This window comes from Lissotriton vulgaris, chromosome 8 (assembly GCF_964263255.1).
Source record: "Lissotriton vulgaris chromosome 8, aLisVul1.2, whole genome shotgun sequence".
NCBI classification, from domain to species: domain Eukaryota; kingdom Metazoa; phylum Chordata; class Amphibia; order Caudata; family Salamandridae; genus Lissotriton; species Lissotriton vulgaris.
In genome coordinates, this window is record NC_141696.1 from 806,108,829 (window position 1) to 806,180,917 (window position 72,089).

Genomic DNA, 72,089 nt, shown 5'->3' on the forward strand with positions numbered 1-72,089 from the left:
TAGGCAAGTTTGGGTTTACGTTTGTTGTTTTTATGGAAAGTGTTTTTTTAGTGTTATTTCCCCCTACTTTATGTTGGCCTAAAAGATAATTAGGTTGTTGAGTTTTTACAAGTTTTAGAATCTGTGACTCCAAGTGCGCTAATCGTTGTTCTAGGGGTTGCAATGACTGTTTAAATATATTAGCTATCTTGGTTAATAATAATTCGGGAACTTCCATATCGCCCCAGCCCTTGTGGGTTTGTGTGATGGTTGGAGGATCTAGAATTACCGGGATAAGTGTTTCATTCTCTGAATGATGTACTAAGACTGGGACTCCTATTTGTTCTGCTCTATCCAGTCTGTCTTCTAGGGCGCTAGGTATATGGGTCAGGTTGTTTAGTATTGGGGGATTAGGGGCCACCCTTTTCTTACTTATCGCTCCCTCCCTCCTTCCCCTTTCTATCATTTTTTCTATGGAGGAGATTTGTGGAGAGGTTTGCGGGACTAGGTCCGGTGTTTTTTCAAGGTCAAAACTGAGCTGTGAGTCAGCAAGTTGGGACAACTGTATTAGGTAAGCTGCGTCTCTCTCGTGTCGGGTTTACCTCAGCATTTGGGACTCCTATAGCTGGTGATCTGGCGTCCGCCAAGTTCCCCAATGAGGATCTTTTGGCGAATGCCAGGTCCAAAGAGACCCTTTCTTCAATTAGTGATATGCTTTGGTCTATGAACGTTTTCGCCTTCATAATGAAGTCGTCCATAGGACCAAGCAATTTACCCACGCTACCCGGGGCTTTAGTTTTGGTTCCTCTAGTAACAACCATTTTTGTTGAGCTATGAGACTGGTAGTAATAATAAGGAAGGGGATACAGCCAAATGGGGATGAACGAATAGTGGCCCAGTCCAGTCTCTTACGTCCTCGAACGGCCTCAAACGGCCCGCTCTTTGCCCGGTCTTCGCCCCGGGCTCCGACCCGCGCGCGTCCCGCGGTGCGCGTTGCTGGGCTTGTTTAAATTCAATTTAGCAGAGGAAAGGCGTGTCACTGGGAGGGGCCGCGGCTCACGCGGGAAGAGGACCCAGCTGTTGGTGGTGAATGCTGGTCCTCGCAGTCCCGGGGCCTGCGCCTCTCGCCTCCTCTGCGGCCACGGAGTTGGTCCTTTCCTCTCTCCTGATTCAGCGGCAGGTACGGGTCTGGGCAGCTACTCCTGTAGCAAAGGATGATCCTTACAGCAAAACAGAACAACTCCTCAACGCGAGCGGCACCCGTTATACAAATCAATGTTCGTTGATTTTCAAATTGACAGCTACAAAGCAGGCCGCGGACTATCGTGAGAGGGTTCCACTAGCTGGGGTAATCTATATCACTCTCCACTCTTATGCAGCTAATATATTCAAGCCGTTTAAGTACGCGAAGAGTTTTGCCAAGTTAACCGGCAGTTCCTTATAACAGGAGAATAAGTAAATGCAAAAATCTATGGGTTAATATGGTACTACAGTACTCTCTAGAGACCAACACAAAAGTAAAGCGGTACTCCATAATTAAAAGAAATAATTTTCATAGCTCCACTGATATTTGTCAAAGTGGTCCAAACGTATTAGGGGATACAAATCCCCAAAATCCCTATCTCTATATCTCTGTTCACCCTAACTCTAACTGCAGAGTGGCTCCCTACAATACCCTTCCTTATCACATATAGACCAGGCCCTGGGGGATCGGGTCCCCGGGGCCAAAATCGGTCTGGGGAGGGGGCTGCACAGCCCGCTTTTGCTCAAACTTAAGAAATCATTTTTTAAAATTTCAGCGAGTCACTGAGGCCATGCCTCCTTTAACCATTACTATGAAAACGCTTCTTCTGGCACACTACTAGTTGGGGGTGAAGTCCTCTTAGATGCAGAGGATCCTCAGGGTCAACAAGCCTTTCTGTTACCTCCAGTAGGTCCCAAACAGCGGGATTGCTGAGAGGTTACCAGAGGCCATGCCCCTTTCTACAACACTCTGAAAATGTGCCTCCTGGTGCACTACTGGTTGGGGATTAAGTCCCCTTGGCTACTGAGGGTCCTTCAGGCCAACAAGCCCTCTGGTTACCTCCAGAAAGTCCCAAACAGCAGGATTGCTGAGAGGTAATTGAACGCCAAGCCCCCTTTCTCTACCACTCTGCAAACGTGCCTCCTGGTGCATTACTGGTTGAAGGATGAAGTCCCCTTGGATGCTGAGGGTCCTTGGGGGCTAGCAAGTCCTCCTGTTCCCTCCAGTAAGTCCCATACAGTGGGATTGCTAAAAGGTGATCAGATGCCTCGCACGCTTTCTCCACTACTCTACAAACGTGCTTCCTGGCACACTACTTGTTGGGGGGTTAAAGTTCCCTCGGATGCTGTGGGTCAATGGGGACCAAGAACACTCTTGCCACCTCCAGGAAGTCTCACACAGGGCGGTTGCTGAGGGCTGGTAGAGGCCCAATCCCTTTCTCCACCACTCTGCAAATACACCTCCTGGCACAATACTGGTTGGGGGATGAAGTCCTCTTGGCTGCTGAGGGTTCTTGGGAGCCATAAATCCCTCTTATTTCCTCCAGTAAAACTGAAACAGTGGGATTCCTGAGAGCTGGTTGGAGGCTCGACCCCTTTCTTCACCACTCTGCAAATGCGACTAATAGTTAAAAACACATAGAAATTAACAAAAAAAATGTTTACATGGACTTTATAGTTAGGAAATAGGATTTGAAAAACCATAGGAATTCACTTAAAAAAACAAAGGTTACAGGATGTTATAGTTAGGCTCGGATTTCACTCGTACAAAACCAGAGAAATTCAGCAGTTATAACTATAATTACGCCCTCACAATGCACTGCTTATTACCTCACATATTACATCTCTTATTACATGATCAGTGACATCACTGATGACATCTCAAATGAAGTAATATGTGAGGTCATAAACAGTGCATTGCGGGAGTTGAGGTTAGCTCAGGTGACTATAACTGCTTAATTTCACTGTTTTTGTAAGAATGAAATCTGAGCCTAACTATAAATTCCCTGTAACCTTTGTTTTTCTCAGTGAGGATATATATATATATTTGCAGCGCGGAGACGCCCCACCGCTGAAAAAGCGGACCACGGAACTGAAGCTTTGGGGGCCATGTGGAGGTACAAATTCCAGTTTTGCTGGACTTTTTACATGCAGGACAGTGTTGCTTTCACCTCCATTACGACCCACTTGGGGAAAGAAATTATGAACGCAGCAAATCACTAGCACCCACTGTGGATATGCAGAACTACCTGACCCAGAATGCAAAGCAACAGAAATCCCATAGGGGCGGCTCATAGCGGCAAAGTTTGCACAGCTGTGATGGGGAGCTCAAAAGCCAGTGATCAAGGGCAGGCTTGCCCGAAACATGTATGGCGCTGTATGGAGGAGCGAGCACAGTGTTTGTGTCAACCCACAATAAACATGGAGATACTTTACCTGTGTTTTGCGTTTCCATCAAGGGCAAACTTTCTTGTGCGGACAATATTTGCAGCGTGCCTCGTCGCAGAGACCCCCCGCAGCCGAATAAGCGGACCACGGCCCTGAAGCTTTGGGGGCCATGTGGAGGTATAAATTCCAGTATTGCAGGACTTTTTACATGCAGGAGAGTGTTGCTTTCACCTCCATTACGACCCAATGGGGGAAAGAAATTATGAACGCAGCAAATCACTAGCACCCACTGTGGATATGCAGAACTACCTGACCCAGAATGCAAAGCAACAGAAATCCCATAGGGGTGGGTCATATCGGCAAAGTTTGCACAGCTGTGATGCAGCGCTCAAAAGCCAGTGATCAAGGGCTGGCTTGCCCGAAATATGTATGGCTCTGTATGGAGGAGAGAGCACAGTGTTTGTGTCAACCCACAATAAACCTGGAGATACTTTACCTGTGGTTGGCGTTTCCCTCAAGGGCAACCTTTCTTGTGTAGACAAAATTTGCGGTGCGCCTCATCGCGGAGATGCCCCGCCGCCGAAAAAGCGGACCACGGCCCTGAAACTTTGGGGACCATATGGAGGTACAAGTTCCAGTATTGAGGGACTTTTTACATGCATGACAGTGTTGCTTTCACCTCCATTACGACCCACTTGGGGAAAGAAATTATGAACGCAGCAAATCACTAGCACCCACTGTGGATATACAGAACTAAATGACCCAGAATGCAAAGCAACAAAAATCCCATAGGGGCGGGTCATATCGGCAAAGTTTGCACAGCTGTGATGCGGCGCTGAAAAGCCTGTGATCAAGGGCAGGCTTGCCCGAAACATGTATGGCGCCGTATGGAGGAGAGAGCACAGTTTTGTGTCAACCCACAATAAACATGGAGACACTTTACCTGTGTTTAGCGTTTCCATCAAGGGCAACCTTTATTGTGTGGACAATATTTGCGGCGTGCCTCGTCGCGGACACGCCCGCCGCCGAAAAAGCAGACCACGGCCCTGAAGCTTTGGGGGCCATGTGGAGGTACAAGTTCCAATATTGCAGGACTTTTTACATGCAGGACAGTGATGCTTTCACCTCCAGTACGACCCATTTGGGGAAAAAAATTATGAATGCAGCAAATCCCTAGCACCCACTGTGGATATTTAAAACTACCTGACCCAGAATGCAAAGCAACAGAATTCCTATAGGGGCTGGTCATATCAGCAAAGTTTGCACAGCTGTGATGCGGTGCTCAAAAGCCAGTGATCAAGGGCAGGCTTGCCCGAAACATGTATGGCGCTGTATGGAGGAGAGAGCACAGTGTTTGTGTCAACCCACAATAAACATGGAGATACTTTACCTGTGTTTGGCGTTTCCATCAAGGGCGACCTTTCTTTATGACTCCGGTCTCAGTCTCCTTAAGCAGTAAGGCAACTTTTTTCACCTGGTTGACCCTTTAATGGCGCCGAGATGCTCCCTAGAGCGATTGCTATCGCGGTATAAATGGACCTTACATTTACATTTACATTTACATCTTGTGTGGACAATATTTGCGGCGCGCCTCGTCGCGGAGACGCCCCGCCACCGAAAAAGCGGACCACGGCCCTGAAGCTTTGGGGGCCATGTGGAGGTACAAGTTCCAGTATTGCGGGACTTTTTACATGCAGGACAGTGTTGCTTTCACCTCCATTATGACCCACTTGGGGAAAGAAATTATTAACACAGCAAATCACTAGCACCCACTGTGGATATGCAGAACTACCTGACCCAGAATGCAAAGCAACAAAATTCACATAGGGGCGGATCATATCGGCAAAGTTTGCACAGCTGTGATGCGACGCTGAAAAGCCAGTAATCAAGGGCAGGCTTGCCCGAAACATGTATGGCGCTGTATGGAGGAGAGAGCACAGTGTTTGTGTCAACCCACAATAAAAATGGAGACACTTTACCTGTGTTTGGCGTTTCCATCAATAACAACCTTTCTTGTGTGGACAATATTTGCGGCGCGCCTTGTCGCGGAGACGCCCCGCCACCGAAAAAGTGGACCACGGCCCTGAAGCTTTGGGGGCCAAGTGGAGGTACAAGTTCCAATATTGCAGGACTTTTTACATGTAGGACAGTGTTGCTTTCACCTCCAGTACGACCCATTTGGGGAAAGAAATTATGAATGCAGCAAATCCCTAGCACCCATTGTGGATATGCAGAACTACCTGACCCAGAATGCAAAGCAACAGAAATCCTATAGGGGCTGGTCATATCAGCAATGTTTGCACAGCTGTGATGCGGTGCTCAAAAGCCAGTGATCAAGGGCAGGCTTGCCCAAAACATGTATGGCGCTGTATGGAGGAGAGAGCACAGTGTTTGTGTCAACCCACAATAAACATGGAGATACTTTACCTGTGTTTGGCGTTTCCATCAAGGGCAACCTTTCTTGTGTGGACAATATTTGCGGCGCGCTTCGTCGCGGAGACGCCCCGCCACCGAAAAAGAGGACCACGGCCCTGAAGCTTTGGGGGCCATGTGGAGGTACAAGTTCCAGTATTGCGGGACTTTTTACATGCAGGGCAGTGTTGCTTTTACCTCCATTACGATCCACTTGGGGAAAGAATTTATGAACGCAGCAAATCACTAGCATCCACTGTGGATATGCAGAACAACCTGACCCAGAATGCAAAGCAACAAAAAATCGCATAGGGGGGGCGCTAGGGGGCGCACAAGCTGAATGGCCGCACTCTCGTGAGGCTCCAGCAGCCTGGCGTTTATATCCTTCCTTTTTATCCTCTTTGACCTGCTCCTGCCCGTCCCAAACCCCTTATGATGGAAGAGTGAGTGTTCCTCCACACTCGGTGACAGTTTGGCGGCTCGAGATTTCAAACATCCGAAGATCAGGCTGGTCGTGGTGTCACCCTGAAGGCGCCCTGCCGCTACGGAGCTCAGTGGCGGCGCGGACAACTACGCTACACTGAGGCATGGCACGAGGTGAGAGGGCCTGAGCAGCATAAGCGGCGGACCTCCTGGGCGCGATTGCGGGGGCGGACTGCGGCTCCTCCCGCGGCCCTACGGACACTGTGGATCTGGGATACAGACAACCGCTGCTGATGAACCTGACTGCCTACTAAGCGGCGGAAACGTTCGGTAAGCCGCTGTTCTCCCTCGAGCCCTCCGGGGCTCTGACTGCCGCCTCCGTGAGGAGACTTGAGCTGTGAGGCGCTGTCAGCTCCGAATCCGCCACGCCGGACCCTGCGCTGATACTGACGCCCGTGCATGAAGAGGGCTCCTGTGACGCCGGTGAGAGCATTCATCTTGATAGTGGTGGGGGATACTGCCGACTGTGGGGCTTTCATGTGAGTGCTCCCTGGGTTCGCTCTGCACGCAGTTGTCTCGGATGTGGCGTAGTGGCGGCACACGTTATCCTGACATTGTTGTGGCAGCGCACAATCTCCTGACAGTGTTGTAACCCTCGCCCTTGCCCTGAAAACACACAGCTCTAACGAGAATCTGGAGCCACGGACTCTCCGACCCTTATGATAGTGAAACTACTTTGGGCGCAGGGGGACTCTTTCACTCTCGGAGCAGCTTCAGGAAAACCGGTGTCCATGCTGAATTCACGGGCTACATGACAGTGGAATTCAAGTGCTAAGTAACTTCCCTATACGCCCGCCCAAGAACAGAGACTTTCCCTCCCTGCATGTCACAGCTGCGGAAACTACTGCGCACTTATTGTCTGGCTGCCATCGTGACACAGACAACGCCGTTCTGGAGTGGGGGTGCTTAGCGGCGAGGGAGGTTCTCCGCTACCGGCTGCAACCAGCAAGATCTGCACTAATCTAGGACAGGGCACCCTTCTCCGCGTGGCGCCATGGGAAAGCCGGATAATAGGCAGCCCAAGCTGCAATTTGAACCCGCAGCCCAGAAAAAAGGCACTCGCAATACAGTGGATAGCGGACAGCCTCGGAGCCCCTCTGCTGAAGTCTCTGCGCCAGCTCAGGTGATGCCAGACATTGCTACCATGCTACAAGAAATGCGCCAGGGCTTTGCCACTGTCGTGGACAAGGTCGACAGACTCTCAGCTAGAATGGACGGCATAGTCCAAAAAATGGATATCCACGAAGAACGCATTACCGAAGTGGAGCGCCGCATTTCTGATAATGATGACACCACAGCATCTCATACCTCAACACTGTCACGAATGGATAATGTGCTGCGGGTCATTGCCGCAAAAAATGAGGAGTTGGAAGCGAGGAGCCGACGAAACAACATTCGCGTCACGGGCGTACCAGAGACGACCAACACAGGGAAGATGGAGCTATATATCGAAAAGATACTTGTTGCGGCGGTCGGAGCGGAGGCCTTCTCCAACCAATTCATTGTGGAGCGCGCTCATCGATCGCTTGGACCCAGACCTAAACCTGGTGCCGCGCCACGACCCATCATAGCGCGCTTGCTCAACTATAGAGATCGGGATGCAGCACTGCGAGCGGCCCGGACAACTCAGAACCTCACGCATGATGGAGTGACTTTTTCTATTTATCCGGATTTTACCCCAGTGGTGCAGGAGCAACGCCGGAAATTTCTTGTAGTTAAGAAAAAACTCAGAGACCTGCAAATTGATTATGCTCTTCTGTACCCGGCCAAACTGCGGGTGACCCATCAAGGCACGCAACATTTTTTTATCAACCCACAACAGGTCGAGGACTACATCAAAACATTGCCAAAACGGGGAAGACCGGCTGCAGGTGCTGAGAACCAGAATGACTCCAGCTCCGAGTAGGAACACTGCTGCACTTCGCTACCTGAATGTATATGCACCATTGAGACACGCTCCCTGACTCACGGCACGACTCGATGCCTTTACTGACTGTGGACACAGAGCCGATTTCAAGGGGTACCACGGACGGGTATGGACTACAGGTGGTAATGTATGCCAGGCTCCCACCCCCCCTCTTCCCCTCTCCTCCGGACAGAGACATAAGGAGCTTGCTTGCACGGAGCGGGAGAAATGGGGGTGGGTGGTAGTGCACCTCAGATGACCACTGATGGGTGTACCCCATGGGACTTGGTACTATTTCTGTTCCTGTTTAAATGTTTGAATCAAACTCTGGGTGGGGGGTGGGCCCGAGGTACTGGCAAGTTGGGGATGCTTCAGTGGGAGGGGGGTGGCGGACGGAGGAGCTTGCATACGATGGGCACAAGTTGCAGGAATTGGACCCTTTGTGAAAGAGTGCGTGGAATGCCGTTGGGCAAATGGTCTGAGCTTACTGCTGTTACTTTTGTGCACACTATGTGCCTGTTGGGGATTGTTGGGGATGGGTGGGATGGATGCATAATCGGGGGGACTGTTTGGTTTATGTTCGTTACATGTGCAACAGGTATCAGAGAACTTCTTTTACACTCAGGATTGGATGTTTTTGGCTACGACCAGCCTGTGAGTGGGTCTGGGGTGCGCATTGGAAGCTCTATAGTACAGCACTGCGCTATGAAGGGTGATGACACTTTCCATGGGACTGGCCCTCTGGTCCCACTGGGGAAATGGTGCGTCCACGAATTGGAAGCAACATGTGGTTTGCAGGTACTGGAATTACCATGGTATGGGCCACGGCCCCTGACTCATCTTTCCACCTGCACGCATGGGTGACACTGCCTTGAATATACTCACGTGGAATGTGAAAGGATTGGGGGATCCTAGGAAGAGGAGGCAAATACTGGGCTATCTTGATCGTCATCAGGTTCATATTGCTTTACTCCAGGAGACACATTTCAAACTACATGGGTTACACTCCTTTGGGAAAAAATGGGCCTCACATACTGTATTCTCCTCCTATTCGTCATACGCACGGGGCACAGCTATTTTAGTAAAGAGAAACACACCCTTTCATTTGGCGGGCTCTAAGGCTGACTCACAGGGGAGATTTTGCTTGATGTGGGGGAGGTTAGGACGCATAGCTGTGACACTAGCCTGCTGCTACGGGCCCAATGTGGATGACCCACGATACTTTACTGACCTGTGGGCGGCAATTGTGGAAACAGGGCCGCAGCACCTTATTTGGGGGGGGGACTTCAATATTACCCTAAATCCTACTTTGGACAGGTCACATCCTGCCCCCCACCACTATACTAAAGGGAGGGAGACTCTTAGTGCCACGATTGAGGATAATAATCTACTAGATGCATGGAGGTCTATGCATGGGACCAAAGGAGAGGGTACGCACTTTACTGCTCAGGCGAAGTCATGGGCCAGACTGGACTATATACTATTGACATCACAGCTTTATACATCACTGCAGCACTCAGCGCATCTCCCCAGAACATATTCAGACCACTCCCCTGTACTCATTAAGTTGCGTGGCAATGAATTAGGTCCCCCTATTGCGGCATGGCGTATGCAGCCCACGATGCTGCTAGACACTGAATTTCAGGAAGAACTTAGAGTCGAATGTTTGGATTTCTTCAAGCGTAACAAAGATTCGGTGAATGACGTTGAAACCATTTGGGATGCGTTCAAAGTCACACTCAGGGGACTTTGCATTTCAAAAGGATCAGGAGTGCTTAAGAGTATAAGGAATAGGTTGAAAGCTCTGGAGTCAGAACTTAGAGATGCAGAAAATACTCTTCGGGATAGCCCTGGGAGTGACACGCTTGCGGTAATACGAGATAAGCTGTCGGAATACTCAGATGAAGCCGCACGGGAGGTGAAATTCAGGAATAAACACTGGGTGGCTAGAAGATACGGGGAGGGCGAAAGACCGGGGAAGGCCTTAGCTGCGACGATTAAACTTATGCGTTCACCTACTGTCATTATTGAATTAGAGACTGCGGAAGGAGTTCTCCTCAGGGACACCACACACATATTAAATGAATTCGTGGGACATTACAGTGCCCTATATTCCTCTACCCGGGCGGGCGACTTAACACTCGATGACTACCTGGCAGATGTGTCGCTGGGATGGCTGAGCGATACGCAGCGAGCGTTTCTCAGCGCCCCGTTTGAACTGGATGAGGTACGGGAGGCCATAATGCACATGAGTTCGGGTAAGGCCACTGGACTGGATGGCATTCCTGTTAAATTTTACAAGACTTATATAGACTTCATGGCCCCAGTTTTGCGCGAAGTATATGAAGATGCTCTGGAGGTTGGTCACCTACCTGCGTCCATGCGAATGGCCCTTATAACGTCCCTTCTTAAGCCTGGGAAGCCTGCTAACAGATGCGATTCATACAGACCATTATCGCTATTGAACTGCGACGTGAAAATTCTGGCCAAATTAATAGCCACGCGAATTGGTCTCCTTTTACCTGACCTGATACTCCCAGATCAGGCAGGTTTTGTCCCGGGTAGGGCAACGTCGCATAACCTCCGCACTTTTTTTTCAGTATATGATTCAGTCCACGAAGATTTGCCAATGGCTGCTATTTTTCTGGACGCCACGAAAGCGTTCGATTCATTGGAATGGGACTATGTCTTCCGGGTGCTCGGGCGTATGGGATTTCCCGTGATCTTCATATCCTGGATTAAATTATTGTATACAGACCCGGTGGCCAAGGTCCTCATTAACGGCAAACTGTCCTCGGAATTTCGGATCTCTAGAGGTACTAGGCAGGGCTGCCCCCTCTCCCCGCTCCTGTTTGCCATAGCCACCGAGCCCCTTGCGGCCAAGCTGCGCCAACATCACCGTGATAGTGCGCTGCGGTGCTTTCAACGGCAGATTCTGATCTCAATGTATGCCGACGATATCACGCTCTATGTTCGACACCCTTGCGAGAACTTGGATCCTATCCTTAGAGAATTTATACGATTTGGGGTCCTCTCTGGTGTCCAAATAAACTGGACCAAATCATGTATATTCCCTCTCACCGCTTCAACGCATAGGTTTGCATTGGACTACCCACTTGCCTGGTGCGAGGGAGACTTTAAATATTTGGGGATACGTATTGAAAAAGACAGAGAAGCATTGATGCGTGCTAACTATGGCACTGTAATGAGTAAAATCAGTGAGAACGTCTCTAGATGGATAACCCTACCACTGTCCATGGCTGGTAGGGCTTCACTAATTAAGATGGTAATACTCCCTCAATTACTATATCTCTTCTTAAACATACCATTCCACCCGGGAGGCTTTTTCTTTCGATTGTTGCGTACTGAGCTAATTCGACTAGTGTGGGGCGGGAAATCGCCGAGACTCAAATGGGAGATTCTCATTCGACCCTACTCACAGGGGGGCTTTGGAATCCCTGATTTTGAACTTTACTACCGCGCAGCTCAGGCCCATTTTGCTTATTTTTGGATACGGCAGCCTAGATATATGCCCCAATTGGCAGCGGAACACTGGCTGGCACACCCAACACCGATTGAGGGTGCTCTTTATTCCACTGTGGAGGGTAGGGATAAAACACCTAACACTGTACTAAGCACTGTCACTGCGTGGCAGTATCTCGGCTCGAAGCTTGACATCGGGCTGTTATATGCCCCACTATTGCCGTTGGTATATCACCCAAAAATGCCGCTTTTACAAGAATCAGGCTTTCAGAAACTTCTGAAGAAGATACATGTCGTTACATGGGGGGACCTGTACCATAATGGCACATTCCGCTCTAGGGAGCAGCTCTATGTAGGGATCCAGCCGACGCCACTAGATATTTTTTATTATGTCAGGCTCCGGCACGGACTGCAGGCGGTTACTCCTGACTTTCCACACGAACCACCTATCCTGACCCCGTTGCAACATATCCTTTTGAATGACAACCCCAGCAGACTAGTGTCCACGCTGTACAAATCTGTCCGTGCCAATGTAGACTATACGGATTTGCCAGCCAGGGAGAAATGGGATCAGGAGTTGGCCGTGCCTATCACGGATAGGCAATGGGATTTCTGTTTGCAGCAGACGGAACGCATCTCATCTAGTAGTAGATATAGGATCCTTCATTATAAATTTCTACACAGGCTTTATCACACACCGGTGCGACTGCACAGATTCCAACTGAGAGACACTGATAATTGTGATAGGTGTGGGGTTCCGGGGGCTGATTTCTTACACCTTGCATGGGGTTGTGCTCAAATTCACTACTACTGGGAACAAGTTTTTACGGCCATTTCTAAAATGATACATACGTTGGTGGAACCATCTCCGATATTGGCGCTGCTGGGCTATGTAGAACCACTTCAGGCAGCCCACCGTAAATATGTAGCACTGGCTATGCTATTGGCTAAACGTAGAGTTGCGTGCAGATGGGGAAGGGGGAGAGCCCCCAAGTTTAAGGAATGGCTGAGAGACTTGGTATACTGTCAGGACCAACTGCATACCTACTCTGAGCTGTTGCCGGTGGCCTCCAGACCTACCGATATCTGGGCTCCTCTGCAATGTTATCTACTGGAGGTATCTGCAGAGGGAACCGAGGATTAACTGTCTACATTTTCCATTATTGTTATACCTTTGCAAGTTCTTGTGATCACAGATTACGGGAGGGATGTGGGTGGGTGAGCTCACGGTTCCTGGCATTGATACCCCCCCTTCTATCCTACAGCGCACCCCCCCCAGGGCCAAGGATATCTGTTTATAGACAGCTGGATGTATGTCATATCGGATTGTCATTTATTCAAAATGTCATGGCTTATCGCAGCTTGCTTAGCACTTTTGCAGTGTGTTGAGTGTCATGCACCGTGATATTGCAGGGACCACCGCAGATGGTCGAAAAGACATCTCACGAGTAGATTGAATACCGTACGAGTTGAAGGTTAGCGAACATGTAACAAACACAAAAAACTATAAAAAGTGAGACGCATTGATTTGCTTGAATTGTATAAGCGTACTGTCAAGATATTTCGTTCTCAACTGTAAGTTTGCATGTGAACAATTACGTTGGATGCTTTGTAACTACCGGATATGTACAGATAGCGGCCAGCCTCAGGGTTGTAGGCGTGACGCTGTGTACGCTTGACAGTACTAAATAAACGTCTTACACCAAAAAAAAAAAAATCGCATAGGGGAGGGTCATATCAGCAAAGTTTGCACAGCTGTGATGCGGCGCTGAAAAGCCAGTGATCAAGGGCAGGCTTGCCCGAAACATGTATGGCAGAGAGAGCACAGTGTTTGTGTCAACCCACAATAAACATGGAGACACTTTACCTGTGTTTGGCGTTTCCATCAAGGGCAACGTTTCTTGTGTGGACAATATTTGCGGCGCACCTTGTCGCGGAGACGCCCGCCACCGAAAAAGCGGACCACGACCCTGAAGCTTTGGGGGCCATGTGGAGGTACAAGTTCCAGTATTGCTGGACTTTTTACTTGCAGGACAGTGTTGCTTTCACCTCCATTACGACCCACTTGGGGAAAGAAATCATGAACGCAGCAAATCACTAACACCCACTGTGGATATGCAGAACTACCTGACCCAGAATGCAAAGCAACAGAAATCCCATAGGGGCGGGTCATATCGGCAAAGTTTGCACAGCTGGGATGCGGCGCTCAAAAGCCAGTGATCAAGGGCAGGCATGCCCGAAACATGTATAGCGCTGTATGGAGTAGAAAGCACAGTGTTTGTGTCAACCCACAATAAACATGGAGATACTTTACTTTACATATATACATATAGACCTATTGCCCCGATTTCATTCTTGGAGTCAGGAAAGTTTCACAGTGTTTCAGCAAGGGGAGTACAAAGAAAAAAGGTGGGTTCCAAAATGGGCATAAATCGAGTGCATTTTACATAGGCTTTTGTATTTTCTTGTAGCACAAAAACCATCAGTCGGAAGTTTACTAAATTTGGAAGAATCATATATTAAGGTGCACAGAAGAATATTTAGGGTAGTGCAGGCACGTAGGGTAACTATTCTATATATTTTAAGTGTTTTAATGTTGCTGTATCCGTGGCCTTGTTGGTACTGAAGTACTTCTGAGGTATTTAGCAATGACAAGTCATTAGCTGATTGGCTAATGTTTGTCTTAATAACAATGAAACCAGTATTGATAATTCACAATCGCAGTGAAAGGGTTGGAGGAATGTTAGAGGAAAAAGAAACCACATACACCAATGGTTTGGTTTAAAGAATTTGTATATTTGTATATTATGTTTCACAAACAATATAATGAGATAAAAAGATACCGCGTAGTGTCCCCAGTGAAACAGGAACCTAAAGTATTGGTGGCAAAATGTGACAATATTTACAAGATTTCCCAATTTATTTTACAAAACTCGACCATCTGTAAGTATATAGATAATGAACAGCCACTTTATATAATAATAAGTGCTGATTTAGTGGTTCGCTTTTCTCTTCACTGTTGACAACATTTCGACCCTGTGTGCAGTGTAGCAGTGGCGGCTGGCCCATAGGGGCGCCGGGGCAGCGCCCCGCAAAAGAAACTGCTCACTGCAGTTCCGGCCGGCAACAGGAATGTAAGCAGACAAATTGCTTTCACAATTCGTCTTTTTACATTTCCAGGCCGGCCTGTGCTTCACTTGTGAAAGTGCGCACGGCGCACGCAGGCAAGCCGCTAGAGCAGGGGTCCAGAAGATGGGCCATCTGACTGCGCATGTGAGTGAGGAGCGTTGCCCCTCACTCACATTCACGATCCATTAGGTATGCTGCGCATGCCTAGTTTAGTGCAGGCGTCTAAAGATAGGCTCATGTTGGGGCGGTGACGTGTTTTTAGTAATGTCGCCCCATGCCCTATCAAATGCCAGCTGCCCGGCCCCCCGTCGCATCCAATCTCCTGATTTAGCACTGCAGTTAGTTTCCTGTTGAGCAGCGACAGAAAAGAGAGGGGAGAAGTTAGTTTACGGGACCGGAGGAGATGCATGGTAAGTTCTTTTCATTAAATTAACTCTCGCACCTTCATGTCAGCCGCGACGGGTCAGGGGGTCATTTACATATGCTTAGGGTATGAAACGCCTGTGGGTGCACACAAGGTACGATATGTGGCGAGTCGAAATATAGTAATACTCCAAGATTAAACGTAAGTGCTGCCACTTGCTTGCACAAATGACTTGAGATAGTTCAGTGTGTTAAAGCATCTGCTGCAGAAATGTGTGCGTGTATTCCAGGTCACCCGTTTATTTCACGGCATGGGGTTTTGTAAATGTAAAAATTCTCAGAATTTCTTTTTTGATAGTTGCAACAACAGCCTTCAACAGATTTCATTTTATGAACATTTTCCAGAAAATGAGTTAACAACTGTCACCACAAATATAATGTACTCTTTGAACTAAGGTTATAAAATTTCAAAATGTTAACAAACGGTAGAGGCGGAATAGCATGATATATGCATTCATTATTGCATGCATGTTGGTGTATGTTTGTATGTGAATTTGTATAGTACATACCTAGGGCTTACAGGATGGCAAATACATGGGCGGTAGAAGGATTCCAGCATAAAAAGGTAGGGGTGATGTAATATGTAAACTGGCACATCCTTCAACATCGATCCTATAGGCTTGTTAGAGTCCATCATTTATTTTTATATGGTCATAAAAATACATGAATGATGGATGGATGCAGGGTGGGTGCATTAATGATTGTTCGGTGGATGGGTGCATGGATGGATGCATGCATGATGGGTGGATGCATGGATGCATGCATGATGGGTGGATGCATGATGGATGGATGGGTGGATGGATGAATGGGTGGATGCATGAATGAATGATGTGTGGATGCAGGGTGGGTGGGTGGATGGATGGGTGGATGCATGCATGATGGGTGGATGCATGATGGATGGGTGGATGGATGGATGCATGCATGATGGGTGGATGCATGATGGATGGATGGGTGGATGGGTGGGTGCATGAATGATGGATGGATGGGTGGATGCATGAATGAATGATGTATGGATGGATGCTTGCATGATGGGTGGATGAGTGGATGGGTGGGTGCATGAATGATGGATGGGTGGATGGATGCATGAATGAATGATGTATGGATGGATGCTTGCATGATGGGTGGATGCATGATGGATGGATGGATGGATGGGTGGATGGATGGATGGATGGATGGGTGGGTGCATGAATGAATGATGTATGGATGCAGGATGGGTGGGTGGATGTATGGGTGGATGTATGAATGATGTATGGATGCATGCATGCATGATGGGTGGATGCATGATGGATGGATGGGTGGATGCATGAATGAATGAGGTATGGATGGATGCAAGGTGGTTCGGGCTCGCTCGCTGCGCTTGATCGCTGCGGTGCAATATGCAAATTAGTTTACGCCCCACCACTTTCAAATGTCACCAGCCGCCCCAGCCTAATGGCAGTGTGTACGGTACACATGCGAAATCAGCGTGAGTCTGTTCGCTTCCGGCCTTTGTTACGGGAAAATGCCTGTGTCAAATAGGAATCAGAATTTAGCCCAGGACTCAGGAGTGGATGAGACTTGACATTAAAAAATGGGGACGTCTCAGTATGCACTCTGTGATTCCTACCTAAATGAAGATGGAGTTCCTCAACAGCGCGTGAAGATGTGTGCAATTAGTTAATAAAATAAATTATATATATATATATACATCACCAAGGTTAGTAAGATTCTGGGGACATACGTAATCAAGTATGCAATTCAATGGATGAATCTCACTGAAAGCATTATCATTGAATGCTAAAGGAGCAACAACATATATTAATTGCTCTAAGAGCGATATTGTCTATACATGCCTGACATGCTCCCACCCCGGTTCCTAAACGTGTTACATTCAGCATAAGTTATTTACATTTGAGGACGTAGTAGGCCCATTAGGCAATACCCGCTATTAGCCTTGGGCAGTGTTGCTCCTTTAATTATGGTGTAAGGTTGGTATAACAACATTGGACCTATTCTGGAGACCACACAGTACCTCACGACTGAGAATTGTAGGAAATGGACAGTAAGGTATGCACCATTATTGGGCTAAGATGGTGACGAACCGTCGCCACTCTTCAGCAGAATTAAATGCCTGGTCTATGCAATTGATTTTGTCTATCCAATGACATTCACACCATTGTAAAATGTGTGCAATGTCGCCCCCTCTTTCAGGGATGATGGCAATGTCAATGACTTGCCATCTGATCTCCTGAGCAGCATGGTTTTCTTCATTAAAGTGAGATACCAGTGGAGCATTGTCAACCGACCATCGTATTTGACTGCGATGTTGTTCAATCCGTGCTCTAACTGGTTGTTGAGTTTTTACAATATATGGTAGCCCACACGGGCACCCTATACAGTATACCACGTTACGTGTGTTGCAGTTAGAAAATAATTCTAATACATGTTTTTAGATTGGCATGTTCAAATGTATTGGTATTGAATGTAAAGGTACAGGAGACACAGTTGCCACACTTATGATGGCCTTTGATCTCGAGCAAGCCCCATGTAGATTGTAGTGTGTTATTCTTACACTTTGTGATCTCTGTGGATGATCTGACTAGAAGATCCTTTATGTACTTCCCCCGTTTATAGACAAACATTGGGACATCAATTTCTGGGTCAATGCTCTTAATTATATCCCAATTTTCAGTTATTATATTGCAAATTTTATTTGTGTGTACTCCAGAAGTGGTGACACAGATGAGTCTGTCTAGAGGTGCTTTCGCTTTTGTTGTTAACAGTTGTTCTTTCGGACATAACCAGGCACGCTTCATGGATTTCCTTACTAATCTGGTTGGATAACCTCTTGCCACTAGTTTGGTTTTCAGTTTTCTGCCTCAACTATATAATCTTATTTACGTGTACAATTTCTGTGCACGCGCAAAAAATGGTCGAAAGGTAAACGATTCGTTAGTGCCCGAGGATGATGGCTTCAGTATGATAGGAGCGTGTTTCACTTGGTCGGCTTCCTGTTAAGCGAAGTGTATAGTACTCCCTCAGCCTACAGGATGTTAAGATCTAAAAAAGCTACAGTAGATTTGTGTAATGTGGCAGTGAAGGTCAGATGTGTCTGAATGTTATTGAGCTACAATACGAATCTGTTGAATTCAATCTCACTCCCAGACCAAATGAGAAAAATATCATCTATTTATCTATGCCAGCATTTGATGTTCAAACGTTGTTGGTTTTTGATGTTAAGGGCATATTTCTGTTCTACATAGGCCATGTAAATATTTGCCATATTTGGTGCGAAAACTGCTCCCATACAGTGGCAGGTATGTGCTTCACCATCCTTAGATGGCTACGCAAAATTGTCTGGATGTTACCAACCACCACCCAGAAGAACGTAGTCAATGCCTTAGTTACATCTCGGCTTGACTACGGTAACATCCTGTACCTGGGCTCAAACAAAGCAGTAATAAGACGCCTGCAACTCGTGCAAAACGCTGCTGCCAGATTGCTTTGCAGAATTCCTAGATCCGCTAGGATCACAAAACATCTTAGGGACCTGCATTGGCTCAGGGTAGAAAATCGGATTCGCTTTAAAACCCTGAACTATCTGTTTAAAATCAAAGCTGGTACTGCCCCCAGGTACCTACAAGATCTTGCTAAGCCTTATCTCCCAAATCGCAGCCTCCGTTCATGTACAGCAGCGAACTTCGCGGTGCCTAGGTACAAAAGGGCTAGAATGGGCGGGAGATCCTTCTCATATCTGGGTCCAACTCTCTGGAACACACTGCCCGTCCATATACGCAAGGAAGAAAACCATATGAGATTCAGGAAAAGCGTAAAAACTTGGTTGTTCGACAAATAATTGCCTGCTGATTGCTTTCTCTCTAGTTGTGTCATGTGCTTTGCTATTGCCGGCGCCGGGAAACCCTTTGTGAGTAGCTGAGCGCCTTATAAGTGCTATCAAATAAATAAATAAATAAATAAATACACTAGCACACTAGCACGCAGCACTGTTGATAATGGTTACCACCTGACACAAAGTAATTAGTTTGTAAGGCAATATGAAGCAGTGAAATGATAAAGGGAGTGGGTACCTGAATCAGTCTGGGTCTGGTATCTAGTAACTTCTCAATGACCTGGATACTTTCATTTTCTGGGATGTTGATATAAAGGGATGATATATCCAGTGTTGCTAACCAATCAGAAGCAATATCATAGGGTATACCATCAACCAGGTTAATCATATGCATTGTGTCTCTCACATATGTTTCCTGTAGAGGAACAAACTCCTTGATAAAGAATTCTATGAATCGCCCAATAGGTTCCAGGATTGACCCACACCCTGATAAAATGGGTCTGCCAGGAGGATTCGTGGTACATTTGTATATCTTGGGGAGGGTATATAGTACCGGGGTTCTAGGATTTTCAGCGCTCAAAAACTTGAATTCTTTTTTGTTTATGAATCCTTCATTCAATCCTTCTGTGGTGACTCGCAATATCTCATTTCTAATGTCTGATAACGGGTTATTTTTCAACTTTTTACAATGTTTCTCTTCACCTATTTGTTTGAGGACCTCAATGTCATAGTCTTTGCGATCCTGGATCACAATATCACCCCCTTTATCACCAGGTTTGAGAACTATAGACTTTTAATTTTTCATAGCATTAAGTGCTTGATGTTCTTGTAGTGTGATATCATAAGGTATGTTCTGCCTTGTGTGTCTCAGAGTTTCTAGGCCTGTTAAGTCTAGCTTCTCAAATGTGAGCATTTCAAGTTGCATCATACCATTGGTGGGATAGAAGGTCAGTCACTGAGTCTGGTGTTATTAAGCATGGGCGAATTTTGCGAATCTCGCGTTCGCGAATTTTGCGGATTTGCGAACTCGCAATCCGCAAAATCCGCGAAGTCCCGCGAATTTGCGGATTTTTTTTTTTTTGTGTTCGCGCGTGTTTCTGCCAGTTCGCGAGGGTTTTTACAATTTTGCAATTTGCGAACTTACCTGTCGGGTCGCAAGTTTTGCGAACTTGTTGTTTCTACGTGTCCAGCCTGTTTGGGACACTCTTCTTCATCACTGCCACTCTCTGTCACCACTGCCACTCTCTGACTACTCATGCCACCCTCTGGCCCACCCATGCCACCCTCTATTTCATCACCACACCCTCTGGTTGTCCAGTGTACATTATTTTCGGCAAAGCAAAGCACACCTTCCCTGCCTCAAGTGACCTGAATTAATTTGGGGCTGATTAATGTGTCACAGAATATTTTTTTAGCTGGCACCTGCTTCCTTAGTGCTTCCTGATTAGTGATCTTTTGCACTTGCTAAGTGCTTTCATTGTTGCAAAATTAGTTACAACACCTGCCCTGCCCCAACTGACAATAATGAATTAGGGGCTGATTAATGGATTTTAACTTCCAGCCTGGCTCCTGCTTGTCTCCCTTAGCTGTAATTCAGGACCTTTGTGGCATATGTGTAACTATTCTGAGGTTCAGAGCAGGGTCACATAATAGTTGCAACTGGCAACTGAACTCTGGAGGGGCCCCTCAGGAAGCACTACAGGAAATGGCTACTAATGATGAGCCTGAACTTTTGAACCTGGTAAGTAGTTTCAGTTTTGCTAAGATCGTATTTCTGCAATTTAGCACTTACTCGTGGGGTGCGAAGTTGTACTGGCAAGCCGCGAACTCACGCGAACAGTGCGAGCAAGCCATAAAATCCGCTGCTCGCGGATTTGCGGATTTTGCGGGAGATACGCGGATCTCGCGGATTGCGAATTTACCGAAAATCCGCAAAATCCGCGAGCGAAACGGATTTTCCGCCCATGCTTAGGTGTTATGTGTTCTCTGTCTTTAAAGAAGAACTTAAAGCATATTTTTCTGAAAAACTGGAACAGTTCTGCCTTCAAATTAAAGAAATCAGTTCTTTCTGTAATGACATACGATAGTCCTTTACTTAGAAGTGATATTTCTGAAGAAAATAGTACATGTTGGGACAAATTAAAAATGGGAATTACCTCCATTCTGCTCGTATTTTGAACTAGTATGGTTGGGGGCCCCACTGATAATGTTTCTTCCTTGTTTGTCTCTCCCCATCGTACTGGTACCAAGTCTTCTCTTTTTCTGTGCCTCCTCAATCTAAAAAAGACTGACCAGGATGGTTGTCCGGTCAGATGGGACCTGGTTGTGCATCAGAATTGTCTGAGCCACCTCAAGATTCCAAGAATGTGACAGGCTGATTTCTCCTAAAACTACCCCAAAATGTTCTGTCTGTTCTGGTTACTGACTGTGGTGTAATAGTCGTCTCTTAGGTAGGGATAGGCCCTTTCTTTTGAGAAATTCTTGATGTCCTTTCTCACCTTATCAGCTTTCTTTTTAGTTCAAAGGAAATAAAGTAATATATGGTTTTGATCAATTGATCTAGCAATGTTTTTGCCGCTGCTACTCCGTCACTTCAAAGTAGTTGTTTCTCTAGTTCTTCAATGTCTTTGAGATCAGCATTTGCGTGTTCTACAGCTTTCTCCACACCCAACAACATACAGTGGCCTGAACAGGTTGTGGAGATGTGGCTGAAGTCACCCTTAAACTTGGGGTCCTCGCAAAAAATGCCTGGGACGTTCCTAACTTGTAGTCTTTTTGGAATAATGCCCACCTTAAGGTACTCTGTCAGCATCGGAGCATGAAGCTCAGTGCTGACATGTTTTTTCTTTGTCTTTTCCAACCTATCAAGCAATTTTAGTCTTGGGTTTATACTTTTGTTTGGTTGGGTTGAAAACAATGAAGGTCCATTAATAATTTTTGCAATATACTCATCGGTGTATAACGGTGCCTCTCCCTCTGACATCGTAACCCTTTGTGAAAGAATGACCCTATGTGTAAGGAAACAATCCAGTTATAGGGTAATTCCTTTGCGGTGTAGCCACCGCTCAAAAAGTCGAAAAAAGAAAACTAGGGGACCCTACTCACTAAGGAACCAGGGTAATTGATTAGTATCCAAAACAGCGGTTCTTGTGGAATAATACAACCCAGTATTGATAATACAATGCGCAATCTCAGTGAAAGGGCTGAAGGGATGTCAGAGGAAAAAGAAGGGCATTACAAGCCAATGAGGTTGTATAAATGTAAAATGTAAATGTACAGGAATTTATATTGCGCAAATCGCCAACCGGTTTCTAAGCGCTCGCTTAGGGAACCCGTCCTGGTATTTCCTTGTGAGATAACCCCGGCAGGGTATCCGCAAGGTGAAAGCCAGGCATCCTGCCACGAGGGGCCATTGTGGAGATTAAGCAACCTGTTGCCCAGAGTCGCAGAGTGTGAACCCGTGAATCGAGTAGGCACCGGAGCGAGAATTGTCAAGTCCATGGACATTTTAGGACTCAAGACCCCGCCGAGATGGGAATTGAACCCTGGTCCCGGGCTGACCTCTGCTTCCAGGTCTGCCTCCTCTAACCAGTGAGCCACACTGTGCACTCTGCAATGGGTTACTAAACAACCCTATTTGTTAATCCAATGTTCCAATATTATGATAAACAAATTAAAACAATGTTTTAAGTTCAGATATTGTATTCAGAATATATCATCTTATACATGGTTATGCATCAAATTCACATCAGCTGAATCTAATAATTTCACAGGTATGTATCATATCACTTAAATAAACATATTGTGTAGTCAGGTTTCAGGTTTCAATAAGTCTTTATTTCGAAATAAAATTCATAAAAGACATAAAAACATTACAATGAATTTTTTAAGAAAAAGGTAAGACACTGCTAGACAATTATTAAATTGTTAAAAAGGTATTAAACAGTTAATTAATAATGACTTCCCGTAAGAGTGCTCATCAGACATACTCATTAAAGCGTTCTTAAAATCAAGACAGGATATTCGGGTGTCTGCTACGAATAATCCATGCCCATCCCAAGAACTTGGCAACGCCAACCACCACAAACTCAGACTGGTTAATACTAAGGGAACTCAGGGCGGCCAAGTGCCCCTTACAATCTAGCCTCCTACAAACAGGTTGGAGCCACTTAAGTCGGGGGGACCAACAGGACATACAAAAAAGAAATGACCAATACTCTCAAGTTGATCTGGGCACCAAGGACAACAGGTGTTACAGTTGGTATTCCATTTTGCCTTAAAGGAGTTAATCGGAAGTGTTCCAACACGAAATTGGTGATAAAGTTTGCGATCCAAATTTTTACAAATCACATCCCAATAAGGCTCTAGGAAGGGTGACAGTTTATGGGATAAAAACTTTCCAGTTAAGTTAATTTGCTCTGATTGGTTCACTGCGATTAACTTAACTGAGGCCCAAAATAGGTCTTTAAAGTATTGTTTTGATGGAAAGATGAACATCGTTGGATTTATCCACAGCTGCTCAAGACCCATCTCTCGCAGAATTAACTTTACTTCCCTTAGCCATGGGATTTTGGACGCTCCCCACAGTGTTCTGACCTCATCTAACTCCTTGGCGAAGAGGCTAAGTTCTGTAGTGTAGTCATTACATCATGAGCAACACCTAAAATAATAAACAAAATGTTTAAAAGAAAGCCTGATGCATTTCGGGACTGGGTGTGCTTTGATCGGATTAAAGGCTGAAAATGAAGGCCCTATCTCGGTGAAGCGGATGCCCAGTAGAGAAAAGTGCTTGGATACTGCTATTGGGTAACCGAAATTTACAATCTAGCCTTTAATCCGATCAAAGCACACCGCATTGAGGGGAACTTGTATTTCCCTTAATCACTCAGATTGGACTTGATCACAGTCCAACATTCTTTGCCCTTCAAGGTTGCCCCTGACGAAAGGAAGCCCAAGTCCCGAAATGCATCAGGCTTTCTCTTAAACATTTTGTGTATTATTTTATGTGTTGCTTATGTTTTGATCCACCTATTAACACGTTATTAGAGTGGTAATAGTTAGGGCAAAAATACCACGCATAATAACTAACCTACATCGAAAGGCATAATGCAGAATATGGACAAACTGTACCTAAAAATAACATAGCTGTGTTGAACTGTGTTTAACTTTCCTAAAGCCAATATTTAAACTTTCAGCTAATGACTTGTAATCTCTATGTACTGTGGTACTATTACGCAATACCCCTAAATTTTGCAAAAATAACACAACAACAGATAACACTAATTTTAAGTACTTTAAAATGTATAAATTAACTACACTACTTATGTAAAGTACATAAAATAATAATGTGGGTACTATAATATATAATTCTGCCACATTGTAACAAAATGCGACTGGTGGCTTTTGCAGAATGGAAAATACTCAAATGTATGTGAAATGCATTGCAATTAAGCACGTTTTGGGACCACCCCTTTTTTCTTTGTATCACCATGACTAAACCCTGCAAAACTTTTACTCCTTCCACATTGAAATGGGAGGAACAAGTATGCTAAATTACGCAGAGAGTCAACAAACGGGTCTACAACACTATTCTCTATGCTGTTTTACTGTTCACTACTGTATTCTATTGCACTTTTGTATATGACTGTTTCTGGACACCCCTACACTGCACTGCTCGCAACTGTATTCTTTGCTATTCAGCTGTGCTCCACTTTATTGTACCGTACTGGAGTGTATACTCTTCCGGTGTACACTACTCAACTCCATGCCACTCTATTGTACTGAAGGGAAGTATACGACAATGTACTTTACTACAACCCACAGTATGATATTACACTTTGCAAAACTACATTCTACGCTACTGCACTAAACAACATTTCCCTGTATATCACTAGACTCTATGCTTTGATAATTATCCCTATTCAATTGTACATTAATCTATTGTACGGTACTCCAGTATATAACACTCCAATATACGTTTGAAGATTTCAGGTCACTAAACTCAAATTTATTACATTCACGACTACTTATTTCAATACTAATCCACAGTATGGCACTGCTCTTTATGCTATTCCAGTATAGGTCCCAAAACTGTATCATATTGCACTGTAATCCACTGTAATGGACACAATTCAGTTCTGCAACACTGCACTTTGCAGAACTCCAAAAAACACCACTGCACTTTACATAATTTAAATTTACAACACTACACTGTACCAAACTCAGCATTATGTATGCCCACTTTACATCACTAAACTGTACACCACTCCACTATACGGTATTCCACTGTACTCCACTCCAGTGTCCACTATTCCACCTTACGCCACTCCACTGTACCAGAGGTGATCAATACAATGATGAGTGCACTAGTGACCAGGGCTCAAAGTTATCAACATCTCGTGCAGGGCAGCAAGACATATTAATGAGCTGCATCAAAGGAAGAGTTCAGAATTATGAAATGTATTTATAAAGGTGTCTCATTCCTGCTCTCTCCTTGCACTGCCACACTCAATGCTGCCTAGTGCACCCTTGCGCAATGAAGGTGCGTGCAAGGGTGCTACATTACAAGGCACAGCTCCCCTTGATTGTTTTGTGATGAAAGAGACATCTCTCTGCACAAAAATAATAATTAGAGGCAAGGGCAACACAAACCCTTGATAGAGTAGTGGTGCATGGTACCAGCCTGACGGGGAATATGTAGGAAGTTAGAGACATAGGAGGGGAGTGGAAGTCAAGTGAAATATACTGCCAGGATTCTTTTTCAGTTTGAGCTAGACACATGCTATCTTGGGCTTATTTAAGGCATGATTTTAACTCATCATGTCCCTCACTCTTACAATGGTAGTATATCAGGGGTGTTGTGTAACTTGCACTCTTCTCTGTGCCTTTTTGTAGCTTATAGTCCTAATCTCCTGGATATGCAATACGCAAAGGGGGACCGACTTGACTGATCAAAAGGGGACAGAGAATTAAAAAACATTCTTTGGAATGCATGAATAGTACAAAATGTTATTGTTTGAGGTTTATGTTTATGAAACAATTTATAGGCTCTCTGATTTAAAAAGAATTATTCTCTGCCTATCAAAATATCACCACCAATCATTGATTTTTGTATCTACTTTCTTAAGCACCCAAGAACAAGAGGGCATCTGGGCTGGCTACCACCAGTGCTGCGCAGGCGTGACTAGTAGTACCACCAGCCCCAGTCCCAGTCCTGTGGCAGATGGTTCTGCTGCCCCTTGTAAGTCATTTTTAATCTCTACTACGAAAATTATGCTCTTGTGTATACTTACAATTTTTTTATCATATAGGTTTTTGTTTGTAATCCCTGCATTTCCCCGTTTTTTTTGCTTTTTTCTACATTTCCTGTTTCCACTGCTAACTTTCTCCTGCTCCCTTTTTTTGCAAGTTTCCCTTGCTGCTCTTTTAAATGTCTTGTTGGGTAGTACCTAAAGGGAAAAATATTTTTGTTTTGTAAATATCAGCACAAAGCCAGGCCCAAGTAGGCCTCTAGTCACCAAATATGTTGGTGGTATTCAGTCAAAAAGTACAGGGTCAGTGATAGAGTGATCATCATTGTCATTGACCCCAAATGTTATCTTGTACTAGCAGTTTGCATGACAGTGCATCATGGCACGAATGAGATAGCACAACCACTACCATATGTTATTTGCATTCCCTTTCAACCCTGCTCCATTCAGGGCTTTAACTTATGCACATCCCTTATTCTCTAAATCGTAATCCTATCCCTCCTTTAGGAGATACACTTTTTTGGCTTACTAACCTCCCAAAGTGATTACTTTATATGGAAGAAGATACTGATAGATAGATAACCTAACTGTAGTGAGGTATTTATGTTGTACCTTGTGAAAATGAACACTACTTAGGTGCTATCTGATGTCTAAAAAGGGAGCATTATGTTTTTCACCCGGTGAACAGACCACCAGCAGTGCCACTGCATGGTCTTCGGCGAAGGACCAACTATAAGAGAGAAAGGGAGAAATCCCAGTGGTGGCATGGGAAGGTGGTAAGTCACCTTACTTTCTTATTGGCAATACTATATTGATGAAGCAAGGCAGATATCCTGTCCATCACCGCCAGAATCCAGTCCCTGCCCTCGGGATCTTGCCACCTTAAACTGCAGTGTGGTGTAAGGTGCTGTAGAGAATGCAAACAGTGAAATCATATGCTTCTGCTGCAGCACAGAAGCACAACAAAACTATGCCTGGAAAGCACAAACTGAAGACAAGGTGTGTTTCCCAGTGCCCACTCAGAGCCTACTAGTGCTTCACTTCATCTTTCTGTTGTTCTGTCCCAAACTACCTTTAAAAATAAATTCTAAAATAATATTTTTCATCCCATCATTCAATGTGACTAAGAAGCAAAAGATTAGTATATGATCAGTGACACAGAACCATTCCATAGCTAAATCTCTACCTATCCCAATCCCTATAACCCGCGAATTATCAGATCGGCAGCGCGATCTGTAAGTGGACCTGCTTTGCTTTCCGTGAAACACTGTTTGCTTTTAACTCTCACTGTAATTAATTTTTAAAGTGTTCAAAACTTACTGGCAGTGTATATTTTTTGAACAAGCACCCCGATCCACCGCAAGCTCTAGGCTTGATTGATGTGGAGGGTGCAGGGCGGTATCTCTCCTCCCTGGGAACTGTGCTATTGGGCAAGCACGTAGAAGTGGAGCTCCAACGGTCACCTGACCTAGAGCCGGTCCTCTACTTAAATCGCATGTCAGGCAACCCGCGCAGCGGACGCACGCATTATCTGATCGGCAACGCGACCTGTAAGTGGACCTGCTTTGCTTTCCGTGAAACACTGTTTGCTTTTAACTCTCACTGTAATTAATTTTTAAAGTGTTCAAAACTTACTGGTAGCGTATATTTTTTGAACAAGCACCCCGGTCCACCGCAAGCTCTAGGCTTGATTGATGTGGAGGGTGTAGGGCGATATATGTCCTCCCTGGGAACTGCGCTATTGCGCAAGCAAGTAGAGGCGGAGCTCTGATGGCCACCTGACCTAGAGCCCATCCTCTACTTAAATCGCATGTCAGGCAACCCGCGCAGCAGACGCGCGCATTATCAGATCGGCAGCGCAACCTGTAAGTGGACCTGCTTTGCTTTTCGTGAAACACTGTTTGCTTTTAACTCTCACTGTAATTATTTTTTAAAGTGTTCAAAACTTACTGGCCACGTATATTTTTTTAACAAGCACTTAGGTCCACCGCAAGCTCTAGGCTTGATTGATGTGGAGGGTGTAGGGCGGTATCTGTCCTCCCTGAGAACTGCGCTATTGGGCAAGCACGTAGAGGTGGAGCTCCGACGGTCACCTGACCTAGAGCCCGTCCTCTACTTAAATCACATGTCAGGCAACCGGCACAGTGGACGCGCGCAGTAGTCGCGCCTTGTCGCACCAAAGACGAGCCAAAGACTAGCCCGTCTGATCCCATCCGAGCCCGGACGGGAACAGGGCCCAGGACCTCTGCCCTAACAACCTCGTACACACCTGTGCTCTCACTCAAACAATTACGGGCACTTTGCCCCCCAATTTTAAAAGGATGTCAAACCCTCTCAGCAAAGCTCACAGGTAGCACAACATGCTTAATTGTAATTTTTTGCTTTTAAACCTTTAGCCGTACCCCCCCAACACCAAAAACTGTACTACGCATATCCCTCACATAGTTCCTCAGACTGACAACTTTTTGTTTCTCAGTTTAATATCGTTCACTTCCCAAACATAAACTTGACATTTTTAACCTCATCTGTGAAGAACAGCCAGACGCTCTATTTTTGACTGAAACATGGCTGCATGGAAGCTCTGGTCCTGACATAGCCACAGCTCTCCCCTCAAATTATGCCATCATGCGGAGAGACAGAGCATTGAAAACAGGAGGCGGCATAGCCATTATCTTTAAAAATCACTTGCAATGCAGGTTTGATCCTCTGGACTTTCTCAACTGCGAAGCCGCTTCTTTTAAACTAACTCTTAACCCATATTTTACTTTATCGGGTATGCTGGTTTATCGCCCCCCAGGAAACCCGACACCATGGCCCACCACTTTAGCTAACCACATCACCCCGCTTCATTTAAGCTCTAAGAATTTCTCTCTCATAGGAGATTTAAATCTACACCTAGAGGACCCTTCCAATAAAACCTGCAACAACCTTATTGATGACCTTGCAGCCATTAACATCAAACTTCTCAACTCCGGCCCCACACACAAAGCAGGGCATTTGCTGGACTCTATTTTTTCCAGTCTCTCTGAGATGGTATGCTTTGCCGCCATCCCTATTTGTTGGTCAGACCATTTTCTATCTAAATTCAGTCTTAAATTATCCACCCCTACTATTCCTCCTTTCTCTTCTCTGATAACCCCGAGAAGGAATTGGAAAAAACTAGACCTTATTGCCTTAAACAAAGCTCTTTGCTGTGATACCCCCCCAGATGTCAGAAAAGTCGACAATGCTGCTGAGACCACACAGACTTGGCTCTCCAAAGCCGTAGACCTATGTCTCCCCATATCTCATAACGTAACAACCATCACCCCCCGGCCCAATGGTTCAATGAGTCTCTCAAAATGGAAAAATCCATATGTAAAGCACTTGAGTGAAAATGGAGAAAAAATTACTCACCTGAGCACAAAATTATTTATACCAAGGCCAGAAATATTTACCATACCTCCTGTATTAAAGCTAAAGCCACCTATGTTTCTAAAACCATCACTGAAACCTCCAACCACTCAAAAACTCTTTTCGGCATGGTCAAAGAACTGGCGGGTTCTAAAACAGCCGCAACTCCTCGGCCATTAAACGACCAACAATGCGACAATCTCACTCAATTTTTCAGTAAGAAAATTGAAAAAATCATTTTGGAAATGACTATTCCCAGCCCAGACATCACTATTTCATCTAACCATATGGGCACCGTAAAGCCATCTGTTCCTACAAACCACTTAAACTGTTGGCCTCTTATTAACATGGACGGATTTAAAACTATTCTTGGAAAAATCAAATCAGGTTCACCTAAGGACCCTCTCCCTATTACCATCATAAAACAACTAGATACCCCTCATCTGCAGGTGATTCTTGATACTCTTAATGCCTCACTATGACAATCCATCGTACCTGCTCCTTGGAAACATGCAATGGTGACCCCCCTCCTGAAAAAACCTATGGCTGACCCTGAGGTTCTTGCAAACTACAGACCCATTTCTCTTTTACCAGCCGTCTCTAACATACTGGAAAGGCACGTCCATTCACTTCTTACACAATTCACAGAAGATAATAACTCTCTCCATCCTTATCAATCGGCTTTCAGGCCGGCTATTCCACTGAGACTGCATTATTAGGAGTTACTGGAAAGCTCTGTCAACTTCTAGGTGAAGGGTAGATAGTCGCACTTATTCTACTTGATCTCAGTGCGGCATTCGACACCATCTCGCACAAACTCCTAATACACACACTCGGGCATATGCGACCCTGCACTAGAGTGGATCATTTCATTTTTGGAAAATCGTACTTTTCAAATCATGTCAACCATAGCCTGTTCCAAAATTTACACCGCACCGCATGGAGTACCTCAAGGCTCGATCCTCAGTACACTGCTATTTAACCTTTACGTCAGACCTTTAGCGGATATAGCAGAACAAGCTGGGCTAACTCTATTTACCTACGCAGATGATTCTCAAATTATCTTCTCCCTCTCCAATCCTAATCTCTCGGCACCCTCCCATCTCAAACAAGGCCTTAGTAATATCTCCAATTGGATGACCAAGAACCACCTGAAATTAAATGCTGAAAAGACCGAGGTCCTCAGCCTGGGTAAACAAAAAGACCTTTGGAAGCTTTCCCACTGGCCTACTCAAATGGGTGCCCTTCCTAAACCAACTAACCACGTTCGGAACCTGGGCATCATTATTTACGACACCTTGTCCATGCACCAACAAACCGTCAAAGTGACTGCACTCTGTTTCACCATTCTAAAATGGCTCGGTAAAATCCTATGGATGTTGCCCGTCCCCACCCAAAAGACCGTAGTTCATGCCCTTATTTCATCAAGACTTCACTACGGCAACATTCTCTACTTGGGGTCAAACAAAGGCATGGTCCGTAGACTGCAGCTGATCCAGAATTCTGCTGTCAGGTTGCTTTGCAGCATTCCAAAGACCTCTAGCATTTCTAGATATCTACATGACCTACATTGGCTCAGGGTGGAGAACCGTATTAAGTTCAATGCCCTAAACTATATGTTCAGAATAAAAGCTGGCACAGCTCCCCAATACCTCCAAGCACTAGTATGCCCTTATGTACCTTACCGCCACTTAAGATCTGAAACCTTGGGCAACTTTTTTGTGCCCAAGGTCAAACTCTCCAGAATGGGAGGGAGATCTTTCTCATATCTGGGCCCTTCTATATTGGAACACTCTTCCCACTTTCATCCGCAAAGAAACAGATTACATCCGTTTTCGCAGAAACCTTAAGACCTGGTTGTTTGATCAGTAAAGAGAACTGCAGGACTAGGAAGATGCCTATGTTCTGTTCTGGCACCGGGAAACCCTTTTTGGGGAGCTGAGTGCCTTACAAACTCAATAAATAAATAAATAAATACCTCCCTGTGGACTAATATTCCCCACTGCCAAGTGAAGGTATTTTTGAGAATAATCTTTCGGTGTAATTTGGAACTAAGGGCCTGATTTAGAGTTTGGCGGATGGGATACTCTTTGACAAATAAAATATCCCTATGCACTGTCTACTGTTCTTCAGTGGATGGGATACCTGTTATCCGCCAAGTGTGCCCTAATTGTCAGACTCTATTAGCTTAAGCCTATAACCTAAGTTTGGCCTTAGGGTAGTAACTGAAGAGGGAGTTGGAAAAGAGCAGGGATATTGGAATTATAAGTGAGTAGCATAACATACTAAAGTTGTGCTGTCCTAAAAACATGCCTGAGAGGAAGCAGATCCACCAGCATCTCTCTTTTAGCATTGCATAGTCAAGTAATAATTGTGCAGCAAATAAGATATACACATATCTATGTATACCTTGCTCATTAATGGCATGTAATTAATTTTTAACACACATAAAGTGTCTGTTTAGATTCACTATGAAATTATTTAAACAAATTTCACATTTAATTATGTTGGCACTCTGGCTTAATTATGCTTTGCAATCAGGGCTATGATTGATTACTTAGCTATGATGTGAAGCATGGGTGGAATGATCACATCCAAATTAAATTCCAATGGCACTAGAGGATTAGCAATGTTCTGCTACTGTACTGTGCCACTACAGACGGTATAAACACGTGTTTAAGCTGATCATCACAATTTATGTTTTTGTATTTTGTTCTTCTTACTTTCTTAATATAGCTGCTCTTGCTGCTGGAGCTGGCAACAGGTAGCAACCGCCGGCCCAATCATGGCAGAAGATAGCCACCTGGCTGGGGCAGAAGAAGTTGAAGGCAGTAGCTGGGGAGTATCGCCGGATGGTGGTCATAGAGGAAGAAGAGGAGATGGCACAGGCATTAAGTTCCTTGGGCTGCTAGCCAGGGCCGCTTCTAGCTCGGCCATGCCACTTCCCCTGCCAACTGCAGGCAGGGTTCACTGCCTCAAATACCAATACCAGCCTCCCATCCTTGGACTCAACATCACAGCTCATCCACCGCATCCTACTCAAACTTCTCCACCTGAGGCAGGACAAGGCAGCACTCTAGCATGGGCAGCAGAGGTTTGCCAAGGAAATTGACGCCCTCAAAGCCCTTTTTAATTGATTCATGTTTTGGTGGGCGGGCATTTTGGGGAGAGGGTGGGAAGGAAGGAAAGTTCAGGAAGGGATTTTGGACTTTTGGGACATTTTGTGCTTGGGGAGGGTGGTGGACTTGTTGTGGGTGGAGAGGATGGGTTTCAAAGGATGTAAACAAATGGTCTTTACTTTATTTTCTTTGTCAGCATTATCTGTCTTTCCATTGCTAGTTAGGGTAGTATAGCATTGTTGAGTAATGACTAAGCATGGGCAAATTTTGCGAATTCGCGGTTCGCGAATTTGCGTATTCACAAATTCCCGATCCGGGAAATCCGCAAACTCTCGCGAATTTGCAGATTTTCTCATTTTTTTGTGTTCGCAAGGGTTTCTGCCAGTTCACAAGGGTTTTGTACCGGTTCGCAAACGCGAACTTACTTGTCGGGTCGCAACGGTCGCGACTATGTTGTTTCTACATCTGGTTCATCACAGCACCCACTGTTTCACCACTGCCACCCTCTGGTTCATCCATGCCACCCTCTGGTACATCACTGCCACCCTCTAGTTCATCACTGTAGATTATGGGGGGGAAAGGCAGCACACCTGCCCTGCTTCAACTGACATGAATTAATTTGGGGTTGATTAATGTGTCACTGAGTCTTGCACCTGCTTCCTTATCTGTAATTGCTTTCTATTGCAGTGCAATTATTTTTCACAGGACCTTTGTGGTCTACTTGTAGCTATTCTCTGAGCCTGCTGTGAGAGTCAGAGCAGGGTCATAGAATAGTTGCAAGTAAGCAACTGAACTTTTGAGGGGGCCCTCAGGAAGCACTACAGGGAATGGTTACTAATGATGAGGTTGAACTTTTGCACCTTCTGAGTTTTTTCAGTTTTGCAAAAATAATTTTTTTGCAATTTCGCGGGATTCGCGGGGAGCGAATTTGCGCGAGATCGAATTATGAAGCCGCGAATTTGTGCGAATATGCGTTTTGTTTTTTTGCGGCATGTTAGTTCGCAAGGTTCTGTGCGTTTTAGCGAGCCGCTTGTAGACCAACGGTGCGAAGTTACCCTCACGGTCGTTCACGGGCGTGGCCATTTTGTTTGCGTGACGTATTTCCGTTTCCGGGCACTATGTGTAATCTCGCAAAGTGTGCGGCTCGCTAGTACAAGTTTGCGTGTGATCGCGGCCATCTTGTTTTTCATTCATTGCTATGGTTCTGGGCATGCTTTCTGTATCATCTGTCAATCTCTGCTATCCTTTGCTTGTTTGAAGTTTTTTTTAATCTTTTTTTTCTTATTATCTATCCCTCTATTTTTCTAGCTGTATATTTTTGTTTTTTCTGCTACTTTTGGTTAATTTTAAACTACTTTTTTAAACTCTTTTCTTTTCTTCTTCCCTATTCTATTTCTTCTTTATTATTTACCTTCCTTTATGCCCAGACCATGGTTAAGGGAGCCAGGAAGCACCCTGAGAATGGGAAGGGTCCCCCACCCCGTGCCCGGCTCCCGTGCGGGCGTTTGAGGGGGGAGACAGTCACAGCCCAGGAGATCTTTAGCATGGAGGAGGTGGCGGCACTAGTCTTTTATGTCCAGCGCCGCCTCCCCAGGACCATCATGGCAGGCGGCAAGATCGCTAGCGGCTACGGGATCCGGGAGCACCGGAAGCGGTGGGAGAAGGTGTGCCCGGCCATGTACTAACACTCTCGGGTCCGGCGCACCTACAACCAGGCCACCCACCATTGGACAGATCTCCTGGACCAGGAACGCGACTTGATCGATCTGCTTGGCCTTGAGATCCCCGGGCTTGGTGAGTAGTAGTAGCTATTTCTTCACTACTCTGTTTTCTCCTGCAATAATGCTGCTGATTACATTGTAGGTAAATTATATTTCAAAGTCTTCTGTGCATTTCAGGTGCACTGCTCTCCTTCTCAGTAGCGTTGCTACTATGCTTATTTGTTTTCGATTTTGTGTTCATTTCATTGGCCTGAGAAATTATGTTTGAGTGTAGTTTAAAGAACTGCGTAATGCTAGACACTAAGGGTCAGATTTTTAATTACCGCGCATCCCTGCAAAGTAGCAGGGATGCGCCAGTAATTGTGCGCCACGCCACCACCACCCATGGTGCGCCGTATTTACAATGCGGCGCACCATGGGCCCAAAATGTCACCGAAGCGTTAAGCATCTGTGCCGTAAAGGTGGTGCATTGCGGGAGTTGCGTCGCAACGATGGCGCAGCTCCAGCAATGCTCTGGGGAGCCCTATCTCCCCAATGCTGCGTCATGCCGTACGTCTGCTTCAAGCAGGCGCAGGGTTTGAGTCACGCATCATTGTCCTAAAAGTGACTGATTGAAATCTTGTAGATTTCCCTCTGCCACTTTGAGGATGCGTTCCTGCGCAGGAACGCCCTCCCTTGCGCCGGAACGCCCCTGATGGCGCAGGGCTTTACAACGTGATGCATCTCCCATATGCGTCACGTTGTTAATATACACCGCTCCATGGCGCCTCTTTTGTTCTGCCTCTGCGTCACAAAAGTCACGCAACAACAGAGCAAAAGAGCCGCAAGGGGCTTGTAAATCTGCCCCTACAGACTCAGGTCCAGTCCTTCCTTTGTACACCTGGCAATAAGAAGAAATAGTAGTGGTGGATTGATAGTTTGAGTATTTTCATGACTAGTTATTGTAGTAGGAAACTTTTTAGTGTTGTCGCTGATCTGCAATCACAATGGAGTTTGTCTGTCACTGCGCGTGCTGCTGACTGCTGCCTGCCAGTCCTAGGTGAACCTTTTTAGTAGTTATTTTAGTGAGTTACATAACTTTCCAAGTTGACGGTCCGCAAATCAAGCAATACTAATATCGTAGTAGACCACATGAGATAGGTCAATATATCCTGTGGAATAGTTGTCTATTTGCTATTTCTCCAAAATATTTTGTTATTGTTCTTTTGTAATGTTTGATTTGGTTGACCACAATCATCCATGTTTTCGGGTCTTTCTTTCTTTCATGTTGTACATCAGCTCCCCCCAGGGGCAAGAGGACATTGGAGGAGGCTGCTGCTGTTGAACAAGGCCAGGATCGGTCAGGCGAGGGCTACTTTGCCCCGGTAAGTTTTAATTTTAATATAGAGTACCTATTTTTTCCTAGCGTTCCTCATTCGATTTTTTCTAAATCGTCTTTGATCTTCTCGTAGACTGTCTCTAAATTCTTATCCTGCCACGACTATGACTCCCTGTGGTATTACTAGATTATTCTAATTAGTCTGTCTGTGTAGCTAACTAAGATTGCACATTTGGCAAAAGGTGTTAAACGAAACTTCCATTCTAGTCAGCAATAGCTCTCTATGGAGAATATCCTTTATGACGTGGATTTTACTCCGCAGTACCCTTACATTGCGTCTTTTACAACGCAAGTCGTAACCACGACTTGCGCTGGGGGGCGCTACAGGACAAGGAATAATTTAATTTACTATCCAACACCTTCCCTACTGTATGTTGGCTGGTGGTGGAATAGTAAATTAAAAAATTCCTAAGTCCGCACCCCTCCAACGCAAGTCGTGGTAATGACTTGCATTGTAAAAAACGCGTTGTAAAGGTACGCATGGTAAAACCATGCGTCGTAACGTCGTACATCCCTCTCTATGCACTGAGTGCAGTCCTCTGGGATTGTCCATAATGTCTTTTCAAGTCTTCTAAATGTTTATGCTCTGACAATTACCAACAATAAAAAGGTGAATGACCACCAAGAAAGAATAAGATACTACTTTACTTTTGGTTTGGATAGGAGGACAATCCATACTACTACTGTTGCAGGGACAAATCTGCACAAACAGAACTATGGACACTAAATAGTGCATTGTTTATCAATTATAATAGGCGCAGGTACACTTTCCACATACCTCAGTGATATCAGTCTTTGAAGAACCCCCAATCTCCTTACTGACTAGATAGTGTGGCAGAGTCATTTAGCTCCTGAATTCATCGATGATTGATCCCCAATGATGATTATCCAACGCAGGACAAGAGTACGGAGTCAGAGTCCAGAAGTGTCAGAGGCACGGACTCATGCTTGCAAATTGCAAAGCCTTTTGCTCATTCACTCTTGACCAAAAACCACAGAGTCTATTTAAGTTTTAAAGCTTTTTTAAAAGTAAAAATATTTATTAAAATCAAGCTTGTCATTAAACAGAAACGGTTATTTAAAAATGGAAAAGTGCTTATAGTGATTTATTTCACACATTTATTGTGGGCGAGCCGAGCCCTCACCTGGTTTGAACTTTAATTTTTCTTTTTGGTGCTGAATCGTTGGTCCCTCTGTCCTAGTGGTGATGATGATGATTTGTTCTTAGAAGTGAAGCTTCTGTCTGTTATGAGAAAAATGGTGCGTGTTAAAAAGCAAGCATTCATCAGTTTTGCCAAAACGTGCATCACGACAACACCCTTTCCTGGAAAAAGGGACATTTTTACTTTAGAGTAGACAGTCACAAATTATTAGATTGGTTTCTGTATTCACATTTCTTAATTCCTAGACAAAATACTAGTGAGTGGTATATGTCTATGAAATCTAACATTCTTAAATGTACTTTGTAGATGGAACATCTGGTGCTGGGCCCAGCGCAGAGGTGGAGGAGGAATGCTATGGGGAGGAGGCGGTGCAAGTGCCGGACCAAACTGCTGTGCTGGTTGCCACGGTAGTGGCGGGCAGTGATAAGCTCTTATATTCCTTACTTATTGAGATTGCAGACTGCATAGTGTGCTCCCCGTGAGAAAACGTAAGGTTTGTCCAGATGAGAGACTGAAAAAGAATGATTGACATATAGTTTGAATGGATGGATGCCTGGATCATAGTACTATCTATCTCTTAGATAGCATATGTGTATCTAGAGAGAGTAGATGGTCACTGGATGAACTTAGTGTTACTTTGAAGAGCATGTAACACCGCACCCGCACGTCCGTCCCAGTGTAGGAAAGGCAAGGAAAATAAGTTGTAATTTTGTCCGAATACTACCATGAATAGTAGCAGTTGTTTGTATTGCAAGTACAGCATATATCCGGCTATTACGATGGCCACTCACTCACTACCTCTGTTAATAAGTTTAGTAGAACTCGGTCATTCATGTGTGGATGTATCACTGTTCACCGAATAAAAACCAAAGCACCTAAAGTCATCCCATATGTAAGCAAATACATACGATGTGCAGTGATAGATAATCAGATTATTTATCTTCTTCATTTTCCTTTTCTAGTATTCATTGGCACTGTAGGGTGACAGTTAAATTAATTAAGCAGTAGCCCTTAACAGAGTATTCTCAGTGCCACCCATAATAGAAAAGTAAGAGCATCACCACCGGCATGAACTGGACTGGTACAGTAACGCAAGTCTGTCTCACTCATCATGGCGGGCGCCTGTTTTTCTCGGGTGCAAGTTGACTGCGCTGGCATTATGACGGCTTGCAGAAGTTAACGTACCAATTTTGCTAAACAAGAGAGAAGAAGAAGAATAAGAGTGGTGTACTGTCATAGTCGACTCTAATGGAGTGAGTCCATAGTGCTCGTAGAATTGATTCCTTAAACTCCCACTAATGTTAGAGCAAGGATGAAGAAGTGGAAGATTAGATAGATACTGGCCACAATAGTTATGTACTGCGCTTGCAAGTTGCTAGTTCTACTGTGACACAACTTTCTGCTGAATCATTTTGTGCTAATCTTAAAGAGCAATGGTTACAGACTATGTCTTTCTTTCTTCATATAGATGCTCCTTCCAAACCAACCCGGAAGGAGCTGGCTAAAAGGGCCCGGCAACGGAGGCTGGAGGCCACTGTCGCCGAATATCTGCGGCTGGTGGCCCAGGAGGAGAAGGACACGCAGACGAGTAGGTCAACAACATCCACGATGACACCTACATCCTCCTCCGCGCTCCCTGGGTCAGCCAGTCAGCGCAGCAGGTCTCCAGCGGTACGGAGCAGGGGTACCGCAGCCACCCGCCACCGCCGAGCACCAAAGAAATTAGCTGCCCCCCACAGCAGTTACAAAAAAAGGATGCAGCGCCTTTCCCTGAGGGTTTCCTACCTCGAGCAGGAGCTCCTCAACACCAAAACCCTGCTCGAGACCCTCCACAAGGAGTATGCCGACCTGGCCAGAAAAGTCAACAGCAGCCAGCAGTAGGAGGAGACTGTCCCTTGCCCCTTTTTTAAAGACTTCTGAGGCGTGGGAATTGGGAGTTGGGTTTTCTACTTTTTTGGACTTCGTTTTCAGGGACATTCTTTGGGGTTCAGGAGGGGGGGTGGGTTGGGTCTTGCGGGAGAATATTTATGTTAGGGATATATAAATATACTTTAAACTTTATCTTAGCATACGTGTTTTTTACTGTTTTTGAGGCTGGTGGGTGGGGGTTTAACAGTCCAGTAACTTAAGTGGCATCTTGATTCAAGTTGTGTAAGTACTAATGGCCCAAATGTTTTCAAAAGTAAGTGCCTCTCACAGAGTAAGTGAATTCAATAGTCCTAGGAAGGACCGTCAGTCTCTCGTCTCTCCGAGTCCTAATACTCCATTGTACTACCTCCCCCCAAACACTTATCTTACCTGTAATTTGTGTTTGGAAATAGGGCTAGGCACAGGGCCGGCTGCACGCGAAATGGCGATTAAGGTTGGCAATCCTGGGTCGATGAAATGTCATCATTGCGGTGGTACTTGTGGTGTTACACAGTGGCAGTTGCAGCATCTGAAAAAAAAGAAAATGAAACCTTGTTTGTCCTTACCGTAGCATTAGAACGGTACGATAGAGAATATAGCAGGTGACAGTACACTAGAACAGTGACACAATGTAGCCTAACAAATGGTAAAGTATTGAAAGTATAACTAGTACTTGCGTTGAATTTCTTTGACATTGGCTACTACTACAAGAAATAGTACCAAAGGTGAAGGACACAGCAGCGTAATAATTTGCCACGTCTAGGAGGAGGATGTTCTTGATGACCAATCAAGTTGATGGCGCACATGAAAATCTGCTTTCATTTGCCAATAGTGACTGAGTGTCAAGCTGAGTAAGAATAGATATCCTCGGATTCCTTCACCAGCCTGTTCCTATGACCTTATCCTCCCCAGCAAGTGTGTGGAATTATTGCTGTCATTTAGTCACACATCAATCAAAACCACACAGCCCGGGGGAAGAGGGTTAGGGTTTGGAAAATGGATGGGAATGGGGGATTTTGGGAAAGTTTTGTTGGAAGAAGAAAAAAAAAGCACAGCATGCACAAACAATAATTGAAGATAAAGAAATCTTTTGGTACAAAGCTAACAATAAATCTTTTAAGTAACATAAAGGAAGTGCATGCACTACTGCATGCATGGTTGCTAAAAAGTAAGTAGTTCTTTCGACAACCGTGAATGAAAGAATGAGACAGTACAGGGCTGCAGTAATAATTATGTGTTTTCACTTGCCTATCTCTGCACTCAGAGAAACACTTCTTACATTAAATTGGGTTTAAAAAATAGCACAATTAAAGCCTATAGAATGGCTGTAGGGACGAATTTAGAAGCAGAGATCAAAGAAATGCAGAGTCACACTCATAGAAGTTCACAGCAATAACATTACTTAAAAGATAATTAGAAAAGAAGGGATACTGTATCTGTATGTTGTTGTAGTTGTCCTGTTGAATTTGGTAAGTTGCATGCATCAAACCATTCCTCTTATTAGCGGGACTCCTCCATTCCAGCTGACGCTCCGTCCATCAATGTTGGTGACCAGAAGACACCCTGTCCACTGCCTGCCTGGCGGATGCTGAATTGCGGCTCGTTAATGTGAAGCCTGACTTCATCCTTTTTTTCCCATTGCACAGACTGAAACCTGGCCTGTAATTATTGATGGAAAAACAAGAAGTGATATTAGAACACCACTGACAAATAAATATAAGGTATGTATGCTGTGTAGTGCAAAAAGTCACACTTTGAGTTTCCTAATAGACAGTACAATATTTTTGGAAGTGCGTTCTCTGTCTGAGTCTCCTTTTGAAGGATAAATAAGTGTGGGCGAATCAATTTAGCGGATCTTTCCCCTCAAGCTAGGTGTACTGTAAACTGTGTTTTAGAACAAAATTAGACCTTCCCAGCAGTGCTCCCAGACCCTTACTAAACCCAGTCGCAAAAATGTAGAAGACCCCCAATCAGATCTCAAAAAACGAGGCCTAGTAGAAAAATGGTGACAAAACGTACTTTGAAAGTAAAGTAGGCCCAAATCCCCCATTACCCACCGTGGATTGTATTCAAACCACTTGCAAGCAAGCAAAAGTATCCATACCCAGCATCGCTCCAAGACTCGCAAACCCCCCCACAAACAGCCCCCCGCCCATACACATGCAATACAATACTGCTAACCCTAACAAGCCCTAAGTTAAGAATAGTGGCAAACGCTTTCTTTAACTAGGACAAATCCCCCCTTTCCCACCATGGATTTTCTGCAAACCACTTGCAACCAAAATTACACATTCCCACGAGTGCTTTAAGACCCCAAAAATCTAGAACACCCCAAAACACATGCAATCCTGCTGCTAGTGCTAACCCTAACGAGCCCTAAGTTAATGTGCCAAAACGCTTTTCAGCATGGATTTTCTCCAAACCACTTTTATCCGGGATTAGACCTTCCCAGCAATGCCCCAAGACCAGCCAACTCACACGCAAAAAAGCACAACAACCCCAAACAGGCAAAAAGCAAAAATGGAAAATCTCATACTTACAATATTTTTTGGCCTTCTGTCCAAACGCGCTGTGCAGCTAGGTCATAACTCCACTTTTCCACCATGGATGTCCTGGAAAACAAATGCAATCCACATTAGACTGTGCCAGCAGTGCTCCCAGACCCCAAAACCCACCCACAAACACCAGGAACCCACCCAAACAGGCCCCCGAAAACACGATAGTGAGCAAAAAGGCAAAAACTTTTTCCTCATGGATTTTCTCCAAACCACTTTTATCCGGTATTAGACCTTCCCAGCAATGCCCCAAGACCCGCCAACCCACCCGCAAAAAAGCACAACACCCCCAAACAGGCAAAAAGCAAAAATGGAAAAACTCATACATACAATATTTTTCGGCCTTCTGTCCAAACGCGCTGTGCAGCTAGGTCATAACTCCACTTTTCCACCATGGATGTCCTGGAAAACAAATGCAATCCACATTAGACTGTGCCAGCAGTGCTCCCAGACCCCAAAACCCACCCACAAACACCAGGACCCACCCAAGCAGGCCCCCAAAAACACGATAGTGAGCAAAAAGGCAAAAACTTTTTCCTCATGGACTTTCTCCAAACCACTTTTAACCAGTATGAGACCTTCCCAGCAATGCCCCACGACCCGCCAACCCACCCACAAAAAAGCACAACACCCCCAAACAGGCAAAAAGCTAAAATAGAAAATCTCATACTTACAATATTTTTCGGCCTTCTGTCCAAACGTGCTGTGCAGCTAGATCATAACTCCACTTTTCCACCATGGATGTCCTGGAAAACAAATGTAATCCACATTAGACTGTGCCAGCAGTGCTCCCAGACCCCAAAACCCACCCACAATCACCAGGAACCCACCCAAACAGGCCCCCGAAAACACGATAGTGAGCAAAAAGGCAAAAACTTTTTCCTCATGTATTTTCTCCAAACCACTTTTATCCGGTATTAGACCTTCCCAGCAATGCCCCAAGACCCGCCAACCCACCCGCAAAAAAGCACAACACCCCCAAACAGGCAAAAAGCAAAAATGGAAAAACTCATACATACAATATTTTTCGGCCTTCTGTCCAAACGCGCTGTGCAGCTAGGTCATAACGCCACTTTTCCACAATGGATGTCCTGGAAAACAAATGCAATCCACATTAGACTGTGCCAGCAGTGCTCCCAGACCCCAAAACCCACCCACAAACACCAGGAACCCACCCAAGCAGGCCCCCAAAAACACGATAGTGAGCAAAAAGGCAAAAACTTTTTCCTCATGGACTTTCTCCAAACCACTTTTAACCAGTATGAGACCTTTCCAGCAATGCCCCACGACCCGCCAACCCACCCGCAAAAAAGCACAACACCCCCAAACAGGCAAAAAGCTAAAATAGAAAATCTCATACTTACAATATTTTTCGGCCTTCTGTCCAAACGTGCTGTGCAGCTAGATCATAACTCCACTTTTCCACCATGGATGTCCTGGAAAACAAATGTAATCCACATTAGACTGTGCCAGCAGTGCTCCCAGACCCCAAAACCCACCCACAATCACCAGGAACCCACCCAAACAGGCCCCCGAAAACACGATAGTGAGCAAAAAGGCAAAAACTTTTTCCTCATGTATTTTCTCCAAACCACTTTTATCCGGTATTAGACCTTCCCAGCAATGCCCCAAGACCCGCCAACCCACCCGCAAAAAAGCACAACACCCCCAAACAGGCAAAAAGCAAAAACTGCACGTGTGAAGACCTCAAAAGGACGAAGCATGGCTGGCAGGCTTTGAACTAGCTTCCATTGCTCCGCATGTATCATCAGGTCCTTCATAGATGCACCCTGTCTAAAGAAATACTGATCGAGTATCAGACACTGCTCATACAGACGCTCAAGCATGTAGAAGGTTGAGTTCCAACGTGTTGCTACCTCCTGGATGAGTGCTTTCACTGGCAGTTTATGTTGATATAGCAGGACCCTCAGATGCTTCCGGGCCTTAAAAGAATTGCTGAAATGTGTGCACATTCTTCGGCAGTTGGTCAGTAACTCGCACACTGGACTTTCTTCACTCAAGAATTTTTTAACAACCAGATACAGTGCGCCAAACACGGCACTCTGAAATAGTTACCCATATCCATGGCCTTAGCTACATTGGCGCCAATATCCGTGGAAACATAACCAATCTTGCGTTTTCTTTGGGACAGCCATTGAAAGACCTTTGTGTTAAACTCCTGCAAAATGTTTTCTCCTGTATGACTTCTCTCCATGCCAAACATGGCTAGTGTTGCATGTTTCCGAGCAGCTTTAAAAACGTTGTCCGGGTCAACACCTGCGTTTAGCTTTACTTTAACCCCTGAAAAAGAGACCCAGTGTGCAGTGATGCACATCTAATCAGTGGCTGCGCAACTGGTCCACATGTCTGTTGTCAGATGTATAGTGTGAACAACACTCTTCTGCAAAGCTGCCCCAATCACCTCCAGCACATCTTCATGTTGTGCTGGGACCACAACTCTGGCAAAATAGAACCGGCTAGGAACTTTCCATTTAGGACAGAGCGTTGCCAGTAATTCAAGAAAACTAACCCCTTCCACAAAAGAAAAAGGGAGAAGGTCCAGCGCTAGCATTTTAGCCAGCTTAGTGTTATACAGACGCGCCGTTGGGTGGTTGCATTCAAATGGCGCACCTGAAAACAACATTCTTCTAATGGTGGGCTGGACCATGATTTTACGGGATGATGATGATGATGACTTCTTCGATCCAGTTACGCTCGGTGATGATGAACTTTTTCGCATTGGGGTCTCACTCTCTCCCACACTCTTAGTGTGGCTCACAGGGGATGTGCTGCTGACAGGGGTACTGGGTGTAAGTGAGGTGTTTGACGCTTCTTCCTCCTAGTCATCATCAGATGAAACATCAACGGATACAGTTTGTTGACTTGCAATTCGGGCTTCCTGGATCTCCTTTAGGTGCGCATGCCATTGGACAGTGTGCTGTCTCTCAAGATGACCTCTCTGGCCTCCGGTACCATAGTTGGTACCAAGCTTACCACGACTAACTGCAAGCTTACATATGCTACAAATGGCTATGTTTTCCCTTGTTGTGCAAACACTAAAGAAGTCCCAAACTGCTGACTTAAAATGTCTGTGGGGGGCGGAGGAGGCGATACTGGTCATGCTGCTAATGCCAGATGAAGAGGAGGATGTTTGTTGCCGAACTTTACTACGTTGTGCACTTGCAGCACCAATAATTGAGGAAATGGAGGTTGAGGTGGATGGAGGTCCCTTCTGGCGAGAAAATATGGAAGCAGTAGGTGGTGGTGTACTTGTTGACTGCAATGGTGGTGGTCCCATTTCCTCCTCGTTGACAACATCACGCTCAGCAGCTTTTCAGGCTAGGGTAAAAATGTCTGTTTGCTGCATGCCCGCTGAGCCTGTAGTGGCGTTTATGATGACTGCGTCGTCGTCATGAGAGTCTTCATCAGCAGGAGTAGTATACGCCACTTCTTTTTCAGCATCACACTTCATAAGTACGAGAGTTTCGGGGACCTTCCTTTTATGCTTAGCTACCTTTTTCAGATCATGGTGGGCCTCACTCTCAGACGGCAGTGGTGGTTCCAAAGTTGGATCCATATCATCAGAAGGAAGGGGGCTTGAAGAAGATGTAGACACCACCCTTGATCTTTTCCTTGATAGGGATGTGGAAGACAAAGAATGATCAGGAGGAGTGGCTTCCTCAAATGATACCTCGGCTTGAATGTCGATTTCCTGATGTGCCCCTACTTCGGGAGGAACAACTATTGTGGGCACTTGTGCCGCTCCATGCACCTCTGCTTGCGCATCTCCTTGCGCTGCCTCTCCTTCCACATGTACTTGGGCTTGTACTTGCACATTTGGGTGTTGTTGCGGCTGTGGTTGTTGAACACTGGTCAGATGAGTTACAACAACCTGTGTTGATTGAGGGATGCTGCTACTTTCTTGCAATGAGCCAACATCACTGGTCGATGGTGATTGAACAACTACACTGGCTGCTTCTAAAGCGCTCAAGGGCTTGGACTTAAGTTGGTGTGGTGGTGGTGGCACTGAGTCCAATGGAGCGGGGGTGCTGCTCCCGGCTTGGTCCCCAGCAGATCCTGCTGCTGCTGCAGGCGTACTTTTTTTTTTAATCCCAAAAAATGTGGCGGGCGGCACACCAGTCTCCTTGGTAAGTGGCGCCACTTGCTTCTTCTGCTCCTTACTGGCAACTTTCTTGCTAGAGGAGCTACGGGGAACTTTTTATGTGGCCATCTTCTTCAGATGTCAGAACAGCAGGCCGCAGTTGCACGAGTTGCAGAGTTGTCTTGTCTGTGGCCACACGTGACGTCGTGTGACGTTATGCTGCACACACCGCTGCAGGACTTCTTCCTGGCACTGGTGGTTCTCTTGTGCACCTAAAAGCAATGGAAGACAGAGGAACATCAGTTATACACCCCAAAAAGTCGAAAAACACACAAAAATCAGCACAATCCCATGCCATCCATGCCCTCAATGATGTTTAAATTCAAGACACCCCACAGAAAGACTCAGCCCATGCAAAACTCACTACCCCTGGGCATAAAGGATGAAAGTTAGGCAAAATGGGTGCAGGCCTGAGAACACTGCCTGCCTTCAAAATGGCCCCTTGCCCCCCAGCACATGGCCAGGGCCTGCCTGTACCAGCACTCAAAATGGCCCCCACCCACATGGCCAGTCCCCAACAGCAGCCAAAGAAATCGAAAAACACACAAAAATCAGAAAATTCCCATGCCATCCATGCCCTCCATGATGTTTACATTAAAGAGACCCCACAGAAAGACTCAGTCCATGCACCACTCACTACCCCTGGGCAAAAGGCCCCAACAACAGCCCAAAAATCGAAAATTCCAAAATTGTAGTTGCAGCAACAGCAGTCAAAAAAATGGAAAACACACAAAAATCAGCACAATCCCATGCCATCCATGCCCTCCATGATGTTTACATTAAAGAGACCCCACAGAAAGACTCAGTCCATGCACCACTCACTACCCCTGGCAAAAGGCCCCAACAGCAGCCAAAAAAAATCGAAAAACACACAAAAATCAGCAAAATCCCATGCCATCCATGCCCTTCATGATGTTTACATTAAAGAGACCCCACAGAAAGACTCAGTCCATGCACCACTCACTACCCCTGGGCAAAAGGCCCCAACAACAGCCCAAAAATCGAAAATTCCAAAATTGTAGTTGCAGCAACTGGAATGCCCCAAACAAACTTACTTGTGAAATTTCTAATCCAAAAGTGATCTAAAGAAAGTCAAAAAGGCCTCAAATCCAAATATCCAGCAGCATCCACAAAAAGTAATCCTTCCAGGTCAAGATCCAAATGAAAGTGACCAGCACATGAAGAAAGCACTGAGAGGAGCCTGCTGGACAGGAACAGGAAGTTGGAGACTGTGAGGCACTTCCTTCCTCCCACCCCCCCCCAAAATGGACTCCTTGCAAAAAAAAGTGCAGGCAAATGTCAACCTGAGGAGTTATTCTGATAAAAATCATCATTTTCAGAAGGTTTATGCTGCTTGCTGGTGGATTTCTTGTGCAGAATTGCAAATTTTGCAATTTCGCGAGTGTGAGATTGTTGCTGCCCGCCGCATCTACGTGTTCGCAATTGCGAACTCTCGCGATGCGTGCTGGGCAAGGTGGCAAGCCGCGAAGACGTAATTGCGGTCGCCAAACTCCCGCGGGATCCCGCAGCAAGATCCAAAATGGCGCATTATGGAGAAAAACAACTCTGCAAACGTTGAACGACGGTAAGTGAACGCCGCACGCCGCAATATTGTATCACCAAGCAAAAAAATCCGCTGCGTGTTAATTTGTGGATTTTTGGCAAATTCGCGAGAGTTCGCGGATTGCGAATTTGCCGAAAATCCTGAAATTCCGCAAGCGGAACAGATTTTACGCCCATGCTTAGTATTGACATGAGAGAGCAACACAAAGTTGCCCTCTAAAATTGTCACATATTATGCATAGACTTTTCCCCTATACTTTCTCTACCTCAAGTCCCTTGCCATGTATAAATTCTTCAGTCGGTTGCTACCATCCTTCTGCAGTCTAGTAATTAATTTTACCCCTACCTCCAAAGTGGCACTGTCTGGGAACAGAAGCGTGGTTAATTTAATTCTGTTTTACTTGATGAGGTAATGCAGCACCCAGCCACCAATCAATTATAGTGTATAGTACAGTAGTTACTGCTCTTGTCCTAGCTTCTGTAACTATTTGACCATTAAGGGGTCAGCCAACATAGAGAAAAGTGTATTGTTATCTCTCCTTCCAAATGACAGCTTCACTACTAAAGTCCCACTACCACCTATTGCAAATGAGGTGAACTCCAACTGTTGTTATTCAGAATTATTATTTATCACAGGCAACTAGACTGAAAGAATACACAGTTAGTCTGTAATCAAAGTCTGAGACAAGATCACAAAAAGTTCTTATTACAAAAACAAGCGGTATTCATTTCTAACAACCTGGGATCTAATTTATAAAAAAGAATAAAACATTCAATATCCTCGAGTCAGGAGTCAGGACTCAGGAGGAGAGGATATGTATACTCATAGATTTTGAAAGCCATCATCATTCTTTAACTCATTTCGCCACCTCAGTTCAGACCCTGCTATATGCAAATCAGTCTTGACCCTGTGCCTCATGGGAACAGTCCAGCCTGAACTGCCAAGCCAGGTCTTCCCTGAAGTGGAAAAAAGCATCCTGGGACTGGTTTCAAGCTAACACCCTTCATCAGCCAGGCTAGCTTGAATCCAGTGGCAAAGTGAGCAAGGGACCCACTTCTGGGCATACCCTGCCAGCTTAGGGCAAAGAAAGGAAACACAAGGAGATGATGGATGGAGCGCTGAAACTTTTCAGACCCTCACGGATGGAGCGCTGAAACTTTTCAGACCCTCACCCCCAGTCAGAGATCTGGGTTGAATCCATCATCATTCTTTAGCTCACTTCCCCACCTCAGTTCAGACCATACGATATGCAAATCAGTCTTGACCCTGTGCCTCATGGGAACAGTCCAGGCCGAACTGCTGTGTCTGAAATGGAGTGGCAAAGTGAGCTAAAGATTTCTGATGTATTCAACCCTGATCTGTGACTGGGGGTCAGTGTTTGAAAAGTTTCAGCACTCCGTCCATCATCTCTTTGTGATTGCTTTGTTCGCCCTAAGTTGGCAGGGTCTGCCCAGACGTGGGTCCATTGCTCACTTTGCCACTGGATTCATGCTAGCATGGCGGATGAGGGCTGTTAGCCCAAAACTGGTCCCAGGATGCTTGTTTCTGGTCCAGGGAAGACATGGCTTGGCAGTTTGGGCTGGACTGTTCCCATGAGGCACAGGGTCAAGACTGATTTGCATATAGCTGTGTCTGAACTGGGATGGCAAAGTGATCTAAAGAATTACGATGGATTCAACCAAGATCTGTGACTGGAGGTGAATGTTTGAAAAGTTTCAGTACTCCATCCATCATCTCTTTTTGTTTGCTTGGTTCGCCCTAAGTTGGCAGGGTATGCCCAGACGTTGGTCCCTGACTCACTTTCCCACTGGATTCAAGCTAGCCTGGCTGATGAGGGCTGTTAGCTCGAAATTGGTCCCAGGATGCTTGTTTCCGGTCCAGGGAAGACATGGCTAGGCAGTTAAGGCTGGACTGTTCCCATGAGGCACAGGGTCAAGACTGATTTGCATATAGCTGTGTCTGAACTGGGGTGGCAAAGTGAGCTAAATAATTATGATGGATTCAACCCAGATCTGTGACTGGGGGTGAGTGTTTGAAATGTTTCAGCACCCCGTCCATCATCTCTTTGTGTTTCCTTTGTTCGCCCTAAGTTGTCAAGGTATGCCCAGCCGTGGGTCCCTTGCTCACTTTGCCACTGGATACAAGCTAGCCCGGTTGATGAGGGCTGTTAGCCCAAAACCGGTCCCAGGATGCTTGTTTCTGGTCCAAGGAAGACATGGCTTGGCAGTTTGGGCTGCACTGTTCCCATGAGGCAAACGGTCAAGACTGATTTGCATATAGCTGTGTCTGAACTGGGGTGGCAAAGTGAGCTAAATAGTTATGATGGATTCAACCCAGATCTGTGACTGGGAGTGAGTGTTTGAAAAGTTTCAGCACTCCGTCCATCATCTCTTTGTGCTTGCTTTCTTTGCCCTAAGTTGGCAGGGTATTCCCAGACATGGGTCCCTTGCTCACTGTGCCACTGGATTCAAGCTAGCCTGGCTGATGAGGGCTGTTAGCCCGAAACCGGTCCCAGGATGCTTGTTTCTGGTCTAGGGAAGACATGCCTTTGCAGTTCAGGCTGGGCTGTTCCCATGAGGCACAGGGTCAAGACTGATTTGCATATAGTTGTGTCTGAACTGGAGTGACAAAGTGAGCTAAAGAATTATGATGGATTCAACCCAGATCTGTGACTGGGGGTGGGTGTTTGAAAAGTTTCAGCACGCTGTCCATCATCTCTTTCTCTTTGCTTTGTTCACCCACTGAAGCTTACCAGTATCTACAAATATGCCACGCCTTGCAGGTGGCACTGCCAAACAGCAAGGAACACCCTCAAACCATCCCTGCTTGAAGAAAGATTACTAGAGAAACATATGCCCAAAAAAGCGATCTACCTTACTTATAGCAAACTGATAAATAAATCACCTGATACCTTGGTTGTCCATGCGAACATTAAGAGCATGATCATGAGGACTTGGAGCATTATGAATAGCCCAGTGCCTTGGCAACCCCCAAGGAGGTGGTCATAAGATCACAGTTCTGCCTAGTGCAACAGAAAAAAATCAACACAGATGTTACTGTGCATGCACTAATATGGTGAAGATGTACAGGGCAGAAACAAAATTGTGTCTTAGGAAATATGGCCAGGTGTGGACATTTTTTCACATGAAATGGAGCTGCCTGGTAATTCAGCACTACTGGAAGTCAGAGGTTACCTGTCTAAATGATATCTGTGGGATTAAGATGAAGATCTCTGGCGAGTGGTGCCACCAAAATGTCTGAAACGCACCTGCCCTTACCCGTATGGATCAGATATGGATAATACTGGGGTTGATGGTGGATAAAGGCAATATTGTGTGAATGTGGAGAGTGGAACTTGCATCACAACTGAATGATTGGAAATGAGACATGAATTGGTGCATGCTGGCAGAGACAGTAGTCTATGAAAGCAGGGGCGATCTGAATGAATGGATCAAAATATAGGGGAAATGGAATGAATGTTAGGGTGAAATAAGCACTCCATTTGCAGGTCCCAGTCATGATGTTTTGTGCCTGGGGTGCCCAGGTTTGAATGCTGCCAGTGAATCGATGGGGGTGGATATGGAGACCAAGGGTTCCTAACGACAGATGAGAGATTGTTACTGTATGCATATGTGTTTATGCCATAATGTGTAATCCTTATTATTATTGCTCCTTTGTTTGCCTTACTTTCAATAAAAAGATATTTTTAAAAAAATACAGTTGAGGGGGTGCATCTACATTCTCTTAGGAGCACGGCTGAACAGGTCCGGTAAGGTAAGCAGGAGTGTAATGCAGCTTTTGTGCAGAAGAAGAGAAGTCCTGTGGATTGTAAAACAGTAAATGTTAATATTGTAGATTCAAGGAGAGGTAAGCTTCATTCAGAGTGGCTGAAGAGGCAGAGCAAGAGCATAGGCTGCTACAGTACAATTATGATGACTCATGTATGATTAACTGAGAAGTGAGAACAATTTTGTAACCAATATCTAACAAGTAGGTGCATGTACCTGGCTGATCAATTTGACAACTGCCATAACATTTAGCCAAGTGCATCCATTATGTGACATGTCTGTCTCCGGTTACAGTGCCCCCTTAACACAACCACTTAATTAGAGGAGTTTGACATTTGAGCCAGCACATTATTTAGCAATTTCCAAATAAACGCACCCCTCTCCAGTCAACAAGGCTGAGTAGGCCTCTTTGAGTCATGCTTAATAATTCCCTGAACATGGTTCTGCCTCCAAAAATGGTGACTAAGAAGAGTAGCACCTTTAAATCTCCCTGGTATACTACCGAATTAAGAGACCTCAAAAAGGCCTGTAAAAAGGCGGAACGTATCTGGAGGAGTGACTGGGCCCTTAACAGCAAAACTTCCTACCAGGCGGCTTTGAGACTCTATAAAGCCGCGCGGCAAACGACTAAGGCCTCCTTTTTTGAGGAGAAAATTAGACTTTCAGCCAATTCCTCCAGGGAAACGTTCAAAATTGTCACTCAGCTGATTAAAATCCCAGCCCCGAACACTTTACAAGATGATACCGTATCAAGATGCGACTTGTTAGCAAAGTTTTTTGATGAAAAAATACAGAAAATTCTTGACAGCCTTCCTCATACTGCCATAACTTCGATCACCGATGCCCCCCCTCCCTCAACTACAGGCCCTCGACTCGAGGCGTTTACTTGTATCACCAGGGAAGATTTCTGCACTACCCTCTCCAACATTAAAAGCGGCTCTCCCTCTGACCCTGCTCCTATGCACATTCTCAAACAAATTGTGAGCACCATTGCCCCTCTCGCCACTGATCTATTGAATACCTCATTCACTACCCGAGTTGGAAACAGGCAAAAATTAAAACCCTCCTTAAGAAACCAGGATTAGACCCTGCCGATCTGGCAAATTTTCGCCCCATCTCTTTGTTACCCGGATTGGGCAAAATCTCTGAAAAGGTGGTGAACCGGCAGCTCTCTGGATTTTTGGAGAGTAATGGCCTACTGAGCGAATCCCAAACGGGATTTCGCCCTGGACAGGGCACGGACACAGCCCTTATAGTGGTGGCGGAAGAGGCTAGATGCATCTTAGATTCAGGGGGATCAGCGGCTCTGATCCTCCTGGATCTGAGCGCTGCATTCGACACCTTTGACCATGCAACCCTTGTCCACCGTCTCACTAAACTAGGCATTGTGGGGTCAGCCCTTAGATGGCTGGAATCTTTCCTGGATAATCAATCCTTTAGGATCTGGGAAAATGGTACCATGTCAAAGCCTACTCCCCTCCAATGTGGGGTTCCTCAGGGATCTTCCCTGAGCCCCACATTGTTCAATGTGTACATGGCCCCGCTGGAAGATATAGTAGCCCCTTTTGGGATTAAATCCATCAGCTACGCAGACGACACGCAACTTGTCGTCTCTCTGACCCAACAAGGGGGATGTTCAGACAATCTCTCGAAATGCCTTACTGCAATCTTCTCCTGGATGACCGACTCAAAGCTTAAATTGAACGGAGCCAAAACGGAGATCATGCTCCTAGGTCATCATTTTACATCTTTGCCTTCTGAGTACTGGCCGCCCTGTATGGGTGATTTGCCCCCAGCAAGGGAGAAAATCTAATGCCTTGGGGTCTGGTTTGAACCCCAACTAACATTCAGGACCCATGCACAGAAAGTCGCAGGCAGTTGCTTTGGTCTGTTGCGCGCAGTACGGAAAGTGCTCCCCCTCCTGCCTTTTCAATCAAGGAAGCTACTAATCCAAGGTCTAATACTATCTAGACTGGATTATGGCAATGCTCTCCATTTGGCTGCACCTAAAGCCATAATTAACACCCTGCAGCGGGTACAGAACGCCGCAGCAAGACTGCTTATGGGGGCACCTAGAAGGGCCTCAGCCAAACCATTACTGAGAACCCTGCACTGGCTCCCCGTCCAGGAACGAATTGCTTTTAAATCATTGTGCATCACTCACAAAACATTGCAAGGTAAAGGCCCTCCTGCCTTAAGAAAGCTGATCTGTCCCTACAAATCACTGCGGACCCTTCGGTCTGACGGGGAAAACCTGGTCTCCATTCCTAGAGTGAGAAAAGCCCGTACCGGAGGTCGCCGGTTCTCTTTGAACGCGGCAAGACACTGGAACGCTCTCCCCAGGGAAATCCGGATGGAACCCTCCTACCTTAAATTCAGAAAATCCCTTAAAACTTTCCTTTTTCCTATGGTTGTATAATTTCTTGCTTTTTTCTTTTCTTTCTTCTCAGGGTCCTCTGTTATTAGTTAAGTTAGCGCTGGGACGCTCTAGGGCAGCCATGCGCTTTATAAATCCAATTTCATTTCATTTCATTCATGTTTCCCTTTGAAGTAGACAGTCATTGTTCATAACTCCCTTCTACTGTCCTTTGTCTTGACTTTGAGTCCCGATTCTGTCTGACTCCCAGTCCAAATGAGATTGAGAGAGATAAACCGGTATGTACTGCTGTTGATGAACAATAAAAGCAAAATAATTGGAGAATTTTGTGTAGATTTGTTAACTAAACTGTTTTGGTCTTGATAGAACTTGACAAAAAAGTACAGCAAGGAGTGGACCATTCAAGTAAATTTAGCTAAGTGTGAAATAGGGCAATCACATTCAAGCATAATCACTAATCAACCTTTAAACATTGCAGATAATCAAAACCAAGTTTACAAATTAGTTGAACAATACCCTCACTCTCTGCCACCCTATGAATCATCACTTACAATCATAAAATATATGTCTCTCACTGGAGCAATAGTTACCTATTAAATCGAAGCATGCTGGTAAACATTTTTCTATTGTATCTCCTCTTTTCCCATGGAAGCAACACATTGGCAGTCTTGTAAATTCATGATCTTTATTGGGGCAGCCCAGCCAGTAAGGGAATTTTAAAAAAGGATATAGATTAGACGGAGGCACGCATTGCCTTCATGTCATTTATACAAATGGGGAGGCTTTTTCTGTGCAGAGTGGTCCAACTCCAATAAAGCCATACAAGTGAATAAATGGTGGGACGGAACAATTCAGACAATTCCTCTAGCTATATTTTTTTTATTTTCAAAGCAATTCGATGATAATGTGAAAGTCCTATTGGTGCCTACTCAGTTAGGAAAGTACAGTTTGTCTTCAAACTCAGGGTTTCACCCAGAAGTTGGTCAGCCTAAACACTTGAGTCTGACTAATTACCCTTATTTCCTCATGTACTGTTTCAGTAACAGTATAATCTTGTTGTATGAAGTGTTGGTTAATTTTAATCATGGTCAATCTCTCCTCATTTTGAGGTGAGTAACTGGTTCTTTTGACTATGAAAACTGCACCAGCTGTACTGAAAACATGGTCAGCAGACACACTGGTTACCAGACAAGCCAGATACTTTATTACCAACCTGCATCTTCCCATACCAATTGACCAACAGGTTTTGATCCAGGTAGACCGCTTGTGGGTGATCCAGATAATCTTGGACCATCCTCTGAATAGTCATTGGTGTTGCCACTTGCTCAACCTCTGTTGCCTTTACACTTCACTTAAGCCCTGCCACTTGAAACCAAGCCATTGTGGAGGTTGAGTCCAATTATTCTGTTGCTGGTGTCGTTGCTGGTGTTGTTGCTGGGTTTTCTGGCATTGGCTGCTGTGAGACAATAGCATTGCCCTCTCTGGAGGTTGAAGGCATCATGCCAGAACCTAGGACTGAAACTTCCAGCTGTTTTTTCCAGGTATCCCGCTTGCTCAACAATCCGCATCTTTTTTAGTAAAACATCCCCTTCTGAAAAATGAATGAAAGTGGTCTGTATTTTTGTGTATATTGGATCAAGTATTGTGGCAAAAATGTACTCTTTGTAGGACACTATCTACTTTCGCAGCCCTTGATTAAGAGCCAAGTGAAAGATTACAGTCTGAACCTACTCATATATTTCTTTATTCATATTGGTGAAACTTAGTGACACATTTGTTGACTCATCCTGTAGCAAATTTAGCAACAGGATTGCTTGGCCCACTGTACTGTCCTTCTTGCTGTTTTCCCTTATGTAAATCTCAAAAGCAAGTAGCATTTGTGTCAATCATTTGACTAGCTGCCATTTTCAAATCTCCATAATCATGCTTTTCCCAGTTGCAGCCCGTCCTCTTTGAAGGACATAGTCAGTGATCAGTCTGTACCGCTTAAACAGACGTTGCAACATGTAGGTGTTCCTACATGTTGGCACCTCCTCTATGAGGGATTGAACTGGTAGTCTACCAGGACGCTGAATGATCCTCAACTGCTTCTGGGCTTTAAAACTATGACAGAAATGAGTGCAAATTTTTCAGTAGGTGACCAGTATGTTGCTGACTATGTCTTCTTTTTCGATAAAGCCCTGCACAGGCAGGTTGATACAATATGCAAAATATGGACCGTTAAATATCCACCATCTGCCATGGCTTTGGCCATATTGCTGGCATTGTCTGTGGCAAAAAATCCAATTCTGAGACCTCTGAGTCACTGCCATTCAAACACCTTGCTGTAAAAGTCTTCCAAGATGTTTTCACCAGGAAGCGATTTTTCCATGGCGAACATCGCTATAGTTGCTTCCCGCCGAATGCCCTCAAATGTTTCTTTAGCACTGAGACCTAACCCCCACACAAGATGTACAGTGTGCAGTGATACACATGTAATCAGATGCTTGTCTGTCATCAGGTGGATAAAGTGAACATTACTGTGCTGCAAAGCTTGTCCAACCAATTGTAGCACATCGTGATGTAGTACTGGTAAAGCAACTCTGTCAAAAAAGGTCCAGCTGGCAACCTTCCATTTCGGGCAGATGGTCACCACAAATTCTAAAAATCCAACTCCAACTACAAAAGAAAAATGGAGAAAGTCCAGTGCTTTCTAGACAGAGGGGTTGGCCCGGCGCACAGCTTGTGTTCGAAAACATGGTTTAGTTTGATGCTTAATGGTTTTTTAGGAAAGATAAAGGTGCCCCTGCAGGTGACGCAACTGTCCTAATGCGTCAAAACTGTTAAAAGGTTGAGTGCGCTACTGGGGCGTAGGCGCATCCCTGCTTTTGGGCACACTCATTTGGTTCGTTGTTTGAAACACAACAGACTCCAGAAAGTTCAACAAAAGTTCCAAAAGATCAAGTTAATGTATAAAATACATTAACTTGATCTTTTGGAACTTTTGTTGAACTTTCTGGAGTCTGTTGTGTTTCAAACAACGAACCAAATGAGTGTGCCCAAAAGCAGGGATGCGCCTACGCCCCAGTAGCGCACTCAACCTTTCGAAAGTCCAGTGCTAACATTTTAGTCAGCTTCCCATTGTGCAAACGTTCCATTGGGTGGTTACATTCCTCTTGCCCCTACTGGCTAAACATGTCCTTAACAGTAGCTTGGATAGTTTTCCTTTGTGGTACCACTGATGCAGGTGACTTCCTGAGTGAAACAAGTGATGGTAAACTCAACGTGCATCTTGGGGTAATCTTCACTATATGCAGTGGTATCTGCATGTGAGTCCTTTGCCATTTGGAGGTTGCTAATAAGGATGATGCTGGCTTTCTGAAGAGAACAGGGTCGCTTTGTATAAAGCTGTCATCCTCATATACCTCATCACCTCCTATCATCTGTTGTGAAGACAGGGCCTTGATTGCACACATTGCTATGTTAGCATAAGCCTATTAGAAGTTTGCCACTTTGCAGCTTTTGCACACAACACTGGATATGTCTGTTGTTGTGGGTTATACTGCTTGATTTTCTTCACATGAGAACGGCTTGCTTTTAACATCCCTAGACTTACATTCGTGACCTTAGTCTGTACAGTGCGTGCAGAAGCCTTCAAGGTCATCATAACAATGTATGCTGTTATTCGGGTTGATTGGCCCACGCTCTAGACGCAACATGAACACAGCTGCAGCTAACTGAAATTCTAGTGCCTTTCATATTGCACTGCATACATGATTTGGGCACTTGGAGAAAAACCTTTTCCAGTGAGAGAGTGTTGCTGATCCTGATGTGATACACTTTTGCTGATCTTAAAGGTGTTGTAGTGAAGGCAGGGCCCTGCTTGCGCACATTGCTATGTTAGCATAGGCTTATTAGACGTTTAAACACCATTCTACCTGTCTGCTGCTTTTGCACACAACACTATATGTAATTGTTGTTGTAAGTTAGGCTGCATGATTTGCTTCACATGAGAAGGGCTTGTTTTCAACGTCCCTAGACTTACATCTCGACCTTAGTCTGCACAGTGAGTGCTGAAGCCTCCACGGTTATCCTAACAATGTTAGATGTTGTTTGGGATGATCGGCTCATGCTCTAGACACAATATGCGCGCAGATGCAGCTATCTGAAATTCTGGCGCCTTTAATATTGCACAGCATACATGTTTTTAGACACTTGGAGAAAATGTGTTTCCAGAGAGAGAGAACTTCTGCAGATCCTTATGTGATTCACCTCTGCGGATCTTAGATTTATGGGGTCCCCTATTCAAGCCTAAGAGAACTTCTATATTTTATAAAACATAGTTGCTAGCTAGGGAGGGTGGCATACAAGGCACTATAGGACCTGTTTCCACTATCATTATAATATGATTTCTCCTTTTGTGTTTTATGGAATTATAACAATGCTGATCGTATTATTTTTATTCATATGCCTACTTATGTTCTCAAAAATACTGCATCTTAGAGCACGTTGTTTAAATATCATTTTAAATTTAATTGTGTCTCTTTTTACCCATGTTTTGGACTGGTATTAGAATAGCAAACAAAAGAGTGTTCTTGATTGCTACCATTCCTGAAAGTAATCTAAGTTGCATGTTCTGGGTTGTCTAATCACTGGTGCCTTTGCTATAGGACGAAGAGCTAATATGACACTGATGCTAGTCGGTTAGGGGTTCTAGGTACTGAGGTGAGATTTTTTGGTTCACCCCAATTCACTGAGGTCCTGGGTCTCTGTGCACAGTTCTGTGTATGAGCAGAATCAATGCAACATGGCGCACCTAACGCTGTAGTCTTATTTTGAGACTCTTGAGTAGTGCTTATATCAGTCCATGACACCCTCACTATTGTTTCCGGTTGACAATGGTGACAGACTAACCTACCTGTAGTTGCATAGGTTTTTTCAACTTGATAATTTAAAAAGGTTTGTTCTATGAGTTACTACTCATTAGTGCTACTCTACATTTCCTTTGTACTTCTTCTCTACTGTGTCCTTATGGCTGACGTCGAGATCATCCAACATAGTAGGGTGGCCATCCGCAATCATTTGCAGACGTATGGCATCACTGTGGATGGCATGGCATTAGTTTTTGTGGTGAGTGCTGAAACGGCATACGCGTATGAGCTTTTCTACTCATCGGTTACCTTTCCTGTGGTCAATGCAGATTCCGGTCTGTTTCACATTTATACTTCCATGGCCGTGCCTCTAAACTATACCCCATATAAGACACTGGAGATTCCTATTTCAGCCTGGAAGCATAAAGTTTGATTTAATGGCGCCCTTCCCCAATCAATAATGGCGGTTTGGTTGGGCCTTTGTCTATTCCCGGGGCCACGTGGCCGGTTTTGACCGGTTACACGCTGCATCCGCGTTACCTACAAGTCACTGTTGATGAATTGCGAGTGCTCTATGCCTCCCTCGTTGGAGTGCATTGGGGTCTAGTGCAATATGTGTCCTGCAACATCCAGGTGGGGCCACCTGGTGCTGCAGCGCAACCAGCTGGACAGGCCGGGATGAAAATGAATCCTGTCATGGTTATTTGGTTATGGGCAAGTGGCCCCAAGATAAGGATGATATGACTTTTTGGCTTGCTGAGAAATTTGACCAGCTGGAAACAGTATTTCCTAATAGGATTCCTGTTGAGAAACACAGGATTCTAGCGATTAGTTTGCAAAAAAACTTGATTCAAGAGGTACCTGATTGTGGGACCTGGGGTAAGATATTTGCGACGGTCTATACTAAGTGCTTCGACACTCTGTCTATGGCTGTCCTGCCCTCCTTCATTAAGCGTGTAGAGGATGAACACAGAGCAGAGGCGGCTGTTGAGTTGGGAATGAGGATCTTGGAAGTGTTAGAGGTTCTTTCTGATCTCGTCCTTGCCAATGTCAAGGGAGATGTGGTAAACTTCCAGGTGTCTAACGCTCTACGCGATATTCCCGATGCCGATAAACCCAAGCAGTTACCGAAAATCATTGTGGAGGCTTATAAGACCATTGGCCGCAATAGTTTGGGTGTTAAGCCTTTTTCTAAAGCAGCACAGAAGCAAACGCAGGAGCAGAATTCTAATAAAGATGAACGCCCCAATTTTCCAAAGCAGAATTGGAATAAGAATAAGAAACAAGGGAAAAAGTATCAGAAACAGGGGTCACATCCTTCTTCACCAATACCTGTGTCTTCTGAGCGCACATATGATTTGGGCAACCACGCTAATATTAATGCACCTGATTGCTTTCCGGTTCCTGATCAACGTTCTCCTCGCTCTTTGGAGGATACATTGGTCTCACAAACTGGTGGAGGAGACAGTGTCAAAGGTCGGGGTGCCCAACAAAGCCGTGAGCAGCCCTGCAAGACCGAAGGTAAAGGCAAGCAAGACGACTTTTGCCCCCAGTTTCAGAAGAAGAAGGTTGCCTCTTTAACAGCGAGATATGCCATGGATAGTGAGAACACAGCTTCGGAACCCGACATGGGCCCTGGCGCTGTTAGACAGCGTGGCGGAAATTACAGTAGTATGGGAAGCATTGCCTCCATTTCTGAAGGAGACAGCCCCTGACAAGTTTGTTGCTGTTGAGACAGCTGACACTAGGGTGGCTCCCCCTGAAAGACTATGAAATAGTTCTTCTAATTCAAGGTGACATACAACTTACTATAACACAGCTGCAGTTAACTGAAATTCTAGTGCCTATAATATAGCACTGCATGCATGATTTGGGCACTTGGAGAAAAACCTTTTCCAGTGAGAGAGTGTTGCTGAAACTGATGTGATACACTTTTGCTGATCTTGGAGGTATTGTAGTGAAGGCAGGCCCCTGCTTGCGCACATTGCTATGTTAGCCTAGGCGTATTAGAAGTTTAAACACCATTTTACCTGTCTGCTGATTTTGCACACAACACTATATGTAACTGTTGTTGTAAGTTAGGCTGCATGAATTGCTTCACATGAAAAAGGCTTGTTTTCAACGTCCCTAGACTTACATCTCAACATTAGTCCGCACAGTGAGTGCTGAAGCCTCCAAGGTTATCATAACAATGTTAGGTGTTGTTCGGGCGGATCGGCTAATGCTCTAGACACATCATGCACGCAGCTGCAGCTAGCTGAAATTCTGGCGCCTTTAATATTGCACTGCATACATGATTTTAGACACTGTGGATTCTGGTCTGTTTCACATTTATACTTCAATGGCCGTGCCTCTAAACTACACCCCATATAGGACACAGGAGATTCCTATTTCTGCCTGGAAGCATAAAGTTTGGTTTAATGGTGCCTTTCCCCAATCAGAAATGGGGGTTCGGTTCAGCCTTTGTCTATTCCCGGGGCCACGTGGCCGGGTTTGGCCAGTTACACGCTGCATCCGCATTACCTGCAAGTCACTGTTGATGAATTGCGAGTGCTTTATGCCTCCCTCGTTGGAGTGCATCGGGCTCTAGAGCAATATGTCTACCGCAACGTCCAGGTGGGGCCACCTGGTGCTGTGGCGCAACCAGCTGGGCAGGCCGGGATGAAAATTAAAACTGTCATGGTTAATTCGGTTATGGGCAAGTGGCCCCAAGATAAGGATGATATGCCTTTTTGGCTTGCTGAGAAATTTGACCAGCTGGAAACAGTATTTCCTAATAGGACTCCTGTTGAGAAACACAGGATTCTAGTGATTAGTTTGCAGAAAGACTTGATACAAGAGGTACCTGTTTGTGAGACCTGGGGTAAGATATTTTCGACGGTCTATACTAAGTGCTTCGGCACTCTGTCTATGGCTGTCCTGCCCTCCTTCATTAAGCGTGTACAGGATGAACACGGAGCAGAGGGGGCTGTTGAGTTCAGAATGAGATGTGGTAAACTTCAAGGTGTCTAACGCTCTACGCGATGTTCCGGATGCCGATAAACCCAAGAAGTTACCGAAAATCATTGTGGAGGCTTATAAGACCATTGGCCGCTATAGTTTGGGTGTTAAGCCTTTTGATAAAGCAGCACAGAAGCAAACTCAGGAGCAGAATTCTAATAAAGATGAACGCCCCAATTTTCCAAAGCAGAATTGGAATAAGGATAAGAAACAGGGGAAAAAGCAACAGAAACAGGGGTCACATCCTTCTTCGCCAATACCTGTGTCTTCTGAGCGCACGTATGATTTGCGCGACCACGCTAATATTAAGTCACCTGATCGCTTTCCGGTTCCTGATCAACGTTCTCCTCGCTCTTTGGAGGATACATTGGTCTCACAAACTGGTGGAGAAGACAGCAGCAAAGGTCGGGGTGCCCAACAGAGCCGTGAGCAGCCCCGCAAGACTGAAGGTGAAGGCAAGCAAGACGACTTTTAGCATCATTGACCCCAGTTTCAGGAGAAGAAGGTTGCCTCTTTAACAGTGAGATATGCCACGGAAAGTGAGAACACAGCTTCGGAACCTGACATGGGCGCTGACGCTGCCGGACAGCGTGGTGGAAATTACAGTAGTAAGGAAAGCATTGCCTCCATTTCTGAAGGTGACAGCAACTGACACGTTTGTTGCAGTTGAGACAGCTGACACTAGGGTGGCTCCCCCTGAAAGACTATGAAATAGTCCTCTTAAGTCATGGTGACATACAACGTACTATAACACAGCTGCAGCTAACTGAAATTCTAGTGCCTTTAATTTTGCACTGCATACATGATTCGGGCACTTAGAGAAAAACCTTTTCCAGTGAGAGAGCGTTGCTGATCCTGATGTGATACAATTTTGCTGATCTTGGAGGTATTGTAGTGACGGCAGGGCCCTGCTTGCGCACATTGCTATGTTAGCATAGACTTATTAAAAGTTTAAACACCATTTTACCTGCCTGCTGCTTTTGCACACATCACTATATGCTGTTGAGACAGTTGACACTAGGGTGGCTCCCCCTGAAAGACTTTGAAATAGTCCTCTTAATTGAAGGTGACATACAACGTACTATAAAAGGGGTATTTTGGGAAAATCTGACAACTGCCTATGATATTTTGTATGTGGAGGCGGATTGGCTCCCACCCTTTGTTCTAGCCGCTCCGCAAGGGGAGGAGGTAATCCTCCCTGCTTTCGCACACACAGTGCCGAAGGAGCAGGCCCTGCATTTTGTAGAAGAGTGGGCTAAGGTGCTTGCACCGGCGTTGTACTGTACTCAGTGTGGATGGGACAAACCTTTCCTCGGACATGAAATACCATTGCTGTCTATGCAACAGCCTCAACCCCAATATCCCATGGGACATGAAGGGAAAGCTCTTATTGCAGAAATCCTTGAACAATTGGAATATCAAGATGTAATTGAAACATGTGGGTCACCGATGAATAATCCTCTTTTTACTGTGACTAAGCCTGATTGCTCGTACCGCTTGGTATTGGATTACTGGCACCTAAACTCCCATTGTCGGACCTGCACAGGACAGAAAACTCACAGTTCTGCCCTTATGGATAGTCTCGGGCGTAAACTGTTTAAAACCACACTTGACATATCCAATGGCTTTTTTTGCCATAATCTGTCCACTATTAGTAGTCAATGGACAGCTTTCACCCGTGGCGGTAAATATAAATAGTTCCGAAGATTAGCTATGGGCTATAAGAACAGTCCAGGCATCTCTACCACCCACATAGTCTCTCTGTTGGAGAGACTCGACCCTGATGCATGCTCATATGTTGATGACATTTATCTCACAGACGACAAATTATGGCCACATCTGTGTCGCGTTGACCACATCATTTGTATGTTTATGGACTTCGGTTACAAATTTAACTTTGCTGAATCACACATTGCAGAGTACACAGTGTTGTTCCTAGGCTATGAGCTCAACAAAGGTCGAGGTTTGGCACCTCACTTCCTGAAGAAATGCACACAATTGCGCGCTCCTACAACTCTGAAAAAACTACAATCTTTACTGTTTTTTTAACTTTGGGCATACTTATAATCCCGATTATACCCAGCGTATCGAGCCGCTGTATGCCTTGGTACAACCTACTTTCACCAAATTTTGCTGGCTGTTTGAGCATTCTGCAATTTTGCAAACTTTGCAGTCTGATCTTCTTTAATCTAAATACTTACTGACTCGTGACAACCATACCAACCTGGTGATAAGAATTGTGCAAGGCGCAGTTGGTTTCACGTACCTGGCTTTTAATGAGGGTGACACAGTCCCTATTGTTTACAAGTCACACTTGTACACTTCGGCTGAAATGCGATTTTCCACTGTCGAGAAAGTTTTACCTGCAGTGCAGATGGCGATTCTGAAGGAATGGGCACTGTCACAGGGGAAACATATGTTGATTGGTAGACAGTATCCTGCCCTAGAGGCAGTGATGAAAGCCAGTGTACCTAATTCGAAAGCTTTGCATCCTCGGTGGGTACAATGGGCCATATCCTTGACGTCTCCGGATGTCACCTTTATTTTTGCTTCCTCTTTGTAAACTCAGGAGTACTTGCAGTATGAATTCGTTCATCCGGCTCCTCTGACCATGCGCCCGCTGGAGGATTTCCATTGTATCGTTCACACAGACGGATCGGCGCAACCCGCGACAGGATCAAAGCATGCGTATTCAACAGCCTGCACAATAGTGGTTGGTAATATGGTGAATGGAGAGTTCAAGTTCGATGTCGAGCACACACAGACATTAGGGGACTGTTGCGCCCAAGTAGCAGAGCTACGTGCTCTGGTGCTTGCACTGGAGTACGCTGATCCTTTGTGTGACTACTCTAATTGTAAGTGACTCTTACTACTGTGTTCAGTCTTACAATGACAATTTATACTTCTGGACTCGGAATGAATATCGAGATTCCAAAGACGGCACAATCAAATACAAAATGTTGTGGATTCAAGTCACAGAGCTTAAAGAACGTCTGCCACTCTTGTTTGTAATTCATACTCTTGGTCACCAGCGCGTAGGGGTACATGCTGTTGGGAGCAACATATGTAGTAGCAGCAGTTACATGTTCCAAAAGTAAGATTGATGATGACATCTTGGCAGCCATTGCTGCAACAGAGAAGGGAGGTAATTACCCTAGAGGTTTCCCTTCTAGATACTCTTATCATATAAGTCCTGATAAAGTTCCCTTTGTGAGAATTAATAACATTGGTGACAGATTGTTTCCCAACATGGACAGCAGCAAAGCTTGATAACAGCCGCTCACGAGGATATGGCATGGCCTCAGTGCATGCCCGCATTTCAACAACTGTGTCTATCTTAAGGCAGCGTTACTAGTAGCACGGATTGTACTAACAGATGAGTGATTATGTCCTTCATTGTGACGTTTGTCAGCAGATCAAACCTTCAACTGCTGCACGCCTGCCACAAACACAGGTGTACATATCTAATAAAACACTTGGGTGTGTTTATTTAGATCACTGCGGTCCTTCCTCCTTTGATACTGAGTATAAGTACATCTTAGTTGCAGTGGATTCGTGCAGACGCTTTCTTTGGCTCTGGCTGCAATGTAGTGCTGATGCTTGAACTGTCATAAGGGGTTTGCGTGTCTTTTTCGGAATTTTTGCATGTGGCACCCTTCATTCGGACCATGGTCCAGCGTTCGCCTCTAAGGCGTAGAAGGATGCAATGAGGTCATTGGGGGTGCAGGTCAAATTTTTATCTCCGTATCGCCCTGAGGGCAATTCTGCTGTAGAGCAAATGAACTGTGACTTAAAGGAATCCTTGAGAGCTAGGGTTTTAGGTACTGGCAGAAACTGTCTGGCCAATTTGTATGGCGTTCAACGTGCACTTAATAATCTCCCTAGAAGGTCTCTGGGTGGGCGGACCCTATACGAAATGCTCTTTGGCATCAAAATCTTTGTTCCGGACCTTGGGTCTAGACATGGCGGCGTCTGCCGCACCCTTTAACGTTTATGATCATTCTGCTGTATTACAGAACCTACAAGAGACAGTCTTGTAAAGAAACATTTGCCCTCCACATCTGATGCTACTCTTCAGATTCCAGGTAGATGGCTGGCCACCCCGAGTCAGTGACCTGGTCTGTGAGAAGGTGAAGAACAAGAAGGAGTTCTGTCCCTCATATCATGCACCAGTTCCTGTGCTTGGAGTGCAGGGTGCAATACAGTCATTTTACCTCCACCTCCTGGTCGCAAGGGAAACAGGTACATCTCCATTGACAATGTCAAATTACAGTGAGTGGCTGATTTCATTACAAGACCGGAGGCTGACATTATGCAATAACCTTTTATTGCTCCCAGGACATGCAGCCCTTTAAAGTGTAACAAACATCATAAAGAAACATTCCATAGCAACAACAAAGCACCATGACGACCAGCCATCTTCCTCTTTTATTCGCTGCCCACGGACAGTTAAGTACAACTTCTTCTTGTCTCTCATGACTTTCTGTTTTTTAAGATATTTAGGCTGATTTACTGCCTCTTTGGCATTATTTTAATCTCTTTCAGCATGTGTGTAATTAATGAATGGAACGTTTTTTCTTAGTCCCCATTTTCTTGTGAGTTACCATTTTATTCGTGCCCTTACTTTGTAGAGCGTCTTGTCATTAATATATATATATTTGGAAGGTGAGTATATCTCCTACCTCTCTCAGATACCCTTCCAATTTCGGTTGGGTCCCTTTCTCTTTCCTATTTTCCACTGAGGCTACTGAGACTCCGCTCGCTCTCTGCCCCCAAACAAGCTCGATATCGGCGTTTCCGCCACCAAACACACTCATTACCGCCCCTCACTGAGCCGACCCGACTGCCTTCCCTCGCTCCCCTGACCTTTGGGCCTTAAATCTCTAGTTTAGGTAGCGCTTTCAGCGGATCTAACCCTTTTAACCTGAATACTTGATATAAAAAAAAAAAAAATAAAAAAAAAGGGGGAACACTTTATAACAGGTAGCGCTTATTTATTTATTGTTTATTCTTCTGACATCCCTTGTTGCATTATGTCACAGGGAGACTCCTCTGTTAATGACCCCCCCATTACTCAAGCCTCCCTTATAGGTCTCTTTGAGAGCCATTTAAAATCTTCCCTTAATGAAGCTATCGAAGCTGCTCTTAAGAGGAAAAGGGACATTCCTATTGAGCCAACGCTCTTTTCATCGGATGATGATGAGGTGGACCCGCTCCCCTCTAAAGCCGGTAAGGCTGTTAAAAAATCTAAACACATTGAACCTCAAAATCTTCCTGGGGGAACATCTGATAAAGTTTTATCTGTGGGTAGCCTTTGCGCTACAAGTGATGCGGGTGTCCCGAGCGGCACAAAAAGATCGAGCGGCCTTAATGGCGCAAAGAGCACAGGTGTCCCTTGCGGCACGCAGAGATTGGGTGTCCATCGCGGCACAATTGACCTCGTCAATGATGATGACGATTATTTATCCCCATTGGATTTGGAAGAGGAGGCTGATGAGTACGTATTTGATCCTCTAGAAAAGCTTGAGGACGACCTCCTTGACGAGGACCTGACTCTAACCTCTACTAATCTCAACACCATTAAAGACCCATCGGGGAATGAAATGTTTAATCCTTCCAAGATCACCCATCCTAGAGGTTCAGATTGGTGGCCTTTGGACCACGTCTCCCAATTTATTAAAACCTGGATTGGCAAACCTCTTGAAAAGGATTCGCGTAACCTTATGAAGTCTGAGTGTCCCAAACCCTTTTTGGATAACAAAGCAGGGTCAACCCCTAATCTTGATCCTGAACTTTTAACCTTTTTATTTAAAACTGGGAGAGATCCCCGCAAAGGCCTGGAACGCTGCCTTAAGCAGTGCCAGGATAAACTTTTGGATACCCTCGGCCCTTTGGCTAGGATCCTTGACATGGCTGAAGAGGCCTCCTTGAATGGCACTCCAGTTGACACTGAACTCCTTAGAGGCTGGAGCCAGCGTGCCATATGTCTTTTGGGTAACGCTAACGCTAACCTTACCTCGGAGAGAAGGAGAGCGATCCTAATGCGGATGAATCCCAAGTTAGGGGATTTGGCCAACAAAGATGTGCAAGGGGATCCCAATGGTCTTCTATTCGGAGAGTCCTTTATTAAGTCCCTTGGCAAATATGTATCCACCTTTGCAGCTTTTAACAAAGCACAGACAAATATGAGACGAATGTTTGGCGGACAATTTTTTGGAAGGGTCGGCAGGGGAGGATCGGCTGTCGGCCGTGGTTACAACAGATCCTACTACCAACAGAATCAGCGTGGCTACTCAAGGAACTACCGGGGATACGGTAACTTCTTTCCCCAAAGAGGCCGGAACTATCGTAACAGAGGTGGTACCGGTCGTGGAAGATTCCAGTCCCAAGGACAGGGACAAGGTAAGACTCCCTCTTCTTGGTTCTTCCCTTCCAAGGGTAGGGGGAAGACTCTCCCTTTTCAGTCACGTTTGGCCTTCCATAACAAACGATGCTTGGATCTTGGAGACGGTAAGGGGATTCAAGATAGATTTCATATCGATTCCCTTTCAGGCCAAACAACCCAGGGAGCTTTCTCTAGACCAAGAACAGTCAGTTTTGGTAGATGCAGAAGTGAATCAAATGCTAGAGAAAGGTGCGATACGCATCGTCCAAAATTCTGGTCAGGGTTTTGTGAGTACAATCTTCTTGGTGAAGAAAAAAGAAAAGGGTTGTTGGCGTCCTGTAATAAACCTGAAGGAACTGAATTCTTTTCTGGTCTACCGCCATTTCAAAATGGAGGGTATTCACCTCCTGAGAGATCTCCTTCAAAGAGGAGATTGGCTCATAAAATTGGATCTCAAGGACGCTTACTTTACAATCCCTATGGATCCTTTCTCTCAGAAGTTCCTGAGATTCGTTTGGAGGAATGTAACTTACCAGTTCCAATGTATCCCTTTCGGCCTATCTTCCGCTCCTTGGTGCTTCACCAAGGTGTTCAGGCCTGTAGTCGCCTCTTTAAGAAGAAGAGGGGTTCGCCTTATTATCTATCTAGACGACATCTTACTGATGTCCCAGAGCAAAGAAGAACTCCTATCCCATATGGATTGGACAGTAAGTCTCTTGGAGAGTCTTGGCTTTATTATCAATATAGAAAAGTCTATTATGACGCCTTCTCAAAATCTGGAATTTTTAGGTTTTCAGGTGGACAAAACCTTAACCCAATTACAACTTCCCAAAAAGAAGCTAGCCAAAATAAAGAAGGAAGTTTCTTATGTCTTATCCAAGGACCAAGTGAGTTTGAGAGAATTAGCGAGAATAGTGGGTCTCTTATCTTCTTCCATCCAGGCTATTTCTCCAGGTCCCCTTCACTACAGGGCCTTACAGAGACTCAAAGCTTCAGGTCTGAGGAGGGGTCTTTGGTACTCAGACATAGTTCCCCTCTCCCAAGATGCTCGGGAGGATCTTATATGGTGGCGAAACAACTTAGACAGTTGGAATGGAAAGGCAATTTTCGGAAATTCACCGAGTTTTGTCTTGGAATCCGACGCGAGCAATCTTGGTTGGGGTGCCAGACTTGGAGAGGTGGAAACTGGGGGGAAATGGTCGAGAGAAGAGCTAACCCTTCACATAAACTCTCTAGAGATGTTGGCGTGCTTGAATGCCCTGATGATCTTCAAGTCTATCCTCCAAAACAATGTGGTCCTGGTCAAGCTAGACAATTTCTCAGCCGTTACTTATATCAATCGGCTAGGGGGAGCAAAGTCGAAATCCCTAGCGGATCTTGCGGAAAAGATCTGGTATTTCTGCTGGGATCACAAGATTTCTCTGAGAGCCGAGTTTATTCCGGGTCTCCTAAACACAAGGGCGGACTGGAATTCGAGATTCCTAAAGGACTCCAGCCACTGGAAACTGGACCCTTCAGTGTTCCAGAAAATCTCAATGCTGTGGGGTCCTTTCGAAGTAGACCTTTTTGCAAGCAGACTTACCTTTCAGGTAGATCGCTTCTTTAGTTGGAGGCCAGACCCCTTAGCCTTAGCAGTGGACGGTCTTCTCCAACCCTGGAAGTCCCTGCTGTCCTATGCCTTCCCCCCCTTTGCCCTAATCCAAAGAGTTCTTTTGAAAGTTCGAAGAGAGCTTTGCCAAACTGTTCTAATTACTCCCTTTTGGAGTTCTCAGATTTGGTTCCCAGGGGTGATGGAGTTAACAATAGACTTCCCTCGCCTTATCCCCGGGAGTTTAGATCTTCTTCGGGGTCCCGACGGAGAATTTCATCCTCTTCTCTTAGAAGACAAAATGGACCTTCTTGTCTGGAAGATTTCAGGGGTTCGGGAAGATACTCGGGCCTTTCAGGAGAGGCTAAAGACCTTTTGGATGAATCATGGTCTCCGGGAACGAGGAGAAGATATATTGGTTCCTGGAAAAAGTGGTGTAGTTGGTGCTTGGAACGGGATTTGGATCCCGTGGCTGCCCCTCCTGTAGAAGTGGCAAATTTCCTTGCAGATCTTTTTAGGTCTGGACTTTCTTACAGAACAGTTAACTGCTACAGATCTGCAATTTCTGCAGGTCACTCTCTATCAAATGATTTCTCTATTGGTACTGACCCTCTAGTTCGTAGAGTTATGAAAGGTATAAGACTCAAACGTCCTCCTAAGGCTAAGTATAATTCTTTATGGAATGTTAATCTTGTTTTTGATCTTTTTACCTCATGGCCTGATAACCTTTCTCTTTCCAGGAAACAGCTGTCTACTAAGTTAGCTACTCTCCTTTGTCTAATTTCTTTTAGACGTGTTTCTGATGTTAAGGCTTTAGAAATCTGTAATAAAATGTATTCTCCTGATGGTGTACTGTTTGAAATTTGGAAAAGAACTAAAACTATGTCTGAAAATATTTTTTATCCTTACTTTTTGGATTGTCCCAAACTCTGTGTTGTTAATTGTATCAAAGCTTATGAGCAAAAGATGAGTGTTTTAGGACCTTTAAATGAAAATCAGTTACTGATTTCATATGTTAAACCCTTTCGGGCAGTCTCTCCTGCTACAATTTCGAGATGGGTGAGAACTGTTATGCTTGAAGCTGGCATAGATCTATCCAAATTTGGTGCTCACTCTTCTCGAGGTGCTATGGCCAGCAAGGTTTTTTGGAGTGGTGGCTCTATTTCAGATATCCTCAAAGCAGCAGATTGGTCTAATGCCTCCACTTTTGTTAATTTTTATCTTAAACCTGTCGAACATGTGAGTAACGTTGCTTTACAGAGCTTTAAACGTGCATAATGTAGCCTCCGGTCTTGTAATGAAATGTCGATTCTCCAATTATCATGCTGAGAGAATCTTGATTTCATTAAAGACAACGGAGGCTGACATTATCCCCCCCACCACTCCCTGGTGGTTGATTTGTTTATTCTGTGTTTTTTAACATTTGCAGGATGTCACATCTTTAATCCTTGCCTGCTTTTTATGTCTCTATTTTTTGTGCGTTTTTTACCATAAATTTCTTTCTTCCTTTTCAGAATCTTCATAATTATAAAAGAATCTATGGAGCATGTTTTTTTTTGTAAGAAGTTGTTTTATTCGTTTGCAGCTCTAAGAGGAAGATGGCTGGTCGTCATGGTGCTTTGTTGTTGCTATGGAATGTTTCTTTATGATGTTTGTTACACTTTAAAGGGCTGCATGTCCTGGGAGCAATAAAAGGTTATTGCATAATGTCAGCCTCCGTTGTCTTTAATGAAATCAAGATTCTCTCAGCATGATAATTGGAGAATCGACATTCTTCTTAGTATGACTCCAGAGGTCTCCTGTCCAGCAATGCTGAGAAATTCAGTTTTTGCTCCGGCGAGTACCAACAGGCCTGACATTGCCTCGAGATGCCTACAGTTACTAATCCATTATTGAATCCACCGGCTGGTGATCCCCGGGATGAGTACACTTATCCCACAGATGTATTGTTGCCTGGTGTGCAGAAAAGTGCAGTTGAACAGTCACGTTTTTAATTTGACACTGACTCTACAACATCAAGGTCCCCATCGAAAATTTCTATTTTTGCTGTTTGGTTTAAAAGGCATTTTTTGATACCCCCTTGGACCTACATTTGCCTGGTGCTTTTTAAAAATTGTTTTATTCATGTCAGTCAGATTTGTGGTTGTATTTTTTCGTGTAGTGAATGAACATTATGTTAATAAGAGATCTACAATTACATTATTTGATGGAACTTTGGCCTCCCACTCCTCATGAATCACAGAATAAAAAGGGACCAGACTTTTGTCAACATCACAGCTTGGCCTGTATTAGATGGGATTGTGTGGGATGCTGTTATTTCAGATTCACAGCCCTACATAGGTTATAAATGTCCTCAATGTACTTCGTGTTTCAATGGGGGATGTTGTGAAACAGAACATACGCTCTGATGATTGGGATGTCCAAGCTGTAGAGGCTCTGTTTTCTGATTTGAAATATTATGCTGCTTTTGATGCTGAAGATTTGTACTTAGATTCAGCAAATTATGCAGACTTATTCTGCTACCAACACTATGGCAATCATTTCCTGCATAAAGCAAACACATTTAGAAATGTGGTTAATTATACATAATGGGAACATTGTCCAGCCCCTATTAAAGACAGATCGAACACTCTTTTGAAAAAGTTTGCTTATTTTACTGATTTTAATCAATCCAATCCTGGCGCCTTTTATTTTAAGTTGACTGATAAGTCCACTTCCAAAGTTAAACTCACCCACACTAAATTAATGTATTCGAAGTCCTTTATCGATCAATTAGCTATAGGGGGCTATGTGTTGTGGAAAGATACTATAGATCTTCAATCTGTTTGGGGTT

General features: G+C 45.0%; 1 pseudogene; it reads right to left on the reverse strand.

Annotated features, from left to right (window-relative positions):
• Nucleotides 1–15,012: 15,012 nt before the first annotated feature.
• Nucleotides 15,013–45,773, reverse strand: LOC147698007 (uncharacterized; annotated as a pseudogene).
• Nucleotides 45,774–72,089: the final 26,316 nt, after the last annotated feature.